General features: G+C 41.5%; 3 protein-coding genes and 1 long non-coding RNA gene across 4 annotated transcripts; 3 read left to right on the forward strand and 1 right to left on the reverse strand.

Moving 5' to 3' along the window:
• The first annotated feature begins 24127 nt into the window (after positions 1 to 24127).
• Positions 24128 to 25652, forward strand: LOC112164264. Its single transcript, XM_024300484.1, has 2 exons — positions 24128 to 24746; positions 25597 to 25652. The coding sequence occupies exons 1-2, from the start codon at positions 24128 to 24130 to the stop codon at positions 25650 to 25652; spliced, it is 675 nt and encodes a 224-aa protein (XP_024156252.1).
• A 2081-nt stretch (positions 25653 to 27733) lies between these two features.
• Positions 27734 to 28610, reverse strand: LOC112164265 (protein WUSCHEL). Its single transcript, XM_024300485.2, is given in 2 exon segments — positions 27734 to 27933; positions 27936 to 28610. Coding segments are annotated over 2 exon segments (684 nt in total). The 5' UTR covers positions 28420 to 28610.
• An 8287-nt stretch (positions 28611 to 36897) lies between these two features.
• On the forward strand, positions 36898 to 37769 carry LOC112164266 (uncharacterized protein At4g02000-like). The gene is made up of 2 exons (XM_024300486.1): positions 36898 to 36947; positions 37052 to 37769. Exons 1-2 carry the CDS (start codon positions 36898 to 36900, stop codon positions 37767 to 37769), a joined length of 768 nt encoding a protein of 255 aa, XP_024156254.1.
• A 7852-nt stretch (positions 37770 to 45621) lies between these two features.
• On the forward strand, positions 45622 to 48090 carry LOC112167616. The gene is made up of 5 exons (XR_002923865.2): positions 45622 to 45874; positions 45972 to 46016; positions 47156 to 47443; positions 47527 to 47754; positions 47837 to 48090. It is a non-coding gene; the product is annotated as an uncharacterized LOC112167616 (long non-coding RNA).
• Positions 48091 to 72089: the final 23999 nt, after the last annotated feature.

Below are 72089 nucleotides of genomic sequence, written 5' to 3' on the forward strand. Positions count from 1 at the left end.
CCGGCGTGGAAAGGTGGGGGGACGAGGGGAGGGGGGAGGTGCTGAGTGAAGGCTGGCGGAGGGGGTAAGAGGTGAGGGTGAGGCAAGATCTTGTCACCTCTTTAAACATAAAGGATCATGATTGTGATGCACCACACCAGTGAGGAGGTCGAAGAAATTAACCATGTGTCTGGGCTTGTGGGATTCTAGGTATACAGTTCCTCAGATTCATATTATCTTTTTTCAACGAGTTCTTATAAAAAGTTGAAGAACGGTCCAACACTAACAATGGTTAGCTCAGTCCAAAATTTGGCTGTGTGGGTTCAATCTAGCTCAACCTCATTTGTGTGTTTCTTATTTTAATTATTTCTTTCTATAGTCTTTTTTTTTCTTTCCACATCACTAAAAAAATGAATTACTAATTATTAAAAAAAAAATTACTAAAACAAAAACTGCATTCCTTACAAAAGCTCGACCTCCTCATTTTCGGAGTAAATAAATATTTATTCCTATAATTGGTTTATTCCTATAATTGGTTTTTTTCTTTAACAACCTACTTTGTCTTTTAAATTAAACACTAATTGTGTTACTTAGAAGATTGAATAAAAGAAGTGGCTAATAAATTTGGCATATATATTTTCCCTCTCACTTATGAGAATTACATTATTTTGGACTTCTAGTCCAAAATGCATCTAATTTGTTTATATTTTGACTTCGATTCCCTTAGTTTACCCAAGTTATCTTCATAATATTAGATTTCTCAAAAAGCAACCCCATCGAGACATATGAAATTGGAAATTGATAAAATTTGAGATTGCTCATGTATTTGTAGCATATTAATAGGTATTGTGCAAAAAAATTAACCCGATCCTCCGTCATTTCAACATCGAACAAAACGGTCAACTCTTTATACCCCTATACCCCTAAGGGGAGCAGAACCATGAGAAGATAAAATTTCTGAAATTTTTACATTGGTTGATGTAGCTCATATCTACGAGAGTGTGAGAGCTGACAGCTCGAAAAAAGAAGTTGTGAATGAGTAGTTATGTGCACATTATTTTTATGTGTATTAAGGGTCTAACTGTTTAAAGTTGACCACATAGATCGAGACCAAATTGACTACGAAAATAGTTGAAATTTTGACTATAGCCATTTCTTCATGTCATGATAACATCCAATGGTTCAATTTGATAAATTATATTTCCTCTACCTTGTTGGTTATGGAAGGTATATTTTTCCATATAACTAATAAACAAGTTAGACTACATTAGTAAACATATAAGAATTTTGTGCGATCCATATAATCGAAATTGGAAATTGATAAACTTGAGATTACTCATGTATTTATAGCGTATTAATATGTACTGTGTAAAAAAATTATTCCGATCTGCCGTCATTTCGACATTGAACAAAACAGTCAACCCTTTATACGCTTATAGTTCCCTAAGGGGAGCAGAACCATGTGGAGATAAAATTCCTGAAATTTTTACATTAGTTGATGTAGCTCATATCCACAAGAGTGTGAGAGCTAACAGCTTGAAAAAATAAGTTGTGAATGTGTAGTTATGTGCATATTAGTTTTATGTGTATTAAGGGTTTACGGTTGACCACGTAGATCGAGACCAAATAATGACGAAAATAGTTAAAATTTTGACCATAACCATTTATTCCTGTCATAATAACATTTAACGGTCAAATTTGATAAATTCTATTTCCTCCACCTTGTTGATAAATTCAAAAGAGGAAGAAGAGAGAAGGAGCAATCTTTGAGGGCTATGGAATTAGAAATCGGTCTTTGCTTGGACGATAGAAGCGGTTAGAGAGTCTATAGTGTTTTAGAGAGAGAGAGAGAAAGTGAGAGGTTTGAAAATTCGAAAGCTGTTGGAGACAAATTTTATATCAGACTAACTTTTGCTGAGAAAGGAGAGAGAGAGATGGGAACAGAACGCCAGAATCCCGTGGAATATCTTGTCGTTACCTGGCTTTTACTTGTGCATATACCTATTGCACATTGTAGCCCATTTTGCCCTTCGTGCCCTAAGTGTAATGACACTGGGGAGCGAGGCTTGTAAAAATGAAAATCAAAAAATATTGAGCCCAAAACCGATCCAAATCACAATGAAACTCGATGGGTTTTGATTTGTCCAAATTGAACCGAGTCAATTTAAACAGAACTTGTCCATAACGTATCGTTTTTGGTTATATGTCATGATCGCTTGTACATACATGACCATAATTAGTACTCATACTAGACCATATCACTTTGTCAGGTTGGTCTTTAACGGTGTGACCCCCGGGAGCACAGTAAGCCAACCTTTGTAGACAAACCACTTCCAGGCCGATACATACCTCAACGCGCCGCCCAAAGTCATCTTTGTAGAAATGACCAAAATCCATCAGACTGAAGCATATTAGTCCCACATTGAAAACAAGAGTAAGGCAACTCACTATTCCACCTATAAAAGGTCTACTTCTCTCTATTCATTCATTACGCATTTAATAGCTATCTACCGCTACATTTGTCAACATAAATACATCGTCTAACTTTAGCATCGGAGGAGCGAAGACCGCCAACCGCGGTCTCCCCTTTTGACGCCGTTGCATTTGTTTTGACAGTTAGCGGGACTTCGCAAACTCACAACATATTGGAAGATTGGACCCTTGTCCACAGTATCGGAAGCCGACTCCTTGTGGAGGTATTCTGAGCATTAACATCGCCCAAAATTTGATTATATATCTAGAAACTCAGAAAAAGAGTTGGGAGTAGAATTCTGTGAAAATATCTTGTTATCATGCAGATACATGTTATACATGGTTGGCTATTTTACCCCACACATTCAAAGTACAATGGCTCGAAGCAACTAGTGGCACAATAGATAGACTTACTAAATTGAGAATCGAAAAAACAATCGAGCACAAAACCAAATCAAATAAAAAAAATAACCAAACCGAAGCTCAAAACATTGAACTAAACTCTAAAAGGACATTTTGGGATATATGACACAATCGCCCTAAAGAAATTTCCTTTCCATTTTATACCAGCAAAGTTCAGAAAGAGAAATGGGAGGAGAATTCGATAGAATAACTCTCCCTTTAATTTAATTTTATTGTGCATATATACCAATTGTACTTTGTAGACCATTTTGCCCCTCGTATACAAAGTGCCGTGGTTTGAAGTAACAAGTGATGGGAGCTTTCTGCATTGTACAAGTGGCAACGTCCAAAAGAGAAAGAGACGGCTTTAGTTGGTTTGAAATAACAAGTGATGGGAGCTTTCTGCATTGTACAAGTGGTACCGTCCAAAAGAGAAAGAGACGGCTTTAGTTGGTTTGAAGTAACAAGTGATGGGAGCTTTCTGCAGTGTACAAGTGGTACCGTCCAAAAGAGAAAGAGACGGCTTTAGTTGGTTTGAAGTAACAAGTGATGGGAGCTTTCTGCATTGTACAAGTGGTACCGTCCAAAAGAGAAAGAGACGGCTTTAGTTGGTTTGAAGTAACAAGTGATGGGAGCTTTCTGCATTGTACAAGTGGTACCGTCCAAAAGAGAAAGAGACGGCTTTAGTTGGTTTGAAGTAACAAGTGATGGGAGTTTTCTGCATTGTACAAGTGGCAGACAGCTTTAGTTGGTTTGAAGTAACAAGTGATGGGAGTTTTCTGCATTGTACAAGTGGCAGACAGCTTTAGTTGGTTTGAAGTAACAAGTGATGGGAGCTTTCTGCATTGTACAAGTGGCACTGTCCAAAAGAGAGAGATGGCTTTAGTTGGTTTGAAGTAACAAGTGATGGGAGCTTTCTGCATTGTACAAGTGGCACCATCCAAAAGAGAAAGAGACGGCTTTAGTTGGCTTGTGAAAATGGATTGGATAGGCTTTTTGCCTTTTAGAGCAAGTTCATCCTTTGGGTCACCAGGGCACCAGGGCAGGAAACTATTCACTGCCACTAGATCTTTGCTACCACCCGTTGGGTCAAGGTGACCAGTCAGTTACTGTTTATCGAATATTTTATTAATTTTTTTGGAAAATGAGAAATGTATGATGTAAATAAACAGTATTGATAAACAATTTGAAAATGCAACCAAAGAAAATTTTATTGGGAGACAAATTATATGTCCACCGACACTCTTTTTTTTTTTTTTTTTTTTAACTCCACCGACACTTTTATTACATGCACACCACCAAGTTTTTTGAAAAGTGTGAAAAAATTTAAAACTCCACCGACACTTTTATCACATGCACACCACCGACAATTTTTTTGAAATGAGTGAGTGATAACCCACCGACACTTTTATGTTTGAAAAATTTCAATAAATAGACATGATGTTTTCACTACATACACACACCATCTGAGCTTAACAAACCTTCACCCTTTTCATATCTCTAGCATTACATATTTCCTAAATTTTCCTTGTTTCAATGAACAATTTGTGGGATCAAATTCGACGGTCTCAGGACATGAGAATTAGGAACGGATTGTTGTGTGTGCATCCATTCAGTTCCTCCCCTGGAGGTTCCTCCAGCCGAAGAGGAATGGTTTGGAATGTCATCAAATTGTTGAAACCCCTTAACAATCTCGTATCATTCTAAACTAATGAAATCACCTTTTTTTTGTTTTCCTTTCGATTTGGTCATCGCAACTCTCCGCAAAAGAATCATAAAAATTAATATTCGTATTACACTACAAATTCATACCTCATCAATCATATTCACAACACTCTTGTACCAACTTTTCGCTTGCCTTAACACACAATGCCAAGCATAAAGTTCGACTTTCAAGGTTTTCCACCTCCCTTGAAAAGCTTGCAATAATTGGACATATCCATCCCAATGTTCGGCATAGTGTTGGCGTACCTCTATCCATAGATCATCTTTTCTTCGTTCCATACCCTTTGACGAATCTTGGCTAACAGCCCTCCAGGACTTGCATGATTGAATGTCTTTATTAGTCTGTCAACGTGTCCCGTCAATACTTGGATCTGATACTGGTTGGACAATCGTATTGCCTCGTACACTCATATTGGAATAAAAAAATTGTAGAGTATGAAAGCTATGAGGAGAAGGAACAAAAAATTTTGAGGAAGAAAGATGATTTTTTTGGTGTGAGAAGTAAAATAGGAGGTAAGGTATTTATAGAAAATTTTGGTTATATTTTTTTTTGTTACCGTTGTAATCTAACGGTATTTTTTTTTAACCTCTGCAGATGTTGATTTATAGCCGTCAGATCCATTTCATTATCATAAGCAACAGTCCAGATTTGTGGACCGTTGCATTCAAATCTGCAAAGTAGCCAAACGGCTACACGCCACGTAGCCGCACAGCTCCACTAAATGCCAAAATAACGGCTGCAACGCGCCTAGTGCCTTTGTCGCTACTAGAAGACAAGAGAGTGGCCTTCACGTATTGCGTCAGGCACGTCTCCCCGAGCTTTTTCTTTTTGGGCCAGCCTGGCATCCTGGGTCACGGGCTCAGTCACCCTCCTACCTGGGCCTCCCACTATGGTCTTGCCCCAACACCGGTGGAAGGATGAACAGTTGAAAAATGGTGACCCAGCTGCTGCTTTTGACGTGATGCCCGGGCATAAGAATGCCCGGTGAACTTGCTCTTAGTTGTTTTCTTTCCAGTTCATCTGCTAAAATGTCACACCAATAGTAGTGCTTAATTTTCCTTTTATTTATCTTCTCATATGATGTGGATGTAGGGTTTTGGATAATATCATATTTGGGGTTGACCTGAAAATTGACTAGCATCTGAATGGGCATATTCAAGGTTTTATTCATCTAAATAATTCTAGATTTCCCCATTAATAATAGTTTGGAATTTACCCAAATTGTTCTTTTCCTTCTTAATTGTATATATCTTACTTATAACCAAATTAAAATCAGACATTAAAAAGAATAATCATATTGCTCCAGACAGATGTAAATCAAAAAACCCCAGAAACAAATAGTTCAGACATGAAATAAATTCCAAGAGAAAAATTCCAACATATCCAAAATATTAGTTGGGCTGTTGGGACAACTACTAAAGGTAACCGAAAGAAGAACAATTTTAATTGGGCCAACAACCACGGCCATCATGAACCCATTACTATATGAGGGATAGAGTTGTACTTATAAGCAAGATGATGTTAGCAATCCCCAGCACACCAAGCAAGGAAGAAGGGAAAAATCATCGATAAATAGTCTCATGACTTTTTAAATATTTACTAAAAACAAACACAGGCCCAACACACACAGAGGCCCTTAATTATTCCAAACATAGAAGGGAAATAGATCAGCCCAACCCTTATTCATGCAGGCACACCCAGTTTGGCACGTAAATATGGGGCTAAAATCTTAGAGTTCATCACGATCTTTGTTATAACTCCTACATTGGAAAAATATAATCAAGGCTAGTGTGACTATCAACACTAGGGATAGTGTGACTGTGAACGCCCAGTCCACGGTTTTTACAAGGCAAGTAAGGTTGCAGAGAAGGCCAATTGGGAAGGATCTTCTTGACGCCACCGATGATGTGGGTTTATAAGGATTTGGGTCACTCCATCTATTGTCAATTGATTTTGGATGTAAACTCCAAATTACTTTATCACGGTCATCACCATTAACACAAGGGCTAGTGTGACTGTGAACATCAAGTCCACAGTTTTTGCAAGGCAAGTAGGGTTGTAGAGACTAGAGAGGGCCAATTGGGAAGGATCTTCTTGACGCCACCGATGATGTCACTATGCCAATAACCTCATCAGAAGACAGAGAGCAGATGACAGACAGGTTGGTTTCTGTAGTCTGATATATTTTAACAACAGACAGTGTAAAAACTGTCGTCTGGATATAGCAACATACCATGGTAAGTTAGCTTTGAGAATTAGGTTTGTCTTCACACAACAGTTATCTGTCGTCTAATCAAAGGAGGAGATAAATTTGATTTCAGTGTTGTATCTTTTTTTTTTTTTTTGTTCAGACGACATTTATCAGTCGTCTTGTCAAAAGAGATAAATTTTTTTTGTCATAGCTATTTGTTTTTTTTGGCACAACATGAAGGGATATATGCCAAATTTTAAAGCCATTTCTCTCTTTGTTAGCCAAATAGCCACCCTCAAGTATAAGAGGTACAAGTAATAGTATAGGGATTTAAGAAAGGTTGTCGAACCCACGAGGATTGGATTCCTTTCACTAGCTAGGTTGTTAACCTAAGGAGAGCTAGAATATGCAAATGTACAATCACAAACCTAAATTCACAAGGAAATCTAGGCTCATGGTGAGTATGTGCATTGTGGTGATAGTGAAATTGTTTTTGGTTTTTTTGAAGATAGTTTTGAATTGAAAACAACTAGATGCTCAAATGTAAACTAAATTACTCTAAACTAAAATAGTGAAATAATGGATGAAGTTAGGGGTTGGATTGTCTACCACTAACCTCCCTTGCAAGTATTGAAGTTCAAATACAAGTGATGCTATTCTAATTTCCCAATTACCCTCTTTGCATCCGGATAAGACTACAAAGGCTTAAACTCCTTTAATGGTATCAATTCCAACCGGATAAGTCTAGAATTAACTACCTAAGAACAAATCCTATTACCAGTTAAGTCTCAATTCTTGTTCCTAGATGCATAAAGTTTTGAGTTTAGATAAACATGCAAGCAAACCAATTCTAGATCTAGGTGATTTTAACTCACAACCTTCACATGCACATAGAGGATGCTATCATGCTATCAATGCTCAAGGTTAACTACTCCCTAAACATTTTTTCGTGAGATGACAAATACAATACATTCAAAGTAGTTAAGTTTAAATGAATGCATTCACTTCTTGAATTAGCATATGAAGATGAAAATCACAAATAACATCAAATGCAAATAAAAATATCAATTCATACAAGTTTGGCTAGGGCTTTCAACCCTAGCCCCAACAAAGTACTACTCACTCATAATTACATATACTAACTTCAAAATCAAATTAAACACCAAAATATAATCTAGAGTAAAAGGGATAGAGTTGGCCTAGTGGTGTGTCGGATGGTCCCCAAGCTCACGTCTTGGTGGTGATGGTGGTGGTGGTGATTCCCTATTCTTCTTGCTCTTGAAACATTGATGATAAAAGATAGTGAAGCTTGTATTATGTATTGTGTGAATAAGTGGACTAGATGGAGAAAATGATGATAGAAAAGAGAGTGGAGAAATGATGTAGTAGTGATGGTGTTAATGGAGGTAGAGGATAAGAAATGGTGGTGGTGATGGAGGAGATAGAGTAGTATGGATAGTATGAGTTTGGATTTTGGGAGGTGGAGATGGAGGTTTTGTGAAGGAGATGAAGAGAGAAAGAAGATGTAATGGATAAAGGAATTGGTTCTTGAGAGTGAGAGGAGAAAGTGTTTATATAGGGAAGAAAAAGAAGAGTGAAATGATGAATAAAAACAAAGCATGAAGGGGGAGTATGAGAATGGTTTGTAAAATATGTAAAAGATGGAGTAATGATGAAATGAAAGCAAAACATGAAGGTACAGAAACATGGAAGTGATGATGATAAATTAAAGAGAATGGAGTAAAAAAATATATCCAAGAAAAAAGAGAAAAACATTTAGCTTTCTTCATGTGGGTAGGAAACATGAACATGTGGTGTTGAGCTGTTTTTTAGGTCAGTTTCTGCCCCTTTATTCCTTCAATTATTTCTTCACCAATACTTCATATTGGGCCTCCAATTTCTTCATATCAAATGTTCCTCTATGAGTGTAGATCATCCTGTTCAAATTTCAGAACTTAAATCCATGTGGTTGGGCCGGAAATGCTGCTGGACTCATTACAGGTCCAGTTTTCCTGTTTGTTTCTGCAGAGAATTGGACTGATTGTTTGAAGGCCTTCCACTTCTATCTGGCTCTTGTACTCTTCATAAGAAATGATCCATGGGATATCTAGAATGAAAATGGAAAGTTTCAACTCATTTGGATTTCATTTGGTCAAACGGCTACCCCTCCTTTCTTGTCTAGCTCACTTTCTCCTAGCCGGAGTAAGAAAATGTTCTAAAGTTGACTTTTTAGTGCATTTCCATTCTTCTCCATCATTTCCTAGCATGATAAGGAAAATATAATAAATATATATAAATGAACACAAAGGTTAAGCAAAAGTACAAGATTAGGGAAATAATGAAATTTGATTAGTCAACATTAAATTTGGACTTTAGAACAAGTAATTTCCATGTTTTAAGGGACAAATATGTATATGAATTATGATCCAACAAATACCTCCAAACTTGAACTTTGCTTGTCCTCAAGCAAACTAACCCAAATCCGACACTACAACAACTACCTAATCATTCCAATAATTACCTCAAAGAACACAATATAGATAGGGCATGAAAATCAAGTTAGGTTTTAAACTTCATGGATCATGGATCAAATGCTTGCGTTTTGAAATTTGTAGTATGTCTCTAATTTGTCATTTCAACGTACCAAAATTGAGAATGTATGTCAAACCATGTTAACCATAAACTCACCAGATATTCACTCTATTTTTCACACAAGTGTTTATGGGTTAACTAATCTACACTCAAAACAATCTCATGCAATTCTGCCATATGCTTGCTCTTCAATCTTATCTCCACTTATCAACAAAATCACATCTTGGATGAAAAAAAGGCTTTTTATTGGATGTAATGAGGCTCAAGGTGAGGGATTAAAGAAATGAAATGGAATGGAATAACAATTTTCAAAAAAAACTTAATAAGCAACAATCCTTTTGAGATTAAGAACTTAAGAACTAAAAATGCTCAAAATTTCCACTTTCTCACCACTCTCCCAAACTTAAACAAAAACTAATTATTGAATTGAAATGACATTCTTTTGAGATTTTTTTTTCTTTCTTTTCAAAATTTTTTTTGATACTACCTTTTTTTTTTTTTTTTTATTAATATAAAGTAAAATTACAAAACAAAGAATACCCCCACACTTATTCTTTTCCGAGTACCCCCAAACTTGTTTCTTTTCATAACATAAACAATCTCATATTGCTCATTAAGAAAACTGAAAGGGTAAGGCAAGTGTTTAAGTTAAAGGGACATACATTTGTAGTGTGAAGAATTGAAAGACTAATTACACAAAGGCTCGAAATGGCAATCTAAGGATATTCAATTTTTTTAGGATATACTCATTTGGCCATGGTGGATTCCTAGTAACCTAAATCATTTTCAAGATGTAAAATTGAGACAAATAGTTTCGAAAGATATGAAGCAAGTTCTAAAGATGCAAAGCAAATGAGATGTTCACTCATGAAGCAATAAGTGCTTAGAACTATGCATGCACTTCAATTAAGCTCAAGTACTCACAACATGGCATGTAATAGCTCCCACAAGTCTCACTATGCTTCTCTAACTCAATATATTGATATGACAAATATGGATAAAAATAAAATCAAACACTTGATCCATAATGATTTATTTTGAAAAATAAAGCTCATTAGACCCAAACATTATTTCTAGCCCACATTTATATTAAGCTCAAGTTCATCATTGGTGTTGGAAGGAACCTAAAAGAAACACAAAAAGTGCTAGAAAAGAAAAGTCTATTTTTTTTAACTTCAAATAAAAAACAACAACACGTACATTTTTTGTTTAACATAAAAATATTCTGAAAATAATGGTGTAAACCCACCCCACACTTAGAATCTACATTGTCCTCAATGTAGGCAAAAAATTATGGTATATAGACCGTAAATATGGGGGGCTACGAAAATAAGAGAAGGGTAAAATAAAAAACAAAGAAAGACACAAGTACAATTCAACTTAAGCAAGTGAAGGGATAGAAATGTCAAACTCTCGTTGATGGCTCCTACACAGCTTCGGTTGAAATGGGTTGCCTCCCATGCAGTGCTTAATATTTATAGTCTTTCAGCCTGGACTCTTCTCCTTGTTCACATGTCTTGGGGTGCGTCCTTCATCATGGGCGGATGTAGACGTCTTTGGGCTTCTCTTGTGGGCTTGGTGCCATCTTCTAATAGGATCCGGTGGACACACGTGGTTGGGCTTCTCTTGTGGGCTTGCACCATCTTCTAACAGGATCCGGTGGACACACGTGGTTGGGCTTCTCTTGTGGGCTTGGCACCATCTTCTAACAGGATCCGGTGGATACACGTGGTTGGGCTGATCCCCTTGATATATGCTAGAGTCCAACCAATGGCAGTCTTGTGCTTCTTCAACAGGTCCACCAACTTCCTTTCTTGCTCTACCTCCACAACGTCTTCTTCTTCATTATGGGCCACTTGGGCCTTCTTGTGGGCTCTGGGAGGGTCCAATAGCACACGTTCACTCCTAGTGATGATGGCTTGGGTTTGCTCTTCCCTGTTTCAGTAATCCGGCCCATGAAAGGGTTGTACCTCGGGCCTCCATCCACAACTACAGTTGAAGGCATTGATTCGAGACATGCCATGACTTTTCTTTTCCGTGACTTACGACAGCTTTCGGCTATTGTGTGTCTGTCACAGCTCCTTGAAATTCGTTTGGTTCCCCCACGCGCTCCCCACGCGCCAATAATCCTTGCTTTTCCGTGTTTTAGGGCAACTTTTAATCTAACGCGTTCTTTGACTCTCCGAGACTGTCCATCCAAGGGTGGAGATTTGCATGCCCTATTCTTATCATTAGGTGCATTATGGGGATGGGAACATTCATGCCAAAAACCTTCCTCTGATTTCAGATCCTCAACAATACCCTTCCTTTTTTTACGAACACCTCTCTGTCAACTTCAGTTCTCCTTTCTCAGATCTTCAGTCCTTCTCTCTCAGATCTTCAAGTGTCTCATTCTCTCAACCCATCACCAATGGAACCACAAACCCAGTAACCAACCGAGGATGGAGGAAGCAACAAAACAGCCGGGAGTAGTGCTAACATGCTTTGCAGGCGGAGCAGTACCAGGTGGACTCCCACTCCAAATCAGATAAGAATCCTCAATGAGCTTTTCTACAGCAAGGGAGTTAGGTCCCCAACCGTAGAGCAGGTTCAGTGGATTTGTTTCCAGTTGAAACGGAACGGAAAGATTGAGGGCAAGAATGTCTTTTATTGGTTCCAGAACCACAAGGTTCAGGATAAACAGAAGAAGAAGAACACTTCGGATGTTCATGTGCCCATGCAAAGATCAGGGCTTATTGGTAATGGTACCAATTGGAAACCTAAGGATAACTATATTAACTTTGGATCTTCTGCGTCTTCTTCTGCTTCTTCAGCTGGTGTTGGTGGATCCATTAAGGAGATTGAAACCCTTCCACTGTTTCCCATGCACGGTGAGGACATCTTTGGCAACATGAAGACTACTTCCGAGGGAGGAAGCGGCTATGGCTACTACTCTGGTGGCTCAGGCGGCTACAACGGTGGCTCTAGCATTTCTCTTGAGCTCAGCCTCAACTCCTCCGGATCTGTTGACTTGGCTTAGTATAGTGTATTTCTATTTTATTTTATTTTTTTTGAAGTTTTTTTTTTTCAATAAGACTTAATGAATGTAGTTTTTTTTTTTGAAATTTTTGTTGTTGTTGAATTTTTCAATATATAGGACTCAAAATGAAAGAAGAAAAAAAATATAAATTTCTTACCCCACACTTAAATATTGCATTGTCCTCAATGTAATCAATTAAAAGCATGCACTGAAACACGTAAGCATAGAGGAAGGCATTTACGAAAACAAATCCTAAAATAAAAACAAAAGAGAAAAATTGAAAATAAAAAGAAATAGGGAAACAGAACCATACCAAGGACAAAAGTATAAATCCCTTCCCCCACACTTAAATATTGCATTGTCCTCAATGTAATCAATCATAAGCATGCAATGAAACAAGTAAGCATGGATAGAAGGCATTTATGAAAATAAATTATAAAATAAAACAAAAGAGAAAAATTGAAAAATAAAAAAGAAATAGGGAAATGGAAAGCAAATCTGATTATATTCTGAATTGGGTTGCCTCCCAAATAGCGCTTGGTTTTAACGTCTTCTCAGCTTAGACGTGGTTTCCTCAGAAGAATGTAAGATTCTCTTCCCTTACTCGTTAAATGTGTATGGCTTGAATTGGAAAAGAGAAGGTCTTCTGTATTTAGGTTGTGAAGGATTCTGCATACGAGCAAGTCTTTCTTCAATCTTTCATGCACTAGGGATTTTTAGAAGGCTCGGTCATTTATGAAAATCCTGAACAACATTAAAAATTAAATAAGTTAGTAACTATACAATAAAAGAAACACAAATTAATATTTTATACAATAAAACGTCAATTTTTTTATTTTTTTATTTATTTATTTTACAAGTAAGAAATGTGAAACAAAACAAAACACAAGAATTTACAAGTATAAAGTATTCACAAGCATTTCTTTTTCCTTTTACAATTTAATTTATTTTCAAAACTTAGGTACGACAACAGGGAGTCTCGATGTGCAATGGGATTGAAACAGCTACCCTTTTTCAAGACTATGTTTTATCCAATATACCTTGGTGTATCACAACATTTTTTTTTCTTCTTTTATTATAAAAATTATTGAAATCGAATCTAATTCCAAACGGTAAATCAAGTGAATGTGCGGCCCAAGTATAGTCGTCTAGACACAAACTCCCTTTCAAATCTTTGGGGCAACCTTACTGAAATGGCCAGGTAGGGGAGGGCGACCACAAGTGGTAGAATCCATTTTGGCATGAGCTACTCCTACATAGTGGTTTAGGCCCATTTGCAAGCACTTCTGGATCCAAAAAAACCAGTCATGAACATTGTCCCCTTCCTTGACACCATTCCACATAGGCTATACTTACTAAGATGAAAAAAGTCATAAGTGTAAAGATAGTTCAACAAGTGTTAAGAAAGACCGCCCTCAACCTTAAGGGACCTGAACTAGGTACCAATAAGGGGTTTAGGCCTATATTAACAAAATAGACTTCACCTATTCCTCTCAATTTACAACTTACAATTAACACACTAACACACATTTTTTTTTTTTTACAAATTTCTACCAACTTCTAATCCAAAAGAAATAATCTAACTATCAAATATTTAATTTTTCAACTAGAAAGTGAAATTGTAATAAGTAATAAGCAAATAGCAAATAGGCAAGATTAATTCTTTTTTATTTTTTTTCAACATGCTCAGAATTTATCCTTTTCTTACCACAATTTACTAATTTACTTACCCAAAGTACTTACCACAATTTCAAAAATAAGGTAACTACCACAAAAACTAACAAAACAAAGAAAATAAGAACACAAGTTGAAACACAAAACAAAAGTAAAATTTCTAGCTTCCCCAAAGGCAAACTGAGCTAGGAATAAGATTTTACACCAATCCCCGACAACGGTGCCAAAAACTTGTTAGCCAAATAGCCACCCTCAAGTATAAGGGGTACAAGTAATAGTATAGGGATTTAAGAAAGGTTGTCGAACCCACGAGGATTGGATTCCTTTCACTAGCTAGGTTGTTAACCTAAGGAGAGCTATAATATGCAAATGTACAATCACAAACCTAAATTCACAAGGAAATCTAGGCTCATGGTGAGTATGAGCATTGTGGTGATAGTGAAATTGTTTTTGGTTTTTGAAGATAGTTTTGAATTGAAAACAACTAGATGCTCAAATATAAACTAAATTACTCTAAACTAAAATAGTGAAATAATGGATGAAGTTAGGAGTTGGATTGTCTACCACTAACCTCCCTTGCAAGTATTGAAGTTCAAATACAAGTGATGCTATTCTAATTTCCCAATTACCCTCTTTGCATCCGGATAAGACTACAAAGGCTTAAACTCCTTTAATGGTATCAATTCCAACCGGATAAGTCTAGAATTAACTACCTAAGAACAAATCCTATTACCGGTTAAGTCTCAATTCATTGTTCCTAGATGCAAAAAGTTTTGAGTTTAGATAATCATGCAAGCAAACAAATCCTAGATCTAGGTGATTTTAACTCACAACCTTCACATGCACATAGAGGATGCTATCATGCTATCAATGCTCATGGTTAACTACTCCCTAAACATTTTTTCATGAGATGACAAACACAACACATTCAAAGTAGTTAAGTTTGAATGAATGCATTCACTTCTTGAATTAGCATATGAAGATGAAAATCACAAATAACATCAAATGCAAATAAAAAAATCAATTCATACAAGTTTGGCTAGGGCTTTCAACCCTAGCCCCAACAAAGTACTACTCACTCATAATTACATATACTAACTTCAAAATCAAATTAAACACCAAAATATAATCTAGAGTAAAAGGGATAGAGTTGGCCTAGTGGTGTGTCGGATGGTCCCCAAGCTCACGTCTTGGTGGTGATGGTGGTGGTGGTGATTCCCTCTCCTTCTTGCTCTTGAAACATTGATGATAAAAGATAGTGAAGCTTGTATTATGTATTGTGTGAATAAGTGGACTAGATGGAGAAAATGATGATAGAAAAGAGAGTGGAGAAATGATGTAGTAGTGATGGTGTTAATGGAGATAGAGGATAAGAAATGGTGGTGGTGATTAGGGCTGGGCGTCTGGACCCGAGAACCCGACCCGAACCGATCAAAAAAGCCCTATTCGGTTTGGTTTTATGTTGGAAAATACCGGTTCGGTGCAAAGCCCGACCCGAATTACAATTTATTGGGTCGGTGTTGGGCTTGATATTTTTTGGGACCAAAAGACCGATACGAACCGAATCATCCTTCTGCTTTGCTTTTTCTTCATTCCCCTTCTACCTCTACTCTCTCTTCTGCTATCCTAGGTTGGATCACCTGCAAAAACTCCTTAAACTTAGGATTAGCAATCTCATCCTCATCCTCACTCCTCTTCTCTCCCATGCCGCCCCGACTTTTCCTGATGGCCTCCTGAGCTTGAGATTGAAGTAGATCGAAGTAGAGAGGAGTAGATCAAAGTAGATTGATGTAGAATGAATTGGAAGAAAGAGGAGAGTATTTGCAGTTGATGAAAGATGAGGAAGAGGAAAGGAGAAGAACTGCATAATGGGAATTGCTGCTGTTTGCACCCAAAATGAGCATTTTGGCATGATAAGGCACGTCTTGGAGAAATTAAGCCAATGTCAGTGGCTCAAGCTATATATTGTCGACAAGTTCGAAATATATTATTTAGAGGCTAAATAAAGCCTACTATGGAAGCATGGAAATGAAAAGTCAACTTTAGCACATTTTCCTACTTCGGCTAGGAGAAACCGAGCTAAACAAAGAAGGAGAGGCGGCAGACTAACCAAACGAAATCCAAATGAGCTAAAACTTTCCAGATTACATCTAGAAAGCCCAAGGATCATTTCTTATGAAGAGTGCCAGAGCTATTTTTGAGTGGAAGGCCTTCAAACAATCAGTCTAATTTTTTGCAGAAGCAAAACTGGATAACTAGACCTGTAAGAGGTCCAGCAGCTTTTCTGGCCCGACCACTATACCAAAAGCTCTGAATTTTTACCAGGATGATCTACACTCATAGTGGAACATTTGTTATAAAGAAGTCACGGTCAAAATCTGAATTCTTGATAGAGATATAATTGAAGGAATAAAGGAGCTGAAAGTGCTTCCTTATCTCCAAAATTCATCATTCCTTATCTCCAATTATGCTTCCTTATCTCCTTATCTCCGAAATTCATCATTCTTTATCTCCAATTATGCTTCCTTATCTCCAAAATTCATCATTTCTTATCTCCAATTAATGCTCCACTATCATTTGTTTAATGCCAACTACTTTGGCATGGTAGCCTATAAATAGAGGTTACAATGAAACACTTAGACACACAATTCACAACAACAATCTCTAAGATTATCCAAGCCTCTCTAGAGCAACCCTCTCCTTCTCTTATCGGTAGTCATACTCCAGTCCTAGTCTCCTCAAGAGCCGACTGTTAGTGCTACCAAACCTTCCAGCCAAGCTAAAGTCACGCTTTAGCAAGTTCTCCTCACTTCCTAATAGTTCTCGCTCTGCTCGATCTACAACAACGAGTATCGATTGTGATTTTGAAGAAGCTCAGCAAAAGTCCTCGCCACGAGGCACAAAGAATCCCACGATGAGGTTGGTGCTCTCCTCGTCCACAATCGCTTGAAAGAAGTCAGGTCAAGGGACACCCCCGATGACCGCACCCGAACGGTGCTGGCACGCCCGTGCAAGAAAAGAGACTGTTGACCAGCTCAAGGAAAACTGGAGCCAAACATTTTGGCACGCCTAGTGGGACTTACTGCGAGCTATAAATCACACCACTATTAAGAAGTTGAGCTACTTTCAATTCAGACTTCGAGAAGCCATTGGGAAGTCAAGCGCAAACCCTTATCAAAAGGTTTACGTTAACTGCCCGAAACATAAGACCTCCAGTTATAGAGCGCACTCGCGTGCAGACTGTCGTGGTCTTTCTGAAGAACAAGTAATCCAAAGATTTTCTCCCCAACCTCCATCGACAGAGATGTCAACTGAACGAGGAGGAAATCGACATCCTACTACTGAAGGCGAGAAAGTTCCCGCCACCCAGCCTAATCAGGCTGGCGATACGACTAGCATCACCCAGGCAGCCGCGAGCGCAATTACAACTATTAACTTTGTGCCTATTCTCGTTCCAAAAAATGCAACCATAGAAGAGCGGCTTAATGTCCTTCAACAGAATTCTGCCACATACCATGAGAAGATGGAAAAGGCCCTTGCGGAGGACCGTCGACGGCTTAATGAGTTCACGATCTCAGTCAAGAAGCATGAGCTAGCGGCACAACAAACACAAGGGCAATTGGATGGCATGAACCAAAAAATGTAGAAGAACCATGAAGAGCTATTGGTCGCAAGCAAACACATTGCTTCAGAAGTCGCGACGATTCGCAAAGAAGGATCTAACGTCGCGACCCAGGTGGCCATGTAGAAGGCTGACCTTGATCAGGCTAGAGAGGTTCTACATAAAACACTGGGAGATCCTAGCACCATTCTAGGCTCTCTAGGTCAGTCCCCCATATTTGGCAAGTACATAGCACCAAATGCTCGAGAAAAAGCAAGCGGCGGCAGTACAGCCACATCCGCTACTGCCATATCAGTAAAAGGTAAAGAGACTACTCTGGCAACGGGTGGGAAGAACAACGCTGCGTCATCAGTCACGCAAGGGACCAGGACTTTGAAAATCAATGAATGGGCCATTGTTGATCATAGCCTGTTTCCCCAATATGACAGCGACGGAGTTGAATACGTGCACCACAATCCACCTCCAGCAAGCCATTATGGTATCGACTGGGTTGAAAGTCCAGTGAGGGTCACAACAGTCACAAAGGGTCAGCCAGCAGTGGGTTTTACATCGCAGATATCAACCCAACACAAAATGACCCATGGAGGCAACATATCTTTGGTTAATCAGGCTTCACAGGCGCCACCGCTGATCTGGCCAGTTGATGATACAGTGGTTCACCCACCTCCTCCTGATCCAAGATATATAAGGAGAGAGGAGGTAGAAGCAATGATCAGGGCCGCGAACCAAAGGGCTAACCTAGAGGAGGCCTACCACGGGCCCTTCCCACAACATATTACACAGACACCTTATCCTAGGGAATATAAGAACATTACGTTCTCTACTTTCTCGGGAGAGGAAGTCGAAAATGTCGCCGCCCATTTGGTTAGGTTTCGAGTACAGTGTGGTCAGTACCAAAACGACGACAATCTGAAGTGTAACATCTTCGCTACTTCTTTATCGGGGTCTGCCTTCACCTGGTTCACTAAGCTGCAACCGGGATCAGTTGCGAGTTAGCCCGCGATGGAAAAGCTGTTCAAGGAAACCTTCGGGACTATCAAGCTGGAAGTAGATCTGGCTTCACTCACTCATATGGCTCAACAGCCAACTGAATCCTCTGTCATGTACCTTCAGCGCTTTCAGATCCAGAAAGGAAAGTTGAACGTGATTCTGCCGGAAAAAGAACTGGTGAAGTTGGCAATCAAAGGCTTAGAGCCCCGCCAACGCAAAAAACAGCATGGAAGCATGTTCAATTCCATGGGGGAACTGATTACAGAAGTAGGAAGTTTTGAGCACTTGCTCAGGGAAATGGACGCTATGAAAAACGCCTCAAAGGGGACATACATCCCAGGGAAACGCCGATTAGTGGCTGCACTTAGCCATCAATCCAGTTCCTTTGATCCTTACTACAAGAGTGAGGAATCTAGTACAACAGAGACTGATGAGTCTGAAGAAGACGAGATAACTGCCCTGGAACTCACTGGGAAAAAGGCTTCAACGCTAAAGCAACTGAAGCTGTGCAAAGAGCCGGTCAAGCTCAAGTCGGTGGTTTTCACCAAACCAGAGTTCGCAAGTTATACTTATGACGTGAACAAAACGCATGAAATCTTGGATGAAATGATCACCGCGAAGATGGTGAAAACCGACATTGGCCCATTTCCCAAACCAGAGCAGCTAAGGGGGGAAGAAATACTGTAAACTCCATAACATGTGGAATCATAATACAACCGATTGTGTTAAGCTGAAGGATCAGATCCAAATCTGGTTAAATAACGGTAGTTTTCAAGTAGAGGCGCCGACAACAGCAGTAGCGTTGGTAGACCTAGATCCCTTCCCAGATACAGGCATCAACATGGTGGACGTGGCATGGGGTGAAAAAGATCAGCAGAATCAAAGTCCAGACCACGCTGCTAAGGATTCGAAAAGGGTTGGAGACAAAGTCGTGAAGCAGGAATCCAAGACTCGTTTACCCATTGTCCTATGCTTGCGGTGCAAGGAAGAATGTGACACTCAAGCCCTGCATGAGGAAACATCCCAGACTGTCAGCTTTGGATCTCTGCCGCCAATACGGTTAGTATCATCCTCTAGAAACTTCCAACCATGCAGCCCAAGAGTATACAGTGGTTCAGAAACTCCTTTTCCAAGGGACTCAAACTTATTCAAAAAGTTGAAGACCGCGAGGGAAGAAGGGCAAGCAGATAAGCGGCAAGGGGATTTAACCAGACCTTACATTCCGCCAGTGTCGACGTCCTCGATCAAAGAAGGGAGATGGTATACACAGAAGAAGGGCAAGGAGGTGGAGATGAGCTCTTTAAGGTAGAGAAAACTCCAACAGAGGTTTGGAGAAGCAAAGCGAACCTTGGAAGCACTAGATCAAGGACTGATCAAACCATCGCAATTACTGAAACCTCCAGAAGAGTATCAGAGACAATTGGAGGCATTGGCCTCCAAGAGATTCGTTTCCCTGCAAGTTCAGAAACAGCAGCACAAAGTATGGCACAAAGAGCAAAAGCTACGTGCCCCCAAGAGCAGCGCTCAGGAGAAGTCCCTAGTTCCCGCGAGGCAAGAACCGCCGCCAGCTCGTAAAGTCAATGTTTGGATGAGAGTATCTCGCGAAGGAAGAAATAGCGAGCCTTCCATCTTTGACAGGCTGGGGGGCAAAGACAATCGGTCCGCAATTGTGCAGAAAGTTCAAAGCTTGGTAGTCGCTCTCCCAGAGGAAGTAACAAATTTTAGAATCACTGAACCAGGTTCCCATGGTACAGGAGCACGAACAAGCCAAGGCGGTGATCCCCGCAGAAGAATCATTGGTTGCTTTCATGGTTAAACGATTCAACGCCGATATCCCAGTAGATGAACCCAAGCTCAATCTTGATGATGACATAGACGAAACAGAAATGGTGGATACCTCTTGCAATATGGTTTATGTGCTCCCTGCTAAGTATGCCTTACCAGTCGCTGCACAGGAATGCGTAGAAGCTGACGCGATTGGAGAACAGCAGTTGCAAATCACTTCAGCCGCAACAATGCAGATAAAAGAAGTAGTGTTCCTTGAGACTGAAGATGCTAACAGTAAGGGTTTCTTCATGAGCTTCATAAGACCCACACCCGCCATGGTGCAACACATGCGACCTTTGTATATCACAGTAGAAATTAATGGGACTAAGCTCAGCAAGATAATGGTTGATACCGGCGCGGCTGTGAATGTCATTACTACCAGAACCATGCATCTACTAGGGATCAAGAAAGAGAATATCCAATCCACGTCCCTTACGCTAAAGAACTTCGCGGGGACTGTGACCAAAACATTGGGTTTGATTTTCCTACGAGTCAAGGTGGGTCCAGCAGAAGGGGTTTACGCTTTCTTTGTTACAGATTGCTATGCGGCATATAGCAAAATTTTGGGCCGCGACTGGATCCACAGGAGTTATTGTGTCTCATCCACCCTTCATCAGCAGTTGATCATATGGGACAGAGTCGCAGACAAGGCGGAAATTGTTAAAGCAGACCCGCGACCTTTTTCGGTGTCTACCAACTGCTTGGACGCAAGGTATTACCTAGAACCAATCTCTCCTTTACAAGTCGTTGGTATTGATGATAAAGGCTGCCCCATAGGGGTGACGACCTCTGAATTGGCACAATGGGGGCTCACGGTCTAAAAAACGACCTCGAAAGGCCTGGATATGCGGTGCCATCTCTAAGTGTTAATTAATGAATCACGAACTCATGGAGGAAGAGGTAGAGGCCTTCCATTCCTTGTATGAGAGGCTATCCTCATACTTGGTGGAAAAAGAGGCCTATGATCAAGTCGCGACCTTAGAAATTGTTAATGAAGAGTTCACGGACAAAGAAGGGGAGGAAGAAGAGATTCAGCTTGCTCCAGCGCAATTGGATGACACACCTCCGAAGGTTAGGGACCCTACTAAAAAGGTCAATCTGGGAACAACTGATGAGCCTATAGAAGTGGCTATCAACACTTACTTAGAGCCTAGCGAGAAACAAAGGCTCGTCGAATTACTGCTGGAATTCAAGGACTGCTTTGCGGAAAAATATGAGGACATGCCAGGCCTATCACCAGACTTGGTATGCCACCAACTACCAACGCTGCCTAATAAGAGGCCTTTGAAGCAAGAGCAGCGAAGAATGAGCTCGGAGACCCAAGTTCTGGTTAAAGAGGAAGTCGAAAAGATGCACAAGTCGGGCATTATTAGGGTAGCCAAGTACAATCAGTGGTTGTCCAATATAGTGCCTGTTCGCAAGAAGAATGGCAAGATGAGGATCTGTGTGGATTACAGAGACCTTAATTTGTCTACACCTAAAGACGTCTACCCCATGCCTGTTGCAGACATGTTGGTAGACGCGGTTGCAGGGCACGAACTGTTGTCTTTCATGGACAGCACAACGAGATATCACCAGATTCCGGTCGCGGAAGAAGATAGACACAAGACCGCATTCCGCTGCCCTGGGTTCACGAGAGTTTTTGAATATGTGGCCATGCCTTTTGGACTGATGAATGCCGGAGCAACATATCAGAGAGCCATGAACCTGATCTTCCATGACATACTTGGGAAGATCTTAGAGGTTTACATTGATGACGTCGTCGTGAAGTCTAAGAAGAGTGGAGATCACTTCACAGATCTCAGAAAAGTTTTCGAGCGCATGCGGCTACACAAGCTCAAGATGAATCCCGCCAAGTACGTTTTTGGAGTTTAGGCAGGCGATTTCCTGGGATTCATTGTCCATCAAAGAGGCATTGAAGTCCCTAAGGATAAGGCAAACGCGGTCATCAACGCATCTCCCCCACGAACGAAGAAAGAATTACAACAACTATTGGGTAAGATCAACTTTTTGCGACGATTCATTTCTAACTCTGAGGGCAAAATCCAGTCGTTTTCCCCACTGCTGAAGTTGCAAGGACAGAACGAGTTTGTGTGGGAACCTAAACATCAAGAGGCTTTCGACAAAATCAAGGCCTATCTTGAGAGCCCGCCAGTGCTTGTTCCTCCCAGAGCTGGATTTCCATTAAAGTTGTATGTTTCAGCAGGACATGTTATCTTTTACCTCAGTAGGACACTCACAGATTGCGAAACAAGGTACACTCCAATGGAAAAGCTGTGTCTTACATTATACTTCTCAGCATGCAAGTTGCGGCATTACATGTTGTCCTTTACTACTTGCATCATTGCTCAAACCGATCTAGTCAAGTATATGCTATCGCGACCTATCCTGAGAGGCAGTATTGGCAAGTGGGTGCTCGCCTTATCAGAATTCTCACTACAGTATGTCCCACAAAAAGCAGTAAAGGGGCAAGCTATCCCGGACTTTCTGGCACATCACCCTATGCTGGATGTCCCCGTGGTTAGAGATTTAGAGGTCGCTGCCACAAATTTAGATCGCCCAGACTTGGTGTGCTTACCAGAGTACGCCACGCTGTATCAAACCACAATCTGACTCCAGCCCTGGGTGTTATATTTTGACGGGTCATGAACGGATACGCTAGCAGGAGCAGGAATTGCACTGGAGAATCCGGCTGGAGATCACTTTTCGTACTCATTCCAGTTGGAGTTTCAATGTACCAACAACCAGGCAGAATATGAGGCCTTAATCATAGGCCTAGAAATACTGTTGGAAATGGGAATCAGAGATGTACAAATATTTGGCGATTCTCTCTTGGTTTTCAATCAGTTGTGCAATGAGTTCAGATGCAATAGCTTCACGTTGGTCCCTTATTGGAACAAAACATTAGAACTGTTAGACCAATTTGATAACGTACATCTTGAGTACATTCCTCGCGAGCGAAATTTTGCAGCAAACGAGTTGGCCCAGTTGGCAACAGGGGTAACATTGAGATATGACGTGCGGGAGAGAATCCTTAAAGTCGAGCGTCGCAATCTTCCTTCATGGATGGCGAGAAGAGATCCTCCAGACGATACCTCAATCGCTACCCTGGAATCCATTGACGTGGATTGGCGTATCCCTTTGATCAATTATCTCAAGCATCCTGATCAGACCACGGATAGAAGGATACGCTATCTTGCCCTTAACTACTTCCTCAGAGGTGATGAACTTCGCAGATGAGGAGTAGATAGCGTGGATTTCAGATGTGTTTATGGCCGCGAAGCGAAACAACTCATGCACTAAGTTCATTCTGGCATTTGTGGCGCTCACCAAGCAGGTCCAAAGATGCAATGGTTGCTCAGACGACATGGATATTTTTGGCCCAGTATCTTGAAGGATTGTATCGCGTTCGCTAAAGGTTGTTTGGACTGCCAAGCTTATGGGCCTGTCCAGCATGTTCCTAATATTCCAATGCAGCCCATTATACAGCCTTGGCCTGCAAGAGGATAGGCGCTAGATTTAATTGGGATGATTCACCCACATTCATCACTTCAACACAAGTTCATCATCATCGCGACTGATTTCTTTACAAAGTGGGTTGAAGCATTATCTTTGAAGGAAGCATCTGGCGGCATGTTGCGACTATTCCTATTCAGAAACATCATCTGCAGATTGGGGATCCCAGAAGTTTTTGTTTCGGACTGGGGGGCAGCTTTCATGGGTGGTGAAGTTGATAAACTGGCAAGAGAATGGGGAATACAGTTCATCCATTCCAGTCCATATTATGCTCAGTCTAATGGTCAAGCGGAGGCCAGCAACAAGATCATTATCAATTTGCTGAAGAAACTGTTGGAAGTTAATCCACGACAGTGGCATGAGACACTTTATGAAACTCTTTGGGCCTACCGCACCTCTAAGCGGAATCCCACCGCAACAACACCTTATGCTTTGATGTTTGGCCATGATGCAGTCCTGCCGTTGGAAGTCAACATCCAATCATTACGAGTTCAAGAGCAACATCATCTCATTGGAGAAGAGTACGTTCAGGCTATGTGGCAGGAACATGAAGACCTTAGCGAAAAGCGCTTGGAGGCTTTAGATAATTTGGTCATGGAAAAGCAACGAGTCGCTCACGCCTATGAAAAGTGGACGCGGGGAACGAGTTACAGCGAAGGAGAGTTGGTTTGGAAAGCAGTTCTCCCGCTTGGCGAAAAATTAGATGGTCGCGGCAAATGGACTCCAAGATGGGAAGGCCCGTACATCATCTATAAAATCTTAGAGAAAGGAGCTTTTCATCTCAAGGACCTGGATGGAGATGTCCATCATAACCCTATCAATGGGAGATACTTGAAGAAATACTTTCCCAATGTCTGGGACTCGGAGGAGTCGTAGACAGTTTATTCGTATAAGACATGGGGGACAATTCTAGTGTTCCTACACTCGCAAAGCCCATTCATGAAGGCCTGTTTTTGAGGCCCATAATCATTTCTTCGCTATGCCTAGCAACACTAGGGGGGCAACACTAATACTAAGCCCATTTAGCCTAACAACAACAAGCAAAAAAAAAAAAATTGCGTTAACTTTGTTTTAGGTTTTATATTCATATTTCAGTTTTTGGTTTATCTTTGTTCTTTATTTCGTTGGTTGTTTCTTTATTATTAGAGTCAAATTGAATTTTGGGTAAATATCTTCTTCATCGTAGGGCGCATCTAATGGGATGTGAGGTCTAGTTTGGATATGAGAAGTGCTGACAAAAGGTCTCGTCCCCTGTCAATCAAGTGAGCTGAGCTCCGCCAAAATCGTTCCTCTCTTCACCTGGTCATGTTCCAAAGGAGTTACCACAAGGAGAAGAGAAATATCCCTAAGTCCAAAACGTTTTTTCTTGTATGTTGCGTCACTTTATGTGTTGTTCTTGTTTTTATTTTGAGTCTTAGGATGCCCTTTCAACTGTCTATGATGAGTTTATATCTCCAAAATTATGGTTAAAAAAAAAAAAGTCATAAATACAACTCTTAGGGGGCAATTCTAAGTGTTCCTACACTCGCGAAGCTACTAAACCGAGTCAGCGGCTTCGGAAACTTTTTCTAGCTTTGCCCTCGTAGGAAAGGCTGAGCTCAAGGGAAGTGTGAGAGCCACCACCGTGACCGCCACCTCCTAATAGGAGCATTTTAATGCGACGTTTTAACTGTTATTTCCCTATATTTTCTGCGTTATTTCCTTAATAAAACTCTGTTTAGGAAAGTTTCCATTCTTTGATTGGGAAAGTTCCTAATTGTAGAAAGTTTCCGTTTTGTAGTTTCTATTTTTCATTTTTAGAAAGTTTCCCATTTTAGTTTAGGAAAGTTTCCATTTCTTATTTTAGAAAGCTTCTATTTTCAGGTCTTTGGAATAAACAAGCTAAATTGAGTTCATAAATAGGAAGAGAAGCTTCATGAAGATGACATGGCAAGAAGGTGACAACTTGGGAATTAAAGATGATTGATTGAGGATTTCAAGGAGAGATTTTCTTGGGAGACTTTTATGGAAAGAAATATTGTTGGAGGAATAATTTGGTGTGATTGCCAACGTGAAAATCAGAAATAATCAAGGAGATGATGCCAAGAGAGAAACAAGGAAATGACGTGGAAAATCAGAAAATATAATGGGTGGAGGAAATCAAAGGGAGAGTTTTGAGGGAAAGGATATTTTGTTGGAGAGTAATTATGTTGTCAACGTGAAAAGGGAAGAGATGATCTTGGAAATAAATCATGGGAGCATTTTAAAGAAAGATAAAGTTTCAAAACAAGGCTAGGTTCATTCCCTACTTTCTCTAAATTCATTTTGGCTGAAATTGGTGAAGTAAATCAGCATTTATTCATGATATTTTGGTAACTTCTCTCTCCTAAGATATTCTTGGCCGAAATTCATGAAGAAAATCAGAATAATTTCAAGGAAATTCGGCAATTAAATATTAGGGAGGTATTTTAGAGAATTTTGATTGGTGGGAACACATCACAAGGCTTACTTGGCATTCTATGATTGGTTGGACCACATCACAAGCTTACTTGGCGAATTATCATTGGTTGAAGCTATGTGTAAAATTCTGATTGCTTTGTGAACCCTAGCCGTGCTCCTATATATACCCACCTCTTTGACGTTGAGAAGAGTTCCACACACCTTAGAAAAATTCAGAAAAATTATATTGTAGCCGTGAGCTTTTCTCTTCCTCTCTCCATCCTCTAGTCATCTCCATGGGTTCAAGCAAGGCCAAAGGAAGAAGAAGAAGCCGTGAGCACCACCATCCATCCCCATCCTTGAAGCTTGCTTTCGAGTTTCAAGAGACCATAACGTTAATCATCCATCTTCATCTTCCATCCACGGTGTAATTCGACCTCTCCTTTGTAGACCTTGTTTTGAATTCGTTGGTTATGTACTAGTTGACATTTATGTTTGAACAAAATTTTCAATTTTGAAATTTTATATGATCGAATGAAATTTTCAGATTCTATTATTGTAATTTGAGAGTTGCTTATGTGAGTTTGTTTAATTAAATTTGCTTTATAGATATCTTTTGTATTTTAATCTTATGTGGTTCAAAACACTTAGGGTTTTGATATGAATGGTGCTAGATTTAAGAACATGAAATCAACTTTTTGTTTTGTGTAACTTGAATCGAAGTAGTAAAGGTTTTGGAAAAAAACCGAATTTAATTAAAGAGGATTGCAATTAGGTGGACTTTTTCATATTAAGTTGCACACTTGAGTTGATAGCCTTTCTATGTGTTTCATGCGTTAAACATGTCATGATTAACTAGCTTTCTAGGGCTTGATTACATGTTTGATAGGATTAATCTTTGTGCTTTCACTTCGGTTAATTAGCATTGAAAAGTAAAAAATGGGAAATTATTTGCTTTCAAATATTTCACATGATCAACTCCTTTCTCATGACTTAGATGAACAATATTAGGATTTAATCGAATTTGATCATAGTTTCGGTTTTGATCTTTGTTCTCTCATTCCATTCGTGTAATTATGTTTTTAGTTTTCTTTGTTTTCTTTACGTAGTTTATTTCCGAAAACCAAAACCTAAATCCCCCTTTAATTTCGTAATTATGTATATACTTTATTTGATTTTTGTAAATAATATACTTTGTGTCTTTATTAATTATTTAATTGTCCTATATTGACATGTGTACCCTCAATCCCCGGATTAGATCGATCCCTACTTGCTTATGCTAATAATGATATTTAGAGGGTTAAATTATGCGCTTGTTCTTAGCGTATCACCTCCATTGGAAGTAGTCTTCATGTTGCCACAGATGTCCTCACAATGCGCGGGAAACAGTGAGAGGGTTTCAATCTCCTGGTGATCTTCTCCTCTTTGTTCCATGAAAGTTTGTTCTGCATTCATGTCAAAGAAAGTAGTACTAGTTTCCCCTCAAGCTGAGATTGAACAATCCTAGCACTCTTCTCCATGTTCATGGATCCATAACCGCCATATTTCCCCATCTGCCCGTTAAAAGCAATCATCACACCAGCGGAAGAAGCAGAAGCAGGTGCAGAAGATCCAAAGTTAATATACTGATCCTCATGTTTCCAATTGGTAACATTGTCATCACCAACAAGCCCTGATCTTTGCATGGGCACATGAACATCCGAAGTGGACTTCTTCTTCTGCTTCTCCCGAGCCCTTTGGTTCAAGAACCAAAAATAGACGTTCTTGAACTCGATCTTGCCATACCATTTTAGCTGGAGACAGATCCTCTGAATCTGCTCTATAGTTGGGGACCTATCTCCCTTGTTGTAGAAAAGCTCCTTGAGGATTCTTATATGATCTGTAGTGGGAATCCACCTAGTACGGCTCTTCCTGCGAAGCATGTTAGCACTACTCCTGGCTGCTTTGTTACTTCCTCCATCCTCGGTTGGATGCCGGTTTTGTGGTTCCATTGGTGATGGATTGAGAGAATGCGAGAATTGAAGAGAGATGATGATGAGTAATTAAGAAAGATTGCTGTTAGAAATATTCGAGTTGATGAAATGATTTTGGGATTGGAAATTTGGGTTTATAATGTGGAGGAAGATATAGGCATGCAAATATCCACCCTTGGATGAAGCTCAATTTCAAAACTGATGTCAGTAAATCGAGATTAGTGATTCCAAATCTCGGGAAAAAAGGGACTAGCAGCATGTGAGGAGCAATTTTTGAGGAGTTAGCTATTATTAGAGGATTAATAGCATGTGAGGAGACCGAACGGTTTTCGAGGAGGTAACTGTTCCATTCACGAGATTATTTTTTCACGACCGTTGTTTTTCAACGAGTGATTAGTGCCTTAAATCTCGGAAAAGAAGGAATTATTGGCGCTAAGAGTCTTGAGTTGGGAGCCAGCAAGTGGATCCAAAAGATACATATTTTCTCAAAACGCTCGCCGCAAGACTCTTTTTGACGCGGAGCATATTTTAAAAGTTCATGTTATTTTCAATATACAACTATGGGGGCCTATATTTGGGACCTTGCGAGACACAATTATTGGCTTCTCACGGATATTTGGATATCAGGATAAGAAAATATTATTGTATTCATAAAGTGGCTTTGCGGCCAAAAGCAGTACATTCATTACAAAGCCAAAAGTGGCTAGAATACAAAACAGGAATATTCGGATATCTTCTGAATCTTTTCTCAAGTGGAAGAAGCTATGGAATCCAACGTCGGGTTGAGCCGCGTCATTATCTCAAGGAGGGGCAGACTTCAGGGAAGAAAAAAGAGCAGTAACGGAGCCCCCGCGCCCCCTTTACATGGAAGCAGCAGAGGAATACAACATGTGTTTGGCCAACACCATTATCCATAAGAAGGGGAGACTCCAGTGAAAGAAAATGGAGCCTCCAAGCCCCTAAATTGGAAGCAGCTATGGAATCCAACGCCGGGTTGAGACGTGCCATTATCTCAAGGAGGGTCAGAGAGTGAAGGAACCGAATATCAGCTTGAGTCTCTGCACCCCCTTTAGCCTTGGTAACCACTATTAGTTGGACGTGAAGTATAGGAACAACCATTCTGTTGCTTGAACCCATTCCTTCAAAGAGTCCATCCCTTCTCATCCTTCCAAGATTCTATCAAGAAGAGAAAGGGGGAGAAGGAGGTGAGAACCAAAGCCCCTTCCATCTGGAGGGCACAACAAGGGCCGGGTCTAGAAGGAAGGAAACAGAGGAGGAAAGACGAACCTCAGAGTGGCTATCCTCCCTTTCTCCGTTTCGCTCCGCGTGTGGGATTCTAACAAAAATGATCTCGCATGATCGTGGATCCCACACTCGGAGCCCCTTCGCGTTTCTAAACCAATCTGAAGCCTGGCATTGTTGTTACAGGATTCCAGAAAGGCGAAACACGGGGTTGCCTAAGATTACGCAACAAGGCCTAACCTAGGCTTAAGATTACGCCATAAAGCCTAAAATTTAGAGGCTAAAGATCATTTCATGAGGGGAAGATTTGTGAAGAAGGAGAAAGAGAAGCAAGGACTGAAAGGCCATTTCTTGAATGTTTCAGAAAATTTGTTGTGAGTATTCCTTGTCCAAAATACAACTATTTAAAGGGACTTCAGGAAAATCCCCACCCTTGGATGGATGGTTAAAGAGTCAAACTGATGTCAGTAAATCAAGATTAGTGATTCCAAATCTCGAGAAAACAGGGACTAGTAGCATGTGAGGAGCGGTTTTTGAGGAGTTAGCTATTATTAGAGCATTAATGGCATGTGAGGAGACCGAACGGTTTTCGAGGAGGTAACTATTCTATTCACGAGATTATTTTTTCACGACCGTTGTTTTTCAGCGAGTGATTAATGCCTTAAATCTCGGAAAAGAAGGGATTATTGGCATGTGAGGAGACCGAACGGTTTTTGAGGGGGCCTACAGAGATTGGCCCGCAAAGCTCAATTTCAAACAAAGTTCTCCACGCGGAGTTTTGCCGCAATGGCACCAGCTTTGGCCTGAGTGGCCTGTTCTCTGACACGAGCCAGGTTGCAGCCCATTTCTTCAGAAGCAGCCAAAGGTTCATCAAGTTGGGCTTCTTCTGCAGCAATTGCATTCTCAATAAAGGCTAAACTGGCATGGAGGTCCTCGATCCGAAGTTTGAAGTCGGACCTTTGGATTTGTAGTTCCCCCAGGCAGATGGCTCGCTCGTTTAAAATACCGCGGGAGATGTCCATTTCTAGAGAGACACTATTCAAAGCCTCTTGAGCATCGTAAGCCTGGGCATTCATGGCCGATTGATGTCGGCGGGCCCTACCAAGTTCTTTCAGCAGAGAATTGATATCACTAAATTGCCACAAAGTCAAAGCCTTCTCCTGGCGAAGATACCTTAGAGCTTCCAAGACTCGTGGGAGGATGTCAGTCTCCAATACCCGAGGACCCAGATGTTTGTGAAGCACCATCTTAGCCTCATCCACAGTAGAAGGAGGAGTTACCTCCAACACCCTCATCAATCTCTCGAATCTGGTAGGAGGATGAGGCGGCGGAGGTGCCAGAGGATCACGAACCACCAATGCAAAAGGGTGGACAGCTTCCTCAGTTTCTTCATCTTCAATAGGTTGGTCTATCCCTTCAGCCACAGGAGAATTTGGAAACTCAACTCGCGGCTCACCATGGGTAAGTGGAGCAGATTCAAGCATAGAGCTTTCGGCTCCGACGGTTGTCTCATTTATTCGCGAGACTTGGGGGCCACCACTACCGTCAGTATCATTTTCCATCTCTGGGGCCACTGTCCCGCCGATAGGAGCCTCAGCGTTTGCAGCCACCTCCTCGGTACAAACAGAATCCTGGTCAGATTCAGAAATGTCAGAGAGCGGGGTTGGATCAAAAAGGGAAATGGAAAGCATTGGCCAACAGTGGCTTACCTCTCGAGCTGTCGGGTCAATATCTAGTACGTGGTCTCCAAGAGGAAGAGGCCTCACCTCATTCACCTCTTGGACCTCTAGTGTCGCGAGAATCTCTGTCATCATCAGTTCCTCATAAGCGGTAGAAGCCTTAGAGTGGCTTTCCACGCTTTCATGCTCCGAGGAGTCGTCATTGGAGATCGTTATTAGAATGGTAGGACCTTGCAGATGCTCTGTAGATGTGGGAGATGGAAGAGGCGCCACGGGGTTAGTTGATGCTTGAACTAGCGGGAGAGTTGGCTCTTCTGCAACGGCTGAGGATCTAGCCTCACTCAGGCGAGAGGGATCAGTGGTCCTCTGACGGACCTATCGAAAGATATATAATGAAGATCATGCCCAGATTCTAAAATTTAAATAGAATAAGACGGGGCCGGAGTTTACCAATCGCATTCCCAGAGATTCGTCATCTTCAAAACTCTCTTTGACGGATTGAGATCGATCGCGTTTGTAAGCAAAGACAGCAGTGACCTATACGAGAAAAGAATCACAATTCAAAAAGGGGGAAAGCACCAAATATGCAAGTTTGGGATCGTTCTTAACCAAATTACCTCAGCGGGATCTTCATCATGAGAAGACTTTCCTTCAGGAGTCTCCTCTGCTATTGCCTTTTGTTTCCCGGCCTGAACAGAGGCTGCCTTGCTCCTGGTAGTTTGCTGCAAAACACACTTAGGAATAAGAGCGGGAAAATCATTTCATGAGGAAAAGGAATGGTGAAGAAAGACAAAAACTTACTGTTGCCTAGGCTCATGGATTTGTATCCCTGGACGCAATGAGCGAGAAGGTAGAATACGTCGCGGGGGTTGTGCTGCAGGGTTGGAGAAGCGCTCAAGAATCTTGCGGTCCTCCGGACCAGGACTACTCATGCCACGAAAGATCAGGACGAAGAGTTCGTTATGTGGCAGGTACCAATAGTTCACGGACACTTCTTTCCACCAATCAGCATAATCATCGTCGACATCGTTGAGGGGGTACAACATTCTGACCCAAGGGGGAATCACTATCAAAGTAAACTGACTCTGAAAGGGGACAGACCCAGGTGGGGCTAATCTCCGCCAAGAGGTGTAGTAATTGGCAGAATCAACCAGAGGCCAGGGTACCAACTGGGCCAACCCAAATTGGCGAGCGAAGTGGTTAGGGGCATAGAGCTCATAACTTACGTGGTCGGTGGCAAGACGAATATCCAAGAAAGAGATGGCATGACGAAAGGCCAGGAGGGCTCTTTCGCTATGATCCCGTCCACTGGGCAGAAAGCCATCGTCAAGGGGAGGAGGGAAAAGCCTAGAAAGGACTATTTTTGAGTCCGGCATCTCTCCCGGCAATTACAAGTAAATAAAACACTCGGAGTAGGGAGGAGCTCGATACCTTACGTTACGGCAAAGCCAGGTCCCTAGAAGGGAATCGACTGGAGGTTCCTTTGGAATATCATCGCAACGGAAGAGAGGGAAATAAATCTGCAACCAAAAGGCAAGAATCCAGAAAGGGCCACTAATGTCGGTATCGAAGGGGCGCATTACGGCCCTATAAAGGGAACGATATAACGCACCCAATACAGGCTGCCCAAGGCCAACACAAGTACCATTGTAAAGAGCAGTGGCCAGAGAATTCCAAGGCCCAGTAGGTTTGTTGGAAGAAATGCAAAAGATAAATTTGCAAAGCCAGAATTCCAGGAATGCGATACCTCCTGTATGGTCACGCTGGGTGTAGTAATAGTCGCGCCAGATTGGGTATGATCTGCTGTGATGCCCCCGACTAGCCATATCCATTCTCAAAGAAAATTGAATGCCATCAAACTGACCATGCACATAGGGGTCAAAGTCAATGGGCAACCCTGTGATGGTAAGAACATCCAGCAGAGTTATGCTAATCTGCCCGAACTGAAAATTGAATGTATTGCTGGAGGTGTTCCAAAAGCAAAGAGTGGCGGCTAGCGGTGTAGGGCTAGTATTATGGGGAAGACAGAAGCATAGATCGATGGTTTGGGTGATACCCACCGCATCCCATCTGGCCAAATCTCTGGCTCGGACCTCCTGATACCAAACCTTTTCCTCGGGAGCGATGGTAGGCCAGAAGCCCACTTTCCTCCTTGGTCCCCAACTGCTAAAATCACCAGGCACCTGCCGAAGAGCCGCTATGGGACGGCGGATAGGAAGCCCGTAATAGGCCATAGCATCATCTGGCAAACGATCGCGAGGTGTGGGACCCAGACACGCTTGACTATCACCGACACCAAAGCCCATCAGTCGACTTCTCTCCTCTCCGGTCTGACTTCTACATCGAACACTCATGTTAGTCCGCCAGGTGAATGCGGCTTTCTAAGTGATTTCATCTGCTTGATCGATAACGAATGGTTTCTTGGATGCCATTTCTAGGTCGCAAGGAACACTTCTCTATTACACATTGATTTATAGCTCAGATATTTTTGGAGATTAATTTATTAGCTGGGCCAGTGAGTGGCCCTAGTTGATAATTAATGAGTCATTATTCCATCTTGAGAATTGCATCTAAGGCGACAGTGAAGATACTTCTCCATTACACCTTGATTTATAGCTCAGATATTTTTGGAGATTAATTTATTAGCTGGGCCAGTGAGTGGCCCTAGTTGATAATTAATGAGTCATTATTCCATCTTGAGAATCGCATCTAAGGCGACAGTGAAGATATTCCACCTTTTCCAACCACTGCAGGGCCAACATATTAGCCTGATGTTTTTTAAATAAAACATGATTAAAACTGATGCGGTTTTAGATGCTAAAGTTGCAGCAAAAATGGTGGTTTCACTTGGTCACACGTCATGATGTCGATAGCCATGATCCAATCATCCTCTTCGGCATAAGACTCGCGAAGGATTAAATGACAGCAAACAGTTTGCTATTTTGCATCTTATTTTGCCAACTACTATAGGCCTTGATCAAGCCAGGAAAGCGGCTCCAACCCCTACATTGGAGAAAATCAACAGAGAGCCAACGAACAAGGCAGATACTTGTTGCTATACACATGGCGAAGCAACCACCAAGGAAGAGATGGATCCTTATTCGCGATCAAAAGCAGTCTCCTTCGCATGGGGGGCACGCTAAAGTTCTGATCTCCTACAACCTGTCCAAGTTTCATCAATTCACTGCATACCAGACATCAGATCCATGGGGGGGGGGGCAATAAAGTTGGCAAAGAAAGCGTCAGTTCATAACAAAGGCAATTCAGATTATGGCATTCAAGCTTTATGGCCTATTTAGAGGCCTATATGGAAACAGTCAAGCCAATACAAATGGCTTGGAAGCAACAACATTATAAGAGTAGTGCTGATTCAAGATCTCTTCAGTCAAAATGAAGACCTTTGACTTCGAGGTCTGGGGGGCAATGTTTGGACCCAAAATGAGCATTTTGGCCTGATAAGGCACGTCTTGGAGAAATTAAGCCAATGTCAGTGGCTCAAGCTATATATTTTCGACAAGTTTGAAATATATTATTTAGAGGCTAAATAAAGCCTACTATGGAAGCATGGAAATGAAAAGTCAACTTTAGCACATTTTCCTACTTTGGCTAGGAGAAACCGAGCTAAACAAGGAAGGAGGGGCGGCAGACTAACCAAATGAAATCCAAATGAGCTAAAAAATTCCAGATTAAATCTAGAAAGCCCAAGGATCATTTCTTAAGAAGAGTGCCAGAGCTATTTTTGAGTGGAAGGCCTTCAAACAATCAGTCCAATTTTTTGCAGAAGCAAAACTGGACAACTAGATCTGTAAGAGGTCCAGCAGCTTTTCCGGCCCAACCACTATACCAAAAGCTCTGAATTTTTACCAGGATGATCTACACTCATAGTGGAACATTTGTTATGAAGAAGTCACGGTCAAAATCTGAATTCTTGATAGAGATATAATTGAAGGAATAAAGGAGCCGAAAGTGCTTCCTTATCTCCAAAATTCATCATTCCTTATCTCCAATTATGCTTCCTTATCTCCATATCTCCGAAATTCATCATTCTTTATCTCCAATTATGCTTCCTTATCTTTAAAATTCATCATTTCTTATCTCCAATTAATGCTCCACTATCATTTGTTTAATGCCAACTACTTTGGCATGGTAGCCTATAAATAGAGGTTACAATGAAACACTTAGACACACAATTCACAACAACAATCTCTAAGATTATCCAAGCCTCTCTAGAGAAACCCTCTCCTTCTCTTATCGGTAGTCATACTCCAGTCCTAGTCTCCTCAAGAGCCGACTGTTAGTGCTACCAAACCTTCCAGCCAAGCTAAAGTCAGCTTTAGCAAGTTCTCCTCACTTCCTAGTAGTTCTTGCTCTACTCGATCTACAACATCGAGTATCGATTGTGATTTTGAAGAAGCTCAGCAAAAGTCCTCGCCACGAGGCATAAAGAACCCCACGACGAGGTTGGTGCTCTCCTCGTCCACAATCGCTTGAAAGAAGTTAGGTCAAGGGACACCCCCGACGACCGCACCCAAACGGTACTGGCACACCCTCTCAAGAAAAGAGACTGTTGACCAGCTCAAGGAAAACTAGAGCCAAACAGCTGCAGCTACCAAGGAGAAGAAAAGAATGGAGTCAAGGACCGGGTGGAAGGGAGGAAAAGAAAAGAAAACATATCTCCACTTTCTTTGTCTCCACCACCAAGAAAAGCTGCCTCCCAAGCATTAAAGAAATGAAAAGTTGCTGCAGTTACCAAGGAGAAGAAAAGAAAGGATCGGGTGGAAGGGAGGAGAAGAAAAGAAGAAAAGAAAAGAAAAGTTATCTCCACTTTCTTTGTCTTCTTGCTGCCTAGGATGAATAAATATAAACTTTGCACACAGAGTGTTGAGAGTATCTTGTGCTTCAATGGTTGGGGAGTAAGGCTTTTGTATTGGAGGTCGGAGGTTCAAACCTCGCATCTTACCGATTTTGTGTATATTTTGCATATTATTGGACTTGCAGGCAAAGTTGGGAATTTGGGCCCGAAAAGCCCGAGGACCGAACCAACCCGTTCAGGGTCGGTTTCTATCGGTTTTCATTTTCGAAAAAACCTGAACCGGCCAGAACAGATTATTTCAGGCTCGGTCTCGGTTTTACCAAAATTCGGGCCCGGCCCGACCCGAGCCTAGGCCTAGTGGTGATGAAGGAGATAGAGTAGTATGGATAGTATGAGTTTGGATTTTGGGAGGTGGAGATGGACGTTTTGTGAAGGAGATGAAGAGAGAAAGAAGAAGTAATAGATGAAGGAATTGGTTCTTGAGAGTGAGAGGAGAAAGTGTTTATATAGGGAAGAAAAAAAAGAGTGAAATGAACCGTCTTCTCTTCCAATGGAGAACCTAATCTCCTAAACCTCATAGCACCAACCAGTACTCACCAAGTGGGAGGCTAAGTGGGATCAAGATGCTTTTCTCTTTCTGTTCGTTTCGTGGGGTAGAGCCTTACAGTATCCTATGATGAGCATACTGTCTCTGCGCATTGGTTGCCTCCTCCGTCTGGGGGAACAACCTACAAAAGAGACAGTCCCTTTACCCCTGGCAAAATGAGCATTACAGAGAAGATATCAACTGTACCTGGTGTTACTGCTGTGATGTGATAGTCAGGTCCTAATTTTAATTCAATACTATCTGGTTAGCTGCCATTATTTTTCCACCTACCGTGTGGTTTTATACTTTATCCACCTGTGGTATCTGTAGAGCTTGTCTCTTCCATTTTACGAGTCAATATGGCTTTGTCACTAGCACCCCTCAGAACATTCCTTATGAGGATGAGGGTATTATTGAAGCTATGTCAATATGCTTCGAAGACACTGCTGATTTCCTGGATCTTGAGGCTGGTATTAATCTCCTGGGAATTCTTATTGCAGAGGAGGAACCTGGCCTAGGTAGTGTCAAGGCAACACTGATGGGGATGTGGAAATCGTTAGGCCAAATCCGAATCATTCAGGTCAAGAAGAACACATATTCATTAACGGTTGGTTCAGAGAAGTTGGCTAGTAAACTGATCAATGAGAGTCCTTGGAACGTTAAGGGTTACTGCCTATCTGTGAGGCACTGGCCTCACTTCCATTCCATTGATGATATGGACACCAATCGCCCAACGTACTGGATACAGGCCCACGGCATCCCCTTGGACCAAATGACAAAGAACAATGGCAGAAAACTTGGTGAGCTGCTCGGCTCAACACTGGAAGTTGAAGACCCAAAAGTTGTAGGTATTAAAGGTTACCTCCAGATGCGAGTCGACTTTGATACAAGGCGTCCCCTTGCCACCTTTGTTCAACTACCCCGTCTGACCTATAGAGTCACCAGAATCCGACTTCAGTATGAAGGTCTCAGGGTGTTCTGTTATCATTGTGGGAGATTAGAACATTCTAATACCTCCCTCAAATACCAGGTAAACCCTCTATATTGATCAAACTTGGAGTGGTTTACGATAATTCTCTTATTGAAGAACCTCCACAAAATCCAATGATTACTCAGTCCCATTTTCCCTTAGAATTCCTCTACGCGCCGACCTTCGGGATCTTTCGCTGGAGAGTAGGTGACCCAGTTGCTGTTCAAAATTTAAATGATAGTAGAAAGGGACAAGTCACTGCTGACAGGTCTGGGGAGGCACGTTCTACAAACATTGATGGTGGCAGTACCTCACAGACTAGCAAACAAAAGCGTGATGACATACTGACCACTGTGGTAATACTGTTAATGCTCAAAGTCCGGCGGGAGCCAATCTTTCGTTTAACGCGGGTCCTGTGGGTGGACCGCTACTCTGAGGATTTGATGGCCTCCGCTAGCTGTCACATGAGAGACAGGGCGTCAGAGGGAGACCGCGTTGGGCGGTCTTCACTTCTCCGATGCCTAAGTCAGTCAACACGTATAGGCAGCATAACAATAAATGAGTAGTGAATGCGTCATTAATGAGGAGAGAGGAGAGAAACTTTTATAGGTGAGGAGAAGGTTGATCTTCTTCTTGTTTTCGATGTGGGACTGATGTGCTTTGATTCCCAGCGTCTGGAGCTTCTGATGCTATCTTGGCGCGGTGAGTGACGGCGCGTCAGCAGTGATCTGGGGGCAATCCAGGGCTCGGATGGTAGCCCGCCTGGCTGTGCCTTCGCAGGTCACTCCTTTGGTGAGAGTTGGTACCTCTGGCGGTACAATGAGCGTGGCTCATTACAGCTAATTATGCTTGTTCTGGCACATGTAGGTACAAGTCCCCCAAGTCCCCAGTCAAGGTGGGCAATCTTGGTTGGGGAGTTGATCGGCGGTGTGAAGCGTTACTTCCGCTAGACTTGCAAAAGCATAATTAGCGTCAGTACGTTGTCAACCATGGATTTACTGAGCGAACGCTTTATACCCTTTCGGGTGGGCCCCTGCTAGGCCCACCAGGGAGTCCCCCACTCCCTAGCTAAGACGGACCTCCGGATGGTCGGCAACTTGTTTGTTGAGGGGGAGCTGCACGGAGCAGAGGGTGTTGGGTAGCGAGCCCAATCTTAGTACCCAAGTGACGGGGGTCAACGTACCTGATCAGGGCCGTCGTAGACTTTTGACAAGTCCCCGTGTCCCGTAGGGATGATCTGACCGTAACGCCTCGTGGCGGTCGTTGTCAGAGTGAGGTGTAGCCTCGGGATTCGCCGTTGGCGGATACCCCCCTCCGGTTGTAGCAGGAAACAGCGTCGCGTAGACGTGCTTGGCGGTATTTTATTGAGCGGTGTTGCCCTCAGCAAAGTACGGGGTTTGCAAGATGGAGAGGGAGCTCTGCCGATAGTGTTGCGTGTAGCAGAGGATGTCTCTCTTGCAAGTTGATGAGTGGAAGTTCTGCTAGAGGGGATTCGCTCAGCGGAGACTTCGACACTTGGAAGGTGATAAGTGAGAAGTTCCGCTAGCGGGGTTTCACTCAGCGGGGACTACGACACTTGGAAGGTGATAAGTGAGAAGTTCCGCCAGCGGGGTTTCGCTCAGCGGGGACTTCGACACTTGGATGGTGACAAGTGGGAGTTCCGCCAGCTGGGTTTCGCTCAGCGGGGACTTCGACACTTGGAAGGTGATAAGTGAGAAGTTCCGCTAGCGCGGTTTCGCTCAGCGGGGACTTCGACACTTGGAAGGTGAAAAGTGAGAAGTTCCGCTAGCGGGGTTTCGCCCAGCGGATACTTCCGACGAATGGCGCTTTCTTCCTAAGTGGTGACTTCCATTAGACGCTTCGTTTGATGGAGGTCGACACGTGGCTAACCCATAGAGGGTTAGCGTGTTGAGGCGTACCTCCTCCGCCTAGCCGTCTCCTTGCCATTAATGCTAAGTAATGATGGGTTTTGTAACCGAGGCGATGCCTCTGTTAATCCAGAGAGTAAGTGGAATCGTGGGACACGGTACGGCTGGTATTTGATGTCGTTTTTCAGTGGACGGCCTAGAACTGTTTGACGTTGACATAAAAGGGGGGGGGAAGTTAGCGAGATTTGACACTTTGCTAAAGCTTCAAACTCTACTCTTCATCTTCAAGCTCTGCTCACCTGAGATTCGAGAAGAAATCTGCGGCGATTTCGTGGAGTTACCATACCCGGAGGGACGACGACCTCCTGCCTCGAGGATAAGCGCTCACTATCTCACCGGAGACTCCATCATTAAGGTTGATACTCTGAACCTTATCCCTGTTTCATTGGATGTCTGGCATGGCCAGTTTCTGGGTTTTGGGTTTTCTTTTTATATGCTCTTCCTTGACGTGTTGTAAGGGTGTTAAAGTGAGTTTGGGGATGGGTTATGGTGTTTGACAGAGTTGGAGCTTTTAGGGATTTGCTAGATGGTCGCATCTGGGTTGAGTGTGTTTGTTCTTGTTTTGGCATTTTCTGGGTGACTGTTCTTGATGTTCTTGGGTACTAACTGATATAGGGATAGGTTAGATCTTGGGTGAGCTGACTGATTTGGGTTTTAGGGTTTGGGATAGCCGACGTCATAGAGATTTGAAGCAGTGACGATTCCGGATCCGAAGTGTCATTCAGTGTGGCGGATAGAAATTTTATTGACTCGTTGCGTTCGTCTGCCCGTGCAGGAACCTCATTGCCAGAACCGCTAGAGGTTGAGCCGCTACAAACCATACCATGGGACGTAGTTATGGGTCATGCCTCGCGTCCAGAGAGTTCTAGGGCGGGGGAGGCTGCCGCTGCCCACAATATGCGTGAAGAGCGGTTAGAAAGCAATAGTGTAGCCAGTGGTTCTGCTGAAGGGGGAGATGTAGCGGGAGAGGATGCTGAGTCGGCCTGGGTGCTCCAGGACGGCACCCTCGTTGATGAGGCGGGAGGTAGGATGACTGCTGTTGCCGTCAACCGGCTGAAGCGGATGTTCCGGTTGCCCGGAGTGGTGAAGCTGCGTCTGCCGACGGTGGAGGAGAAGGCCTCGATCCTGCCAGCGGGCTTTGCCGCCGTGCACGAGGTGATATTCCGCCAGGGAGTGACCTTCCCGCTAGTGCCAAACCTTCAAATTTTGGTGTGCGGGTTTGGCGTTGCTTTTGGGCAGATCTACCCCAACATGTGGAGGTTGATGCTAGCGCTGAACTCGCTATGGCGGTTGTCGGGTTGCGAGGGACCGACTGTGGTGGAGGTGCTGCATTTCTACGAACTGGTGTATGTGAAGCGCCAAGGTTGCAGAGGGCAGGTAAACCTGAGTTGCCGCCAGGGAGCGCCAAAGCTGATTGAGAACCTGAGAGATTCCATGTCCTATTGGCGGGGACCTTCTTTGTTACCACGACAGGGTGGGAATACCAAGCGGAGTCCAACGAGGGGGAACCGACGTTTAGGATTAAGTCGGAGTTTCAGCCTATCCGAGGTTGTCTGTCGGTCTCCGCTGAACATGACTGGAGGGTTTTTTTTTTTTTTTTTTTTTTTTTTACACAGCCTTGTATTCTGTACTGATAATTACATTTTTTGTGCAACGGGGTTGCGGTATAACCTGACTCGCGAAGAAGAGTGCCGCGTGGCGCGTATCAGAGGTTGCTGGCGGAATCGCAACTTGCTCGATTTTCGTCTCCTTACTGGCTGGGACTTGTTGGTCGATCAACAACTGACTCGTGTCGTTGGTAAGCACTCTCCGCCATACCGCACCTTTGATGAGATTGTCTCATGCTGACCGGTTTGTTGTTTTTTTTTTTTGTAGAAACTCTGTCGGGAAACAAAGCGAGCCGTGACGCCTTTGTAAAAGCCAGGGACCGCGCTGAGATCGACAACTTCTTGGAGACCATGTACTCTTTCGGGCTGGAGGCTCAGAAGACGGTGGTGAACCCAGAAACGCTGGCGCTAAGCCCGTCTGAAGCTCCCGTGGTGCTATCCATGCCGCACCACTCCCATCTTGGCGGTGACGGGCTGCCTGCCGTTCAGGCGGCGACTAGTGCGGTAAGCGAGGCTGTGCCGCAGAAAGAGAGAGCACCTGCCACCCGGCGCGGGGTGCACAAGAAAACAATGCACCCAGTTGAGGACATCACCGTTGCGGGGTTGGAGCCGCCGACGAGGGGCTCGAGGCCTGCCCCCGCTGGAAGCACGCGGGTGCTTCAGTGAAGACGCCGTCAGAATGACTCCGGCGGGGAAGAGGAGGATGCCGTGGAGATCACTGGGGCCCGCCAACAGAAGAAGGCACGACAGGCTCCACCCGAGGTTCCTGCGGATGTGGCGAAAGAGGCGGCCACGAGCGACCTACACTCATTTGCCGCTTACGCCGAGTTCCTAAATGATGGTGAGGGGGATTTTCTGTATCATATATGCGAGCGGCTGGGGTTCGGCGGCTTGGAGGGGATTGTACGGTCGACCACCGTTGACCAAACGCCCTTTAGCACGACATTTGGGCACATCTCTGTTGGGCTGCACGAGATATTTCTGGCGGCGTCGAAGCAGCCCCGGGTTGAGCGGGAGCTCAGGGAGGAGGTGGCGGGCCTGCAGAGGGACTTGGGGGAGGCCCAGGACAGGTTGGCTGATGTGGAGCGACGCCTGACAAAGGCCGACTGTGATGCAGCAGATGCCCGTGGCAAGTTGGCCGTCACCATTGAGCGGGACCTGGAACGAAACGAACAATTCTCCAAGTTGGAGCAAGACACTACAAGAGAAAATAGCAAAAGCGAGGAATTTCATTGTGACAACCCAAAAATCGTCGCAAAAACTTGTCAAATACGAGGAAATTTAAGTTGTCGCACATGATCTCATATGCGACAACCAATTTGTTGCATAAAGTAGGTATTTGTGACAAATTGACAGTTGTTGCCCATTTCACATTATGCGACACCCAATTCCTCGCAAAATATCAATTAGGCGACAATTTCTACCAACTGTCGGTTAATGTTTATGTGACAACTTTAACTTCCTCACAAAAGATTAATTATGCGACGATTTTTGCGGATTGTCGTTTAATCTTTCTGTGACAATTAGATTTTTGTCGCTGAAGACTGATTCAGTGACCACTTCTGTGAGTTGTCGGTAAATGATTATGTGACAACCTTACCTTCCTCGCTGAAAATCAATTTGGCGACAACTTTAATAGGTTGTCGCTTAATGTTTATGTGACAATTTGAATTTCCTTACTGAAAACTAATTAGGCGACGACTTCTACTAGTTGTCGGTTAATGTTTATGTGACAACTTTAATTTTCTCGCAAAAGACATATAAGGTGACGACTTTTACAAGTTGTCGCTTGATGATTATGTGACAACTTGAACTTCCTCGCTGAAAATCAATTAGGCGACAACTTTTATGAGTTGTCGGTTAATGTTAATGTGACAACTTTAATTTTCTTGCAAAAGACCAATTAGGCGACGACTTCTATAGGTTGTCGCTTGATGATTATGTGACAACTTGAACTTCCTCACTAAAAACCAATTAGGCGACGACTTCTACAAGTTGTCGCTTAATTTTTATGTGACAACTTTAATTTTCTCACAAAATGCCAATTAGGCTACGACCTCTACGGGTTGTTGCTTTATTCCTCGCATACAACTTATATGAATTGTCGTTTAATGTTTATGTGACAAATTGAAATTCCTCACATACAACTTATATGAATTGTCGTTTAATGTTTATGCGACAACTTTAAATTTCTCGCAAAAGACCAATTAAATGACATCTTCTACTGATTGTCTCTTTATGCTTATGTGACAAGTGAAAATTTCTCACAGAATACCAAATTAGACAACAAGTTCTATGTGTTGTCGCTTATTGCGTATGCGACTACTTGAACTTTCTTGCATATTTGTTATACAACTCAAGCTTTCTCGTATAAAAACAATTAGGTGCTACTTATATGTGTTTTCGCTTAATTGAGAATACTAAGATTAACCATCTGTTTATTTGAATCATTGATAACTAAAAATCTAAAATTTTATTTAGTTTATGCATAATGATCCCTTTGAGACTAGCACATTAGTTTCAAGATGACTCTTTTGTCTTTTTGCGTTGGGATATCTTTGGTCTTCAATCTTGTTGACTCATTCTAGTCACCTATTGAGTTCAATCTAAGAGACCTCTTATCCTAGGTTCAATCTATGAGACCTTTTGAATCGTCTCCGTTCAGGTGCCTCTTGATCGAGTTCTTATTCATTATCCTCATAGCTATTGAACCTCTTGAATCGTCTCTACTAAGGGATCCTTTTCTTTTTTTTTTGCCATTTTAAGGGATAGCTTATGGGATCCACTAATTTAACATAAGTGAATATGAAAGGTTAAGGTTGGACATATTCGGTACATCTACTGATTTAATCTAGTTCGTCACCTTAACAATTATCAATTTGGTTAAAAGTGTGCAGAAATAATCTACTCATAGAAACCTAAATAATCAATTTGCTGATACGTGATCGAAATATGAGTCCCACAAATGATTTCTTAAAATGACAAAAAAAAAAAATGAATATATTAATAAAAGAACCATATATATATATATGGAAAATTCTACAATGTGTTAACGTATAACATGCATACAATTGCCTTAAAAGTGGTAAAATGAGTCCTCAAACTAGTAATATTAGTCCTCAAAGTGATAAAATAAGTCTTTAAAGTGGTAAATTTTCTTAGTTATCACATGAGTCCTCAAAATAGTAATATTAGTCCTTAAAGTGGTAACATGAGTCCTTAAAGTGGTAAATTTTCTTAGTTTACCATATGAGTCCATTCATCATCCACCTCTTCCCCATAAATATGTTCGGAACAAAGCACGACCAGAAGGTTCTATTGCTGAGGCTCATATATCGTATGAATCATTAAAATAAATTTTTAATGTATCTTGAAAATGTCGAGACAGCCTTTAATCGACCGGAACGAAACCAGTTAGGGAGTGAACCCAATGCAGAAGTTTCTGTTTTCACTCAGAGAGTACGTCCAACTGGAAAAGGGGTAATGGTTGAGCGATCACATGAAGAATTGAAACAAGCAAATTGGTTTATCTTGAATAATTGCAACGAGATTGAAGACTTTAGAAGATATGTGATTGATAATCTACTTTATTTATTTGGAATATCATGAAATAAATAAAATACTAACAATCAATTGTGTTTTGTAGTGAGCACATGGAACTCCTGAAAAAAAAATAGTACAGAAACATAGATCACAGACATATGGAAAAGTTTCAACAATGGTTTCTAAGTCGTGCTAAGACATTATATGATAAAAGATTGATTTCATTTGACCCAAAAAGATAAAGTTTGACTATCATTTGACCTCGATGAACATCAGCAACTGATGGTACGTACGGATGTCAATGGTACAATTTCTGAAATGATAATCATCAACACCACAAATAAAGAAAGAAACGCAGCAGATGATGGAGATTTTATTGACAATTCTACGGATGATGATTTTATGTTGGGTGAAGAAGAATTACTAGGTGATTATAGTGACTAGATTTATGAACCGAGTTATTTCAATTTTTTTGAAGCTTTCCATAATTTTTTTTTTTTTTAAGAATGCGGCTTTCCAAGTATTGGGTGATATTATTTGGTATTTTTCTCAATAATTTTGTTGTTTTTCTTTTTCGTCTTTAAATAAAATTGTCTTTGAGAAAGAAATAAATTTGTCTCCATTTAATATATATATATATATATATATATATATATATCCCCTTCTTAGTTAAAGTTATTTCAACGTATTGATTTTGACTTCATGTATACATATAGAAATTAATTATTCCATAATTATGAATTTATCAAACTAATGATAGTTATCTATGCGATAATTATGATTATGATTCTATTTATTTATTTTTTTCTTAAAATAGTTAGGTTTCATTCTTATCAGTCAAAACAACTTTGATAACATGAGTTTTTTCCATCTCTTGCCGTTCTTCTCTCTGCTCACAGACGCCATCCTTTCTGTTTTTCTATCAACCAAGCGGGAAAATTAGGTGGGATTTTGAGAGAGAAGGCGGGATTTTGAGAGAAAAGAGAGGAGTCCTAATTAGGACTCTTCCTAACCCAAACAAGATGGATGACAATATAAAAGGGAATCGGCTCTGTTCATCACAAGATCAACTTCTACTCTCTCTATTCAATATTCATTTCAAAGGGTCTGTTGCAAATTGCCTAGGTTTATATCTTTTTATTTTTTCTTTTAAGGTGTTTTCTTCATTTGACTTTTAGTTTTTTTCTTTTATCGAATTGCAGATTACAGGTGTTCTTCGTTCGATTTTCCGGTGTTCAATTTTCCAGGTATGTTTCTAGGTTATTGGTTGAATTTTTCTGTGTTTCGCTGCAATTGGTTGAATTTGTACTGGGTTATCTGTAGAGATTTTGCAATTACCTATTTCAGATAGTTGGATTGGTAATATCTGCTCAAAGGTATATCTCCACGCTCCTCACTATTAACATGGTTCACAACTTCCAAACAATCTCGATTCAATTTTTGGTCTTTTATGAATTTTTTGTTCAAAATTTTGGTGGTTCTCATTTTCTGTTGTGTACCAGGGTAAAGTATCCCTATTTTTCAAGTTTCATTTTCCTTGTTATGAGTGTTCTGTCCCATTCCTTTCTTTTCTTTTTTGTGTTGCTGTTACTAGTTTGCAGTATGCCACAATATATTGTATGTGCTTTTGAAGACAGCAATGTTTCTTTTAACTTATAATTTTTTTTTTTCGCTTTCTGATCTGAAATTTATTTACATCTTATTGGGGGGCGGTTGGGGGAGCTTCCCTTTAGCATAATGCTGGTAGTACTAAAAGATTTAGTAACATTACACTTGCTTGAATTACTTGGGGAAGGAACTGATGTTGTTTTGTGTTGCTCATGTGAATGGACTACGGCATGTGGGATCATTTAGTCTTCTTTTGTATTAATTGGTATGTCAGATTCATAGAAGATATGAATCGAAGATTTCTAACATATGACTTGGGACACTAGTGCACACTTACCGTTTGTTTTTAACCCGATTGAGATACTGAACTTGTTTCTTGATTTGATTCGTTGATTAAGAGTCGCCGAATTGGCGAAACCTTTTTCTTATTCTTTTTGTGATAAAAGAACTGCAGATCATTGTACTCTTCTATATGAAGAATTATCTAGATTCCTTTTAGTATGTACATAGATAGAGTACAGTATGAAGCTTTAAGGAAAACAGACTAAAGTACAATGTGTTTAAAAGAGGAATTGGTCATTTGATCTTACTAAACTTGTGGGCAGTATTGGTCAATTATTATGTTATTTTGCTGGGCGGTATAATTAATTTTTTTTTTGGGTCCATACATTTGTCTAAACTTTGAATAAGTTGTATTTTTTTTTTTTGAACAAAAGATAGTTGTACTTCTACTAAACTTTGAATAAGTAGTTTGACTCTTTCTTGTTATGTAATGCAGATGATATTTCAAGCTCTACAAATCAAGGCTTCCTCTACCCCTGCTGAATTGAAGAGAAAGCGTGGAATAAAGACTGGAAAGGGTATGATTCAGATGATTGCTAGGAATAGCAACAAGAAGATGGAGATAATATTTGACCGGATGTATTGGGTCCTTATTACTGAATACATGTACAGTAAGTTCACTACCTCTATAGGGATTCAGGTTCGAAGTCGAGCTCCAGTATGTTACTATGGGTGGAATAAGATTCCAGTAGATATTAAGAAGACATTGAGAGAAGGATTAACAGTAAGTTATTTAATCAAATTGGTTTAATGTATAGTTAATATATTGTGTCCCTAACACTTTTGGATTATTTGAATCTTGATTAGGTACATTTTGATGTGGAAATAGAACATCCAAAAATTGTGAATTTTGTGAATAACTAGATGCGCTTGGCGTATACTCAATTCAAGTGGAAGTTGCATGATCACTACCGAAAATGTGAAACACCTGCTGAGGGATTAGCCATGCTTCCTCCACGGGATCTATGGCGTGAGAGATCGACAGAGGAGTGGCATTGGCTATGTGATAAACTCTATACTAATCCAAAATATATTGTATGTGTTCTCTATACCTACATTTTATGCTTGGATTAAAAATCTTAGAGTATATATTTTTGACTTCACATTATTTATAAAGGTAAAATGCAACAAGAATTCAGCTAGCCGAAGAAACAAAGGAGTATGAATCGTGGCGGAGCTGTGTCTTTCATTTAACATGCCTTGGAGGAGTTGTGCTAGACTTCTTGGAGGACGATTTGGGATTTATAAAGTCATTTTCAGTCATTTTTGGTTTAGGTTAGCTAGTTTTTTCTTTTTATTAGTTATTATTATTTTTGGGTAGAATTTTTGTAAGCTTTATTAGATTAATGAAAAATCTTGGATTATTATTAATATTTTTTTAATATTCAAATTATTTTGAAATTTTTAAATAAATAATTATTAAATGAGACAAAAAATCCAGCCTCATGTAAAGTTATTTGCAACAAACAATGATTCTTTTGCATATATTGCAAATCATTATATGAGACCTCACCTATTATTTTTATTAACAAATATTTAATCTTGCATTTTATATTTTCGACAACTACTATGCTGATTTGACATATCTTTATAAAGATATTGGCGACAATCCAGAATCGTCGTAAAAATGCTTAATTTCTCGCTGAATTAAAAATGCGACGACTTTAGATTGTCTCAACCAGTTGTCGCCTAATGTGTTTTACTGATTGTCAAAAGCGACGAAATTACACAGTTGTCGTTTTTTCAATATGCCACGCAATTAGTTTCTCGACGAAATTATATGAGACAAACAAGAAGCCTCGCATATAATTTTCTACAACAAATACATATGTGTCACATATTAATATATGCAACAAAAATGAAACCTCGCAGTTATTTTTTGCAACAAAAAAAAGTCTCGCATATAAATTTTTGATAAAACATATAAACCTCGCAGACGGAATATGCAACGTAAACGAGGTTTCGTATATTATAAATTGTAGCAAACATAAAGTCTCGCTTATAGCATTCTGTAACGCACTCACTTGTCTCTCAAGATGTCATATGCGAGGAACGAATTGCATCGCTTATTGAAAATGCAACAAACATCCAATCCCCGCATATGGAATATGCGACGTAAACGAAGCCTCGTATATTAAAAATAGTAACAAATATAAAGTCTCGCATATAGTTTTTTATAACACACTTGTGAGTCTCACAATTTGTGATATGCGAGGAACTAATTGCGTTGCATATTGAAAAAGTGACAATTGTGTAATTTCGTCGATTTTGACATTCAGTAAAACACATAAGGCGACAACTGGTTGCGACAACCCAAAGTTGTTGCATTTTTAATTCAGCGAGAAATTTAGACTTTTTACGACAACTTTGGGTTGTCGCCGATGACATTTTCTCTTGTAGTGAGATATGTCCCTGCTGCAAGATTGGGTGGCCGCCAAAGATAAAAAGGTTGAGATCCTTCAGCGGGAGTCTGCCGCTAGGCTGGCCGAGGTTAAACGGCTGGAGGGTGAAGTCGCTCGCCTGAGGACTGAGGGGAGCAGCGCTGCGGCCGCCACTATGGAGTCATACAAGCAGTCGGCGGAATATAAGAAGGCGCTGACAGAAGCGGCGAAGGCCGGTGCCCTAGCCAATGTGGAAATGCTGCAGCCGAACGGCGCCATTGATTGGGCGAAGGCGTCCATGCCGGTCGTGCCGCCAGCTAAGGATGCTCCGTCAGCAAAGGGTGTTGCCCCCTCTCAGGTTGATGGTGCCCGCTCGGGTAGTGGGGAAAGTGGCGCTTGTCCGGCGGATGACTCCCAGCGGACTCCTACCCAGTCGGAGGTGTCCCGTGCTGGGTTTTTGGCGGGCCATACCAGGGCGGATGGTACAATAGAGACCCCAAGTCCTACTGCCCGCAGATCTGACCAGACAAGCCGCCAACAACCGCCGTCGGACGCTGAAGGTGGAGATGCCGAAGGAAACCGAGCCAACCTCGCCAACCCTTGAAAGATGGAAGTGAAATTATTTTTGTAGCCGCTGAGGCGTAATTATCTGATGTAATGAACTTTTTTTTTTGTTTTTGGGTGGGGAGTCCCAGCCCTAAGTATATGAAATTTCTGAATTTGGTTTTTTTTCTATGACATCTTGTACCGCTAGAGTTTTGACAATTTTGCTTTTGCCAATGAATGAAACATTAAAGGAATTAAAATTGGTCCAAGTGCACAATGTAGCGGACGTGGTCCGCTGACTGGCATTGCCAGTTGCCCCTAGTGCTAGACTTAGTAACAATGGTTTGAATAATTCCTCGTTTCATTGATAGCTGCCTGAACAGCGTTTACAAAAGCGGGGTCGTACCCGTTGGGTAGCTTCCCTTAGCTAAATATTGAACAAAAATTTAGCTAAGTCTAGATGCTCTTGGGTAGCGGCATGACTATTTGTAGTAATACCGAAGGTGTTCGGTATTCCAAGGGTGGGTCGTTGTGACGCCATCCTTGTCCACTAAGTAGAAGGTGCCTGGGCTAACGACTTCTACAATTTTGTATGGACCTTCCCAAGTAGGGCGGAGTTTAGTTGGCGGTGGTATGACTTTCTTCATTACCCAGTCCCCCAGTTGAAGGTTGCGGGCTTTGACCCTGGCGTTGTAGAAACGCGAGACCTGCTGCATGTTTTACAGGTTGTGCAGATGGGCTTTATGTCATTTTTCCTCTAGGAGATCCCTGTCAAGGTTGACTCCGTCGTTGTTGGTCTCTGGGCAGAAGCCTTCGACCCTAGCGGTTGGTTGAGTTACCTCGATAGGCAGGACGGCCTCAGTTCCGAACATCATACAAAAGGGGGTTTCACCAGTGGCAGAAGTTGGGTTCGTTCTGATGGCCCATAGAACTTCCGGGAGTTTCTCCGCCCACAAATCCTTGGCCCTGTCGAGTTTCTTTTGTAACAGCTTCTTGATTATCTTGTTTGCCGCTTCAACCTGGCCGTTGGTTTGCGGGTGAGCAACGGATGCGAAACGCATCTTGGTACCCAGGTTGGCGGTGAAAGAGATGAGTTCCTTATTATTGAACTGTGTGCCGTTGTCTGTGATGATTGTATGCGGGACCCCGTAGCGACAGTAGATGTTCTTCCAGAGGAAGTGAATTACTTTGGCGGTAGTTATTGCCGTCAGGGGCTCCGCTTCTATCCATTTGCTGTTGTAGTCGATAGCAACAATGATGTATTTGAACTGGCCCTCCACGGTTTGGAATTTTCCCATCAAGTCCAGGCCCCACGTGGAGTGAATCCATGGACCGATGATGACCGACAGTGGTTCAGCCGGGGCATGTGGAAGATCAGCATATTGTTGGCATTTGTGACAAGATTTCGATATCTGCCGGACGTCGTCACCGAGTGTAGGCCAGAAGTAGCCCTGTCGCATTGTGCGATTGGCTAAGGATCTGGCGCCTGAGTGGTTTCCACATTCTCCGCCGTGTATCGTTGCCAGCACGACCCTTCCTTCCTCTAGGGTTAGACAGCGGAGGTTGGGGTGAGTGAATCCCTGGCGGTAAAGTTTGCAGTTTTGGATGTTGTAGCGGGTTGCTCTCCGCTTGAGTTGTTGCGCGTCGACTTTGTCCTCTGGCAATGTCCCGTTGCGTTTGTATTTGATAATCTCGTCCATCCAGCTAGGATTGACCTCAATGTTGAAGATCTCCGCCAGGGTTTTTGTGATACTTGGCCTGTCGAGACACTCTACTCTTGTGTCCGCTGGACTTTGGTGTGGCTAGACGTTTGCCAGTCTTGCTAGTGAATCAGCCTGGGCGTTCTTTTCCCTTAGGATTTGTGTGATGGTGTGAAATTTAAATTTTTTAAGCAGTGTCCTGACGTACCCTAAGTATGCTGCCAACTGCTGGTCCTTGGCCTAAAACCTGTCGTTGACCTGGTTAACGACTAACTTAGAGTCGCTGAATATGTTGACACTGTCGGCCCCTGAATCGATGGCGAGGAGTAGGCCGGCAATGAGTGCTTCATACTCCGCCATATTGTTGGAAGCCTTGAAGTTGAATTTCAACGCGTACTCCGCATTCAGCCCCCTAGGACCTGTCAAGATGACCCCGGCGCCGCTGGTCTTGGCGCTAGCGGAGCCGTCCACATGCAAGTTCCAGTCTGACTGCTGGGGAGCTGGCTTTTCAACGGTCATCATTTCCGTTGCGGGTGGTGCATCGGTTTTGGATTGACGCTCGGTGAGCTCAGCAATAAAGTCTGCCACCGCCTGGCCCTTCATGGCGGTTCTCAGTTTGTAATTGATGTCAAACTCGCTGAGCTCAATGGCCCACTTGCTGAGGCGCCCCGAATGTTCAAGGTGCTGCATTACTTGTCTCAGCGGTTGATTGGTTAGCACATGGATTGTGTGGGCTTGGAAGTACTGGCGGAGGCGTCTGGCGGCAACGATGAGTACGAGAGCAAGTTGCTCCAAGGGAGGATACCGTGTTTTCGCTCCTTTCATGCCTCAGCCGACATAGAACACTGGGAGCTTGTCCTGGTTCTCCCGCCAGACGATGGCGCAGCTTACTGCCAATTGCGATACCCCTAGGTATATGTATAGTGTTTCGCCTTGTACAGGAATGGAAAGGAGTGGAACTGCCGCCAGGTACTCCTTCAAGCCCTGGAACTCTGCCTGGCACTCTGGGTTCCAGTAGATGACTTTCTTGTGGGTTGTTTTAAGGATTTTGAAGAATGGGGCGCACCTGTCAGTCAGTCTGGAGATGAATCGAGATAGGGCAGTTAGCTTGCCCTGGAGGCTTTGGACGTGCACCTTCCATTCTGGGTCCTTCAAGTCGAGGATGGCTTGCACCTTGTCAGGGTTAGCCTCGATGCCTCGTTCACTGACAATATAACCCAGAAATTTGCTGGCGGTCACGCCAAAGAAACATTTTTCTGGGTTGAGGCGCATACCGTAGGCCAAGAGGATGGTTATTATGATTTTGAGGTTTGCCACATGTCCGCTGGCTTTTATACTCTTGACCAACATGTCGTCTACGTAGACCTCGATTATCTTGCCCAGATGTTCTGCGAACATGGCGTTCATCAGTCACTGATAAGTTGTTCCTGCGTTCTTCAGACCGAAAGGCATAACATTGTAACAATACAGGCCTTTGTCGGTGGTGAAGGTGGTGCATTCCTGGTCGTCGGGATGCATCCTGATCTAATTATAGCCAGAGAAAGCATCCATCATGCTGAGGAGCTCGTGTCCAGCAGTTGCATCAACCAGTTGATCAATGCGGGGTAGTGGGAAACTATCTTTTGGGCATGCCTTGTTAAGATTTTTGAAGTCGACACACATCCGCCACCTGCCGCTAGCCTTTTTGACCATAACCAGGTTGGAAATCCACTGGGGATAGATGACTTGGCGGATGAACCCAATGCTCTGCAGCTTGGCAACTTCTTCTCCTATAGCACGGTATTTCTCTTCGTCAAAGGCTCTGCGCTTCTGCTTGATAGGGTAGGAGGATGGTTTGATACTCAACTTGTGCTTGATGATTTCAGTGGAGATACCTGGCATGTCGGTATATGACCAGGCAATGACCGTAGCATTGTCACGTAGGAACTGAGTGAGTTCCGCCGCCAGCTCTGGGTCTAATTGAGCGCCTATGCAGACTGTCCGCTCAGGGTGCTCGTCAGAGATGCTGACAACCTTTAATGACGTTTCTGGGTTGACCGGCTCCTTCTTTACGTACTTCTTTTCGTCATCCCTGGGATCCTCAAAGATATTTGGTGGTGGACCCTGACTCCCTACCACAAGGATCTCATGGCAGTGGGATGATCGTGCTATAGTAGTTGAATAACATTCGCGTGCCAACTGCTGACTTCCCCTGACACAACCTGTGCCATTGGGTGTATCCGGTGATGATGCACTTGAGTTTGCCGACCAATGATAGCGTTATATGAGCTGAAACAATCGACAATTATGAACTCCGTATGTATCTCCGCCATACATGGACTAGTACTGATAACTAGCCGCATATAGTCAGAACCCAGCGGTTGCGTGACGTCACCAGAGAAGCTGAGCAGTGGTTCATGATCTTAGAGTAGTTTTTTGTTTCGCTTAAGGTTGTTGTAACAACCACTGAATATGACGTTGACAGCGGATCAGCTATCTACCAGGATCCTCCCGACTGACATTTTGCCGAGAATGGCGTCGATCAAGAATGGGTCATCATGGGGCAGATGTACTCCGCGTTCCTCCTCCTCTAAAAAGGTAATGGGCTCCCAACCAGACTTTGGGAGTTTTGCGGATCTTTCATAGCGGATGTTGCAGACTTCCTTTGGGTGATTAGCTTGTGCATAACGCTTTCTTGCCCTGTGAGACATGTTGGTGATTGGAGCACCTCCGTCGATGGTGTTGATGCGGCCTAAGGGCTCAATGTCAGCGATCACAGGTGGCGGTTGGCGCACCTTGAATTGCTCCATCTTGCCATCACGGTACAAGGTCTCAATGGCCGTTTTGAGAGCATTGCAGCTGTTAGTATTGTGACCGCTGTCCTCGTGGTATACCACCTGCCGGTGTTTCTTGGTTTTCCCGCCTTTGGGTATCTTCCTGGGGGCGGCGGTGGGATCTGATCCTTGCATTGATTGTATATTTCCTCATACGAGGCTGTGAGGACTGTAAATACTGCGTACCGCTGAGAGGACTCCGTCTCTTTGTTGCGGTTGTCCCCATGGGATGGGCGGTTTCCCTTGTAGTGTTGGTCCTTCTGCCGCTTGTTCTGGTACTGGCCCTGTTGCCACTCCCTCTTTTTGTCAGTTGGCAGTGTGTTGGGGGTTTTGTTAGTGGTCCCCTGCTGACTGGAGGAGGGTTGTGTTGATTTTGCTGGCGTTGCTAGTGGCGGTGGGGTTTCTCCATATGTGATAAATTCTGCTTGGGCATGAATGACCGCCTCACTCATGAGGTGGTCGTACACCGCATTTGGATGATTGTAGTTGAGGTGATAGAGGAATGGCCCCTTGAGGAGTCCCTGCTTAAAAGTCGCCGAAGCCATTGTTTTATCAAGATCATGGCATCGAGATGCTGCCGCTCGCCACCTTGTGACAAATGCCTTTAGTGTTTCCTCCGTACCCTGCTTGACGTTGAACAGTTGGCTTGTATTGTGGTGTCCGGCGGACAGTAGGATGAACCGAGAAAGGAAAGCGTGTGACAATGCCTGGAATTAGTCAATGGATCCCGGCGGGCATTCGAAGAACCAATTCATTGCCTCATTGTCCAGCGTTTCGCTGAACAGGTGGCATAGGGTGGCATCATCGAATCCTTTGTTGTTGGTGACCTTCTTGAAGGTGTCCATATGGACGAAGGGGTCAGTCTTACCGCTGTAATGTGACATTTTTGGAGTCTTTGCGTACGCCGGTCTGATAGCCTGTAGGATTGCAGCAGTGAATGGTCCTGGCCTGGACGCGAAAAGTGGATTTGAAATTGGCGCCAGGGTGCTTGACTCCGCTCGGATTAACCTTTCCTCCAACTGCTGCATCCTTTCCAGTATTTGAGCGGTTGCATCGCCAGTGGGGCCTGGCCGAGCACTCCGCTGGACTGATCCCCGCCTGGGAGCGGGTGGGTTTCCCTAGGTTTTTGCCCTTGGTCTCGAGCGGTGGGGCGATGATTCTGGGGCACGGGGGCGGCCCCATTCCCAATAGCTCTGGTGGTTCCAGCGGGACCTGCATATGTACAACTGGTGTTGGTATCAATGCGCCGGTACTAGGTTGGCTGTGCCTGGTGCTCCGGGACTGTTCGCTCAGTACCGGGTTGGTGGTTGCCTCCAGCGTTCTTCTTAGTTCATCAAAACGTGATACCAATGTGGCCACCTGCTTTTGGGCCTCGGCCTTTTCTTTGCGCTCTTGTTCAGGTTCTCTGTTTGCCGTATGAAGGTCCGCCAGTGCCAGCTCATATAGAGAGGTGAGGTCTTGGCCTAGTGGGCGGCTGCTACTTGGGTTTGTCTCACCGCCAGGGTTTACCGGGCTGCTGAATAGTGCGCGGTTGAGGTTTACCACCGGGTAGGTTGGGGGATGGCTGACTGGTCTGCCTGCTCTTCAGCATTTCCCCCGCTACCGTTAGTCATGGTGATTGTGGCGGGATGACCTTTTGTTCAAGGGTTCCCACAGATGGCGCCAATATTAATGTTCGAAGTCCGGCGAGAGCCGATCTTTCGTTTAACGCGGGTCTGGTAGGTGGACCGCTACTCTGAGGATTTGATTGCCTCCGCTAGCTGTCACACGAGAGACAGGGCGTCAGTGGGAGACCGCGTTGGGCGGTCTTCACTTCTCCGATGCCTAAGTCATTCAACACGTATAGGTAGCATAACAATAAATGAGTAGTGAATGCGTCATTAATGAGGAGAGAGGAGAGAACCTTTTATAGGTGAGGAGAAGGTTGATCTTCTTCTTGTTTTCGATGTGGGACTGATGTGCTTTGATTCCCAGCGTCTGGAGCTTCTGATGCTATCTTGGCGTGGCGCATGACGGCGCGTCAGCGGTGATCTGGGGGTGATGCAGGGCTCAGGTTGTAGCCCGCCTGGCTGTGCCTTCGCAGGTCACTCCTTTGGTGAGAGTTGGTACCTCTGGCGGTACAATGAGCATGGCTCATTATAGCTAATTATGCTTGTTCTGGCACATGTAGGTACAGATACCAAAACCAAGGTATCAGAGAGGGGGACCTGATATGTTTGACCCAGAGGCTCATGGGGCAATGTATCGTAATGGGAGTGTAACTCGAGCTTTCAATAGGCTGTGCTTGAATCATGGTTCATGGGCCGACCCAGAAGTGATCCCCTCTTGGGTTTTTAGTGAGAAGGAGTAGTTTTTAACTGCCAACCCTTTCTTCCCGGTTCCGGCCCAAGTAGACAATTTTGTCACCCAAACCCATCATGCCACCTCAGTGAGACTAGTGGAATTAGATCCACCTACTACCACTAGGCCTGCTATCATTGAGTCAGTAAACAACAAACTTGAGCAGCCACAAATAGATAAGATAGTGAAGAAGACACATTAAGGCTCATCATGTACCTCGACTACTGTCAACAGTACCCCAAAGAAAACAATGAGCATGCAGAAGCCGAGCCTTAGACTCTCACAAGGTGCAGGAAGAGGTAGGGGGAGAGGTAGAGGGAAAAAGGGTAGAAGCAAAGATGTTCCAGTTAGTGAACAACAAACCGAGCCAGTGGAGGAAGGGATGTTATTCCCTGTGGATAGTCATGGAATCCCCACAAGGACTGCAAGGGGAGACAAAGTGGATAGCCCTGATATTGTGGCTAAAGGTACGGAGGATTTAACCCACCTCTAAGGTTGTGGCGGCTGGCCCAGTACAGCTGCAAGGCCACAATGAATTGCCTGGCTTGGAACTGTCAAGGCTTGGGGAAACCTTTGACAGTACAATCACTCAAAGAGATTACCCACTCCCAAAAACCAGATTTTGTTTTTCTGTCGGAAACTCACAAATGCAACAACTATGTTAATAGCATTCGTGTTCAGTTAAGATATAGTCAAGAGTACACAGTAAATCCTATCAATTCTGCAGGAGGATTATACCTTTGGTGGAAAGATGATTACAAGGTAGAGATCACGGACTTTTCGAAGTATTTCATTGACTCGACGATTACACTGCCGGATACTGGTTATGAGGTGAGAGTTACATGGATGTACGGGCCTCCTTACCAAACTGATAAGGAGGTATTCTGGAGAAATTGGGAAAATAAAGCAAGAGATGACGGAAGGCCTTGGCTATTCATTGGTGATCTCAACGAGATGATGTTTCACTATGAAAGGGAGGGCAGAACTCCCTGGGACCCGAATAGAAGAAGGTATCTGAATAATTTTTTATCCACTAATTCACTTATGGATATAGGGTTCAAAGGACAAAAAATTACTTGGGCCCGCAAAGAAAATGAGATGGTCATCCTCCAAGAGAGAATTGACAGATGCCTTGTGTGCAAGGAATGGCTTTTTTGTTGGCCTGACTCATGTCTTACACATCTTGCAAGACTTGGATCAGATCACAACCCTCTTCTCTTTACTTCTAGCCCTAACATAAGTAGAAGGAAGGCCTGTTTCAAGTTTGAGGCCTACTGGGCTGATGAGGAATACTCCTTTTCAATAGTAAAGGATAGCTGGAACAGTAACTCCAACATCCCCAATATTCTCCAGTGGGAATTAAATCTCAATCATTGCAAGTCAAACCTCCAAGCCTGGAGCAGAAAGCGATTTCCTAAGTGCAATAAAGAGGAGATCAAAGCTTGCTTGTATGAATTAGAGGAGCTCCAACTAGTAGCTCCTTATAGTAGCGATAAGCAGCAACCTGACATTGAGTCGAAATTGGGATGCCTTTGGCTTAGGGAGGAGAAGTATTGGCAGCAAAGGTCTAGAGTTAATTGGCTCAAAGCCGGGGACTCTAATTTTAGATTCTTTCACCTCTCTACTCTTCATAGAAGACAGAGGAACCGCATCCTAAAAATCCAAGATGAGGGGGGTAGGTGGATTTCAGGGGAGCGACAGATCAGGGCAGCTTTTGAATCACATTTCAAGGGTATGTTTCAGAGCAATGGTCAAAGAGTATGGGGAAATGCTTTTTGCGGAGCTTCACCTATTGTTTCAAAGGATATGAACTATAAACTTCTTGCTCCTTTCACTCTCGAGGAGGTCAAGGAAGCGGCTATGCAGCTTGGGGCACTAAAGGCCCAGGGACCGGATGGGTTCCCAGGTCTTTTCTACCATAAATACTGGAAGTTGGTGAATGAGGTGGTTTTTAACTCCTCTAAGGATTTTGGAGGGGGACAGGTCAGTTTGAATAGTCTGAACCAAACACATATTGTCCTAATTCCTAAAGTCCCCAACCCTGAGACAACCTCACAGTTCCGTCCGATTAGCCTGTGCAACAATTCATATAAGATTCTTGCTAAGGTATTGGCAAATCGCTTAAAAGCTGTACTCCCTTCCTTAATTTCCCCCAACCAAAACGCTTTTGTCCCAGAGAGGCTAATACAGGACAACATCATGCTAGCCCATGAGACCTTCCACTATCTCCGATTAAAAAGAGAGGGAGATTTCCATGAGTTTGGTTTAAAGCTGGATATGAACAAGGCCTATGACAGAGTGGATTGGGATTTTTTAGAAACAGCCCTCTGAAGATTTGGTTTCTCACCACGGTGGGTGGATTTGATTATGAAGTGTGTCTCAACGGTCTCCTTCTCTGTAGTGTTGAATGGTAATCCGGGGTGTTTCTTTAGCCCTAGTTGTGGTTTGAGGCAGGGAGATCCACTCTCACCCTACCTTTTCCTTATAGTCAGTGAGGTATTATCTCTACAGCTCACATATGCTATCCAGGACTCTTCCTTGCGAGGTAACAAGTTGACACGGTCTTGCCCTACTCTATCTCACCTATTCTTTGCCGATGACTCTCTATTCTTCCTAAAGGCTACTCTTTTGAATTGTTGGCAATTGGTGAGAATCCTAGATGAATATAGCTAGGCATCGGGCCAAATGATCAATAATGAGAAGTCGAGCATTTTCTTCTCTCCAAACACTCCGGATCAAATGAAAAGGCTCATGTGTACTCTATTGAATTTCGTGGAAGTTGATAATCTGGGAACCTACTTGGGGACGCCTACTATTTGGGGGAGATCCAAAAAAGAAGCACTTTTGTACAGCAACGAGCGTATAAGTAGAAAGCTTGAGGGTTGGAAAGAGAAAACCTTACGGCAGCTGGAAAGCAAGTCCAAATTAAATCTGTGGCCATGTCTATCCCTGCCTACCCGATGTCCTGTTTCAAGTTCCCAAAGAGTACATGCGAAAAAATCAATTCCACTATCAGTAACTTTTGGTGGGGAGAATATGAGTTTGGTAGCAAGCTCCACTGGAGCAGTTGGAGCTCTCTCTGTAAACCGAAGGAAGCAAGAGGTCTTGGTTTCAGGGACATATATCATTTCAACCTAGCACTTCTAGCAAAACAATGCTGGCGTATCATTGAGCAACCTCAAACCTTATGGGTCCGTGTCCTTAAGGCCAGATACTTTCCAAATTGTGACTTTCTTCAAGCCGAGAAAGGCTATAGGGCCTCATGGGGATGGTCTAGTCTACTCCAAGCAAAAGACCATATTTTCAAAGGCTCAAGCTGGCAAGTCATCAATGGCTATAAGGTAAACATATGGAAGGATAGCTGGCTGCACCCTCCCGATATCCGTCCACTCCAAATAATCGGTTCCCCACAAGTTGATACTCCCACAATGGTTCATGAACTCATTGATTGGAACTCCCATTCTTGGAACTTAGGGAGCATTTTACATCTACTCCAACCACTAGAAGTGGAAAAAATACAGAACATCCCAATTGGTGACAGGGAAGGAGAGGATATGCTTATTTGGCCATGGAATCGGAATGGGACCTACTCGGTAAAAACTGGATATCATTGGGTTCACTCCCAACTCACTGCAGCCACAATGGCCACCAAGTCAAGGTCATCTCACTTAGTATCTACAAAAGTTTGGAAGATTGTTTGGAATATGACTACTCTTCCTAAAATTAAGTCTTTCTTTTGGAGAGTTCTTAGTGGTACAGTTCCCACTAAGCAAAAGACCATATTTTCAAAGGCTCAAGCTGGCAAGTCATCAATGGCTATAAGGTAAACATATGGAAGGATAGCTGGCTGCACCCTCCCGATATCCGTCCACTCCAAATAATCGGTTCCCCACAAGTTGATACTCCCACAATGGTTCATGAACTCATTGATTGGAACTCCCATTCTTGGAACTTAGGGAGCATTTTACATCTACTCCAACCACTAGAAGTGGAAAAAATACAGAACATCCCAATTGGTGACAGGGAAGGAGAGGATATGCTTATTTGGCCATGGAATCGGAATGGGACCTACTCGGTAAAAACTGGATATCATTGGGTTCACTCCCAACTCACTGCAGCCACAATGGCCACCAAGTCAGGGTCATCTCACTTAGTATCTACTAAAGTTTGGAAGATTGTTTGGAATATGACTACTCTTCCTAAAATTAAGTCTTTCTTTTGGAGAGTTCTTAGTGGTGCAGTTCCCACATTCTTAAATCTTTTTAAAAGAAGACTAATAACATCCCCGCTATGCCCTATTTGCGGAGCCTTTGAGGAATCCGTTGAGCATTCTCTCCTGCTCTGTACATGGGTGAAGGAAGTGTGGTTTGGTTCACCTGTGGGCATCAAGATTGACAAACAAAGGATCACAAATTTTGACTCTTGGCTCTTGAAAATACTGGAAACTATTTAGACAAAATCAGAAAAAAAGTGGCTACTTACCTTGGTTAGTTGTTTGTGCTGGGCAATCTGGAGAGCTCAGTGTGATCTAATATACCAACAAAAAAAGCCTTGCCCACTTCAAGTGATCAGGTTCTGCAGCAAGCTGGCTTTTGAGTACTGGGATAACACCATTGCTGCAAATAAACCGAACATCGCTGACCCCCATGATCGTCCAACTTGGAACCCTCCCCCTCCAGGCTATGTGGCAGTCAACTGTGATGCGGCATGGTATAAGCCAGATATTGGTGGCCTGGGAGTAGTCATCAGAGATGAGAATGGTGTAGTGATTGGAGGATCCACAAACAGAACTAATTGTGGTTCCTTAGAAATTGCTGAAGCACAGGCGGTCTGCCTCGGAGCAGTGTTGGCCTCGGATTGTAACCTAAAAAGGGTAAGATTTCAATCAGATTCCCAGTTGGTGATATCGGAGCTCTTATCATCAAAGTCACACAGAAGCTGGAAAATCTTGCCCATCATTGAAGAAATTCGCAATAGAAGTAAGGTCTTTGAAGCTGTTACCTGGGAATGGATTCCCCGTGAAGCGAACATGGTTGCACACAATGCAACCTCGCTTGCCATATCGAGGGTGGATCTTAACAGATGGGCTGACAGGCCACCACCTTCTCTATCCCTTGTCCTGAGAAATGATGGTCTTTCGTGCCCACCGTTGGCGGGGGTTTTGTAATGAAAGTTGCTGCAGTTTTTTTCTTTAGCTTTTTCTGGGTATCTCTTTCTGTTTCTATCTCAGTTTGTGATTTAGATGAAAGAGACCCTTTCCGCTTTTCCAGGTTGTAGTTTTTGGGCCTCAGTTATTTGCTGGGCTCTTCGGATCTCTCCTTTAATGAATTTATCTTTAGTCCGAAAAAAAAAAAAAAAAAAAAAAGAGTGAAATGATGAATAAAAACAAAGCATGAAGGGGGAGTATGGGAGTGGTTTGTAAAATATGTAAAAGATGGAGTAATGATGAAATGAAAGCAAAGCATGAAGGTGCAGAAATATGGAAGTGATGATGATATATTAAAGAGAATGGAGTAGAAAAATATATCCAAGGAAAAAGAGAAAAGCATTTAGCTTTCTTCATATGGGTAGGAAACATGAACATGTGGTGTTGAGCTGTTTTTTAGGTCAGTTTCTGCCCCTTTATTCCTTCAATTATTTCTCCACCAATAATTCATATTGGGCCTCTGATTTCTTCATATCAAATGTTCCTCTATGAGTGTAGATCATCCTGGTCAAATTTCAGAGCTTCAATCCATGTGGTTTGGCCGGAAATACTGCTGGACTCATTACAGGTCCAGTTTTCCAGTTTTGCTTCTGCAGAGAATTGGACTGATTGTTTGAAGGCTTTCCACTTCTATCTGGCTCTTGCACTCTTCATAAGAAATTATCCATGGGATGTCTAGAATGAAACTGGAAAGTTTCAACTCATTCGGATTTCTCTTGGTCAAACGGGTACCCCTCCTTTCGTGTCTAGCTCACTTTCTCCTAGCCGGAGTAAGAAAATGTTCTAAGGTTGACTTTTTAGTGCATTTCCATTCTTCTCTATCATGTCTTAGCATGATAAGGAAAACATAATAAATATATATAAATAAACATAAAGGTTAAGCAAAAGTACAAGATTAGAGAAATAATGAAATTGGATTAATCAACATTAAATTTGGACTTTAGAACAAGTAATTTCCATGTTTTAAGGGACAAATATGTATAAGAATTATGATCCAACACTCTCCCCGACAAATTTAACCCTTTGAAAAATTTTCTCTTCCACATCTGAGAAACCCTATCTATCTCGCTCTCCCTTAGGCACAGATCGAAGAACCTAGCAGCCCCAACTCAACACAAATTTCTTGGCAGATCTCCCCCATTAAACTCTCCTCTAATCAAAACTGAAAACTCAATCTGCCCCATCTCTCTTCGGCAAACACAGAACCCATCTCAATCACTTTTTCAAACCATACAGCCAAACCATCTCAATCCCTCTCACGAGTTCTTGTTGGTGTTGAGAAGATTTCAACGCTTTCAATCCGTATTGTTTCACTACTGTTGGGTAAGCCCTTCTATTCACTGTTAATCAATTTATTTAGAGTTTCTTTTGGATTGGGTTTTAGGGTTTTAATTGAAAATTTCTATTCAAATTTGATTTGTGTTTGCTGGGTTATATTCGATTTGCAATTACTTCTTTCCAGTTGTAGCATCTCTGTTAATTCAGTGACCCATTTTCATTTATATCAAAAGTTACGTTCCTATTCATCAAAATCGTTACTGGGTTCTCAAAATGATCAACCAAAACAAGAACATAAAGGTGGTTCTTTTACAGTTTTATACCTTATAAACAAGAATAACCACTTTATTTTTAAAGTTCAAGCTCAAGGCAGTGTCTTTTTAATAAGATATAGATTTATTTAACTACAGCTTTATTTGATGTATGATAGAGTTTGATGTGAGAATAATTCATTGGTTAGATATAAAGAGGTATATGTATTAGTTGGAAAAGCTATTGTCTTATTTTCTTCCTTTTGATTTCTGTTTCTTTGAGAGCAGCAGAAAGTGGGTTGTGATTTAATGGCGGAGGTTCCCCTCAATGTCTATGTGTTTTCATGTCCCCTTTCTGCTTATTCAGCTACTGTAACAAGTGTGTCTTTGTGTTCTTTAGTTATTCAAGTTTGGCCCGTGCAGTCCGTTTGCATACCTGAAGGTTCTGATACTAGCAAAGAGTTAACAATAATACTTTACAATGTGCATGTGCATTTTAAATATCTACTTAGCAAATTGCTTTGGTACCAAATGCATGCTTATTTGTGTATTAAATTTGCAGTTTTGGAAGTTGAATTGGTATTTACTGTATGGTTGTGTCATTGTTAAATTTCTGCATGATGTTCTTTTGCATTAATCCTTTTGAACCAGAAATTGTATTCAAGGGGCCTCACAGCCCAATTTAAAAGTTTGGAGGAGAGTGGAGCTTTCCATTATTATGTATCAAGCAATGGAATATATGCAGTTTCGTGACACCAATGAAATTCATGCATCATCAGTTTTGTGACAGCAATGAGGAGGAGAGTGGTGCCTTCCATTATTATCTATCAAGCAATGTACCATCTCCTTGGACATCACCGACAGCAAAGGGATCTTCATTTTAAGAGGTAAATGCTTCACTTTTTCAAAAACTTTCTTCAAAAGCTTTGTAATTCTTCATATGTTACGGATTTGGGGTTTGAGCTCTGCCATTTCTTTTGTTGGTGCTGAGGTTGTTTTTGGTTTTGGTGATCAAATATGTTTGAGAATGTGGTGGATCTTAATGATGCTATTGAAGATGAATGCAAGCGGGTAGAGAATTTGATTAGAGTGGTATTTGCTAGGAACGTACTTGATCTTGGTTCTGCATGGGTATGCAAATTTTATAGTTGCATAGAAGTGATTGTAAAGTTGATTGATAGTCAATTTAATACCCAACGAAGGCCTAATTCTCCACCACTTGGATTTTGGTCACATCGAACTTACATTTAAGCTTACATCATATTGATACCAAATGATATGCATACTGATACCTAATGATATGCATTATAAGTTGGTCTTTCGTACTTAACTGCATAATAGAACTAAAGCTTTCAGTGGAGTTACTCGACATTTTTGATGTCTTTAATATTAAACACCAAATATAGCTAACTACCCATGCAGTTCAACAAGATTTTGATTGCTGCAGAGGGTAATGAAAAAGAAGAGTATTAATATTAAAAAAAACTATGAAAATACAGCATATATACAAGCACATTTCAAAAACTGCCTTTCTCTAAGTGTGTCCTATACTCTTAATTCTACCACATTGACCTTTTTCTTAGTTTTCGATATCCATATATTTCATGTTTTCCTCCTCAACTGAACACTAACTAGTTTATGTCTTTTTATGGGGTGGTACATCCGGAAAGCCCTATTATTTATATGAGTATTGTGAGCTAAACTTAAGACATGACATGCATATTGCTGACTCTAGGTTCTGGTTTCAGTGTCATGTCTTTCTTTACTGGAAAATTTGATCAACAATTGTAATAGACTATGTTCAGCTCTAACATGCTTATAACAATTACTGACTCTAAGTTCTGGTTTTGAGTTTGAAGGCAGAGTTAGATAAGGAATAGGGGTTGAATTTGGAGCTGCAGTCATGCTTTGACAGGTAAAGACTTGAGCTATTATTACATGGGTAAGTAATTGTTTTGCATGAAAAAGGAACACAGAAGCTATCATTGTTGAATGACGAGTGATTGATCTATGTTGGTAGGGAGATGTATGAATTGGAGGAAAGATATGAACACAATTAGTATTGCTATCAAAGTATGGCATACATGCTTATATATGGATGTGTTTCTTTGATATAGATTTATTCCTGGGACTGCAGAAGTAGGATTGCTGCTGTACATAAAAAAATTAAAACTACTGCAAATACATTAGTATCAAAATAAAAAGAAAAAGAAAAAGAAAAAGGAATCGGAAAAGGAAAGGAAGAAGATAAAGAATAACAAAATTATACACCAGAATTGAAATAGAATTTACTATATCGTGTCCTTTCATATACATTTTTCTGATGTCTTCTTTAGTTGTTTTTTTTATTCGGTTGGTTAATGTCAATTTCTATGCCAGTTCTTTCAGAGGCTAGAAGAAGAGGAGGGGAGAGGCAGAAAGTAAGCAACTGCTTTCAACTTAATTTTAAGTATATTGTTAGTACTATTTGCTTCTGACCACTGCAAATTTATAAATGCTACATGGTCACCGATTGAAAAGATGTAATTTACTGACACTATTAAGGAATCCCATGACTTGAGCTGATAAAGATTATTTACTATAGTTTCTCAACTCAATTGAGTATAATTTAGGATTTGTTCCTTGCATCTTTTCTATCTCTTTTAGTGTTGGAGCTTCTTTTCTGTCATGGATACTTTTAGCTGCTTTAGTAATTGTAGATACTCAATGACGTATTTATCTTAGTATCTTAATTCTCATTTCTAAAACCTAGCAATTTCCTTGATAGTGTGCTGTGCTAACTAGAGAATCTGAGTTTAGATAGTTTTTTTTTTTTTTTTTTTTTTAATTTTTTTTTTTTTTTGCATAGAATATGAGGGGGTATTGCTTAAAAGAGTTAAAAGAGTTGACAAATTTATATTTGTTCATTAATAAGAAAACTGTTTTACACTTTAGAGCACTAATCTCAATCAATCTTATTCAAGAAGGCATTACAAATTGGGCATTAAACCAGGTGAAAAAACTATTCCCTCTTCATTTTTTAATTGAAAATCTATTTATCTTTAACAAAGTCAAATTCATTGCTTTCTTGGATTCCCAATGTTCAAACTGAAGTTTGGTTTTGTAGTGCCCTTGGCTCTACACATTGTCATGCTGATAGGCAACTTAAGGATAATTTTAGATATAGCTGTAGTGATATAAATGAGAATGCCCTAGTTTGTTGCTGCATTTTTTGGCGGTGGCTATCTACAGGAGTATAATTCTATTTAGTTATCTACTTTTGCAGGTCAACTGTAGGAAATCAAATTGTCAAGGAAAATTCTTTTTGGAAGTTAAAGACTATCGTGGTAGTTGATGGTTGACAATCACTTAGATTTGTGTTTTTCAGTTCGATTTGTACTTTGCAATGAAGTTTTATGTTTCTCTGCCTATGGCTTTAGTTGCTATACTTAATAGGTTCATATACCTGTGAGATTCCTCTTATTTCTCATTGCACCTCTATTTTTGCTAAATTTCAAGTATCGCGGCAACGCGCGGACTCCTTTGCTAGTGAGAGCTAGACTTATTTCTATTGTGAACAGTGGTCATTAGACGTTGGCTGTTGTGAATCTAGATGAAGAAACCATTCACTTTATGGATTTGTTAAAGAGGCTACTTCAGGCTAGATCGATTTTACTTTGTTGAATATTTGGAACAATTGATGTAGTTTGGTGGCTGCTTGAAGTGGTAGTACAGTTTTGCACTGTTTATCAATGGATATGTTGTTAGTGGTTTCTAGGGTTTTGATGAATATATGGTACAAAGCGATTTCCACTTTCTATATCAATGGTATATTTTGGTTTATATTTTCAGGTTCTGATGAATGTATGCTACATTATTGTGGTTTCCATGTTTTAGAATGTATGTTGCTTTATTAAGAAAAGAACAACACATTGAAGCCAAATTCTGTGGTTGTAAACCAAATCACACAACATAAAAAGGAAAACAACTGAACATCCACAAACAGAATTCAAGCAAAATTCTGTTGTTTGAAACAACCAGAATCCACAAACTAAGATAAGAGTTTGTAGTCGTAGTGTTATTCACACAACAGATTATTGTTGTGTAAAATCATTTCACACGACAGATGTAACAAAGAAACTTTAAAATTCTACACATTTAGACGACATTTTATTGTCGTCTCACATTAAAACAGACAATAGATTTTTTGTAAAGTCTGTTGCTAGAGTTTGACAACAACAACATTTGACTGTTGTTCTATTTCATATCTAACCACATATACTTACAATTTGTGCATATTTAAGCACATTCAGACGACAGATTTTTTTAGGTGTCTGTCGTATGAGTGAATTTCTGACGTCGGGCTTTACCCGTCGTCTGAACGTCAATCAGATATCAGCTTACTAGAAAACAAATTTTTTACATATCAGACGACGGTCATGGTCTGTCGTCTGATGATGTTATTGGCATAGTGTGTAGTCATCTACGGTGCCAGGAGCAAAGTTGATGCGTGTGTAGGTATCTCCTTTGAATAGGTAAACCTGATCAGTCTTGTGCGAAGCAAACGCTGCATCAATTCCACTTTCAAAGATGGTGTTTTTCAAACTAGGAAAGTTGACAGTGGTGACAGTGGAGGTGATCAGGTACATAATTATTTAATATTACTAAGTCTTTGGTTTATATAGTCTATTTTATTCGGCTAATTAATTATATTTATTATTCCATATATTTTAAAAATATCCAGAGTTTTAAGTTTCAAGAAATTTCAAACGACTAAGCATATTTTAATTCACCACAACCTAATATGTAACAATGTTTATTCAACATTTTCTTTGAAACTATAGTAGATAATCGATCAAATAAACGTATGCAAAAGTTTCATTCAAAATTTTTGAATTATTCTCTAGATTTCCATCATTTTTCTCGAATATTTACCGATATGGATATTTCCTCGATATTTCCGTCGAAATTTCTAATTTTTTAGCTGTCGATATATCCTCGATATTCGATATTTTAGTCCTTGATTCTCACTAATGATCAAGGTGTGTTGTTTATAGTAAAATAAGAGAAAAGGTCGCCCTCCATCTAAAAGGAAGGTATCTAAGGTAGAGGAAGAGGTAAAAAAGAAACAGAAAAGAGAACAAAAGAACAAATGTGGTGGGAACAGTACTAATGAAGAAGTAGGAGTGAAGGTACGCAACTTAGTATTGTAAAGTCCTTTTTTTTTTAATAGATATTGAGTTTCATTTTGTCTAAGAATAATACCATATTATGTATTGTTATGTTCTTTCTGTAGGGGTCAAAATCAAGAGGTCGCCCGCCATTGAAAAAGACTGAATCTAAGAAAGAGCAAGAAATCAAAAACAAACAAAATAGAAGAAATAATGTTTAATCCAATAAAAAGCCTAATCATGAAGGAGAAGGATTGAAGGTAAAGTGACTATTTTTTATTGTGTTATGTAATTATGTAGGATCATAATTCTGAGCCTAGAGAAAAGAATTCTTCTGATACATTGTGTGCTTGCATGTTAAAGGTTTTATCACCCTCACAAGGTGATGTATCAATCCAAAAAGAGTTCGTATACCGTCCAAAAGATTGTTGGAAACAATTTAATGGAAAAAATGATTGAAAGTATGTATTCGAACTTTGTGTATTAAGTTATTTTTTGTACATATATATTTTTTTGACACTCTAAAATTGATGTGATGCAGGTAAAGTATGTAATCCAGTTCGAGTGCAAATGGTGACCAATGACTTGATTTCAACTTACTAGGACTGCAACTTTTTTTTTGCATTTTCATATCTAACCCATGTTTCAGTTGAAGGATTTTTATGTCACATTTTAATAGAAAACAATCATTCAGTACAAGCAGGTCAATTATTTCAACATTTTGTTTAACATACCTAATGCAATTATTTCAACATTTTGTTTAATATTTTGCTTAGCACTCCATTAAATTCCATTCTACTTTGCTAAAGGAATGATCCTCTAATAATTTGTATTTTTGACTCGTCTTCTAGTTAACATGAAAGTATTCTTATAAATTTTACACATGCTTAGAACGAAAAAGAATATCAAGTAACAAGCTAGAAGAACTGCTATCACAATAAACAACTGTATAGTTTCACTTGACAGCTCAAGACAAACATGACATTAAGTTAGAAAAGCCTTCCAGTGAGCTATAATGGCAAAGAAGCCATATAGGCAACTACAAGACTTAACAAGGCCTCTTCAGGACCTTAGTGTCTATGTCATATGAACTTCCAGCACCCGATCATTTGTAGAATTCAAAGTCAATATCAGGCTTGAGGCTTCTAATAACCCTTTTCAAAGTCCTTTGGGAGTATGACATATCGATTCTTGCAAACTGCGTGCATTCCGGCTTCTTGACATATAGCTTTAATCTATATAACATTATGCGACAATAAACCAGAAGTAACATATTATAATTTTGTTAAAGAATTACATGAAAAGCAAATCTATGTAAGATTGAATATGGCTAGTTAAAATTGCATTATGTTTCTAGGTTGTCCAGTTGTGATATTTTATGGCTGTTTGTTGTAAGCTCAAAAATAAGGTCTAGAAGCTTTCAGTCTTGTGCGCTGTTATTGTCTCCTTGATTGTTGTTGAATCTGATGGAAAAGTATCGAAGGAAAACCTTTATCGACTGAAGAAATATATTAATCCATGATGTCAAAATTAAGTGCGTATGTATTATGAATTGAAATTGGCAGTACCTCACTGGCCTATATCTATAGGCCAAATCATACGTAACTCTCTCTTTCTCTTGTCAAAACCAAATCAAGTGGAACATTGAAGCATAGTTTAATCAAGTAGATTTCATACTCAGGACATGGAAGCATAAATTAAATCCACTCAACCCCCCCCCCCCCCCACACACACACATTTTATTAGTGATTTCACTAAAAAAGAAAAAAGAGGAAAAAAAAAAAAGCAAACTAACCACGATTAGAATGGGCAAAGGCTCTATTAACAATGCTTGTGAGGAAACTAAAATCAAACTGAGAATGTGTTGATCAAATCCTAATTCAAATCCACTTCCCCCTAAACCCTAATTTCAAACAAGCTATGCTATTCGTGTTTCATACTCAGGAAGAAAAAAAAAAACTACCCAAGTTTAGGCAGAGGGTTTGTCGACGATACTTACGAGGAAACCGAGATCAAATTGAGAAGGCGTTGATCAATTGAAGAAGAGGTGAGAGGGTTGAGAAGGGGTGAGATGAGGAGAAAAGAAAACAATGTCTGATAGAGAAGACGTTGCCCAAATAATATCACAAAGAAAAAAAATAGGGTTTAAAAGATAAAATCAAGAATGTAAAAAAGAAAAAAAGAAAAAAAAAAAAGGAATTTTTGTAATTAAGAAAACATAGAAATATAAAAATAAGAAATTATGCTTTAATGATATGGATACGCCACATAAGCTGCCACCTAAGGTGGGCTCTAGGTGGTTCCCCAAAAGGTGGTTCAGCTAGCATTACTCAAAACAAAAAAGGAAGGAAAAAAAATATATCTATATCTCAAAGTCATCAAATTGCATAAACGAAACATATTACAAATCTTCTTCCTTTGGTCTTTGGATCTTCTTCCTTCCATTTATGTAATCCTTTTGTACTTTCGAACTATATTAGCAGACTTGAAGAAAAATCCAACACACTTGCAATATGAGTTTATCTTAGCCTCCCTATATATAGAGGCCTTTGTAGTCTTTTATTGGCATATTTGAGTTAATAAAAATTGAAAGCTGTTGCTTCTCTCCAGGTTTGTGTGATGCAACCTAACCTTAGGTGTGATGCCTAAGTTCTCTGGGTGTGATGCCTAGAAACCCTACTGGTGTGATGCTAGTAGTTTATCCCTTTTCTTCTCAATTTTCTTATTCTAAATCCCTTTTCTTTCTAACAATTGAGACTGCTGCAAATAAACCCTAGTTCTACAGTTCTTTGCTACTTGTCCTGCATCATTTCAAGTTAACTCTTCAAACTTTTGCATATACTCAGATACTGACATGCTGCCTGGTTCTGCATAATCTCAAGTGAGAGAACACAAACAAAATAAAAGATAAAATGGAAAATGGCTCAAACTAATGAAGATCTCATATGCTAACATTTTCCCTCCAAGTTCACTGAGGCAATAATTCAGGAGATCACCCACAAAACCAAATTCAAATGCCAAACCCAACCCATTGTCATATTCACCACCCCAAATTGCATGCACCGAAATACAAAACCCAATCAATTGCACCCAAAATTCAAAACTAAAATGTCAAACCAATCAACCAAATAAGAAGCTTACCTGGAGCCCAATCTGTCAAAGATCTCTGATTGCTCAATCGGATCTTCCGATTTAATCAAATGGGTGCTCAATCGGATATTCCAATTTGACCAAATGAGATTAATTACTTGCATATTGGTTTGGGTTTGTTTTGGATTCCTTGCTTTTGATCTGAAAAGCTTATTGATAGGTGTTATTAGTAAGCAAATGACAGAGCTAATCAGCTGAGAAATCATGTGATTTGGGCGATCAGCTGAGAAAGGATCAGAAGTAGCTCTGAGACGGTTGAAACAAAGGCGAGGAGAGAGCCAAAAAAAAGGCGAAATGCCGAAGCTGATGAGGGTTTTTACACCTAGGGCTGCAAAAGAAGGGCAAAATCGTCATTACACAGTGCCGGCTATGCTTGAGCCGGCACTGCTACTAAGCCGATGAACAGTGCGAGGAGAATTAGTAATATAGTAAATTTTTGTGATAAAAACATGTTTGCAATATAGAAAGGGATAGGTACAGTGAATGTCATTTTCCAATGATATACACGTGCTCGAGAAAATATTATATATATTCTACAGAAAAGAACATGTTTTT

The sequence above is a fragment of the Rosa chinensis genome, chromosome 5, assembly GCF_002994745.2.
Source record: "Rosa chinensis cultivar Old Blush chromosome 5, RchiOBHm-V2, whole genome shotgun sequence".
Lineage (NCBI taxonomy): Eukaryota > Viridiplantae > Streptophyta > Magnoliopsida > Rosales > Rosaceae > Rosa > Rosa chinensis.

Bases quoted from the DNA above. Each gene is read 5' to 3' on its own strand.
- LOC112164264 (XM_024300484.1), top strand. From the start codon at position 24,128: ATGTTGCGACTATTCCTATTCAGAAACATCATCTGCAGATTGGGGATC. The intron at 24,747-25,596 runs GCCCGTACATCA...TTGCCCTCGTAG, and splicing joins ATGGACTCCAAGATGGGAAG to GAAAGGCTGAGCTCAAGGGA.
- LOC112164266 (XM_024300486.1), top strand. From the start codon at position 36,898: ATGAGCATTACAGAGAAGATATCAACTGTACCTGGTGTTACTGCTGTG. The intron at 36,948-37,051 runs GTGATAGTCAGG...TGGTATCTGTAG, and splicing joins CCTGGTGTTACTGCTGTGAT to AGCTTGTCTCTTCCATTTTA.